This window comes from Parasteatoda tepidariorum, chromosome 1, assembly GCF_043381705.1.
Source record: "Parasteatoda tepidariorum isolate YZ-2023 chromosome 1, CAS_Ptep_4.0, whole genome shotgun sequence".
Taxonomy (NCBI): Eukaryota; Metazoa; Arthropoda; class Arachnida; order Araneae; family Theridiidae; genus Parasteatoda; species Parasteatoda tepidariorum.
The window spans coordinates 33,749,251-33,821,339 of record NC_092204.1 but is presented as its reverse complement, the minus strand read 5'-3'; the positions used below and the strand labels follow the sequence as shown (position 1 = coordinate 33,821,339).

The following is a 72,089-nucleotide window of genomic DNA, read 5'->3' as shown; positions in this document are numbered from 1 at the left end:
ATAATTACGGTAAATCCGTAATAGTTGGCATCTCTGTATTAAGAATGAACTACATTTAGTTAACTGTAACACTCAATTAGAATAGTGACCAACTAAAGTTGGCCAATAAAACAGTTTGGGCAGGCCTGTAAGTCCAAGTTAATAATATAATATTTGTTACATTATTTATTTTTCAACCTCCAGCGTTTTAAAGAAAACAGGTGCATTTTTTGCAACAAAAACTTTTTTTTTAAAAAAAGGCAAAACTTAAAAAAAAAAATTCTTGATATGATAGCAATTTTATTACTCAGCAAAATACCTTCTATTTCTCCCATAGAAAAGCAGATTAAATTACATAGAAAAGCAGATTAGATTATGAAATAGTCAAACGGGCTTTGCATGTCAAGTAGTGGTTTCTTACTGTTCCAAGTTTAGAGTTTTACAAATTATCAAAAACAGGTTTCTAAAAATAAATATCTAAAAAACAAGGGCTCTATTTGATTCAATATATTTGAATAAGTGTCTCTGACTAAAAAAAAAATCTGTAAAAAAAACAATTTTTTTTTAATTAGAAATAAACTGACAAGTGAGCATTTAGCATCACATCTTATTATTTAAACATAATTGTTGAACTGAAATTTAAGGAAAGTGAAAATTAAGGAACTGCAGTTATATTTATCACTTTTTGTTATAGTTTTTTCACAGAATATGAGTAGCTTTGTATATAGCCTACATTTAATGTTTTACATCCTTTATTAGAACATGTAAATATGTTCGTGAAATAAATTCAGAAAAAAATATATCCTAAATTCTTCATACAAAATAACAGCAAAAATGGAAAAATGCAAAACATAAAATGTCATTAATAAACTGCTAAGATTTAAACTCATACTAAAGGGAAAAAATCTGATTCTTAATAGCAATGCAAATGAAAAAGGTGGAAAGAATTTTAAGGAATGCTCAGTGGCATTACAACTAAAGTCTCAACAAAATATTTTCTGATAAAACCCAATACTGAACAGAGCAATATTATGGACATCAATCTTCTAAGATATACTGAAAATCTCTAAACTACTATATTCACACTTAAAAAAAAAATGATCAAGCGAAAACAGCAACAATAATTTGCAATGATATGACTATCTTATTTAAACTAAAGAAACTCGAAAGATGAATGACAAATTAAATTAATAAATAAAATGCACTAATCTTTATGAATTAGATAAATATATTTTATAGTTTTTAAATTTTATTTGGAGTATATTTATAAATTGAAATTCCTTAATATGTAAATGAATTGTCAATTAATCCAATAAACTATAATAAATTAAATAATTAATAATCCATAATCTGCAAAGCTCTTGGTCATGTACTAAGGAGAACAACAACAAAAAATTCTGAGAAAACTTTTCAAACATACTTAGAGTAGTTATGACTCAGCAAGTCTAGAAAACCATATCCATAAAAGCCCCACGTTTCACCACAGAAAAAGAGAACATCTTCTTTATGACAAATTTCGTTAACTTTAGTAAGGCTTTTTAGAGGAATACCAGTAGCAAAAACTACTGAAAATTCAGCAAAAAATTTAGCATCCTTGGATTCTAATGGGTCTTTGTCAATAACAATAGTCACATTAGGGTTGAGTTCTTGAATTGCTGATTTCGATGCCTCAGCTCTCTATAAAAATAAAGAAATACTGTATAAGGAACAAAATTATAAAATTAACAAATTTTTTCAAAACTCTTTCATATTTAAACGTTATGTCATAATCAAGCGTCACTCATCCATAGGGTTCATGCTATTATTAACATAGCAATTGTCACCAAATGTTCTGCAAATATCATTTTAAAATCATATGCATGTTGACAAATTTGTCTTGAAATATGCTCGTAATTTACAAAATGGTAAGGAAAAATAGTTTTTTGCATTGAAATTTCATGCATTTAAAAAAATTTTTATACTAATTTTACTGTTCTACACACATGAGGGTTTTATGTAGTAACAATGTACAATAAAAAAAATAAGCATAGAAGTTTTTCCCCCCATGCCTACAGAACAGGTTCAGAGCCACCGAAGTCAGTAAAGTTTCTTCTAAAACTCCCCCTCTTGTGATGTCAAAGATGATACTGTGCTTATCCTTCATGTACTAACTGTATAATTGTTAATCAATTAAATAACTTTTGCTCTTTTAAATTTGACTTTATTTAGAATTTTTTGATTAATTTTTAATATAATATTTTGTTGGTTCTTACATTCTATGTTTTCCTCATTTATTTACTTATTTGGTCTCAGAATTTTAATTTGTATGTTGCATCTATTTACTAATATGATTTTAGCTTCTCTTCACATAATTTTAATAAATACTAATTTTCAATCATTATGGGATAATGAGCCTAAGTAGTTTTAGGGTGTTATAGATGGCAATTAATAATTTTAATGTGTACCACAACATGTATTATGTAATAAAATATTATGTACACTGGGTAGGCTGATCAAGTCAAGTTTGATGAAGAAAAAACTACTAAGCATCCATAGGCAGGAAACTTGTATTTACCTAGGAGAAGGTAACTCGCCCAGAGGAGCTCAAACAGAATATAAGATTTAATCCAAGATAGATGCACTATGCATAATTTTTTTTTGTTATAGATAAGTTTATAACATAGGTACTTTATTTGACATAGGAACATCATCAATAACTTTTTCCTGGGTATATGTTTATTATCTACATTTACACCAAAATGTACTACATACTATATCTATTTGAAGAAATTTTTTTTAAATCTAACAAAAGAAAATGGAACACAATAAAATTACAATAGCTGACAGATAAAGTGTTAATGCAATCATTTTATTTATATACAAAGACAGAAATTTAATTTCATTACATTTTATATAAAAATGTTTTAATTAAAATTAACAACAAAAAGCAATTAAAATCACTTTGCATAGGCTATTAAAAAAATGAAATGCCCATCTACACCCGAAAAAATTAACCTCAATAACATAAAAACTGCTTATATATAAGTAATTATGGAATTAATAAAATAAAAAAAATCTTTAAAAAAACACAGGGAAATTTATATTGACTTAAACAGATATCTGTTTCATACTTACTGTATTGCCAGGTGCACTGCCAACAACAAAATATTGAGCTGAGTAATCTAATTCAGACACCTATACAAATAAAAATTCTTTAAATGAAAAATAAAAAACCAGCACAAATATTACTAGCAATTTTAGGTTTCAATTAATACTGAAAACTGCACAATAAACTTAAATTTAAAAAAAAAACTGTTATAACTGCTAAATTTATTACATCTTACATAAAAGAATTAAGGGGGGCAAATGCAATTAAACTCGAGTTGATAAAAATATCCAACATTAGAATAACTTCAACCACAGTCAGAATATTTTATGGTCAGAAGTAAAGTTTTGTAGAATCTAACATTAACTAGTTTAATTTTACTACTGTTCATTAGCATCCTTAAAATAATTTCTAGTAGAAAAATTGATGTTTTCTCAAAAAATAGCATTTAAGAACAACGTTTAAAAAAAAAAAACTTTCCAAAAATCTTAATTTTTTTTAATTTCTAAAAAATTCCTATATATGACGATAGTATTTTAAATTAGTGTCTAAAATAATCTGTTAAGAATTTTAACTATTTATTTTTATTTTAACACAGAACTAAAAAGAAATAATGGATAATTAACAATTTTAACTCAAAAACCAAAAAATCTGATATTGATAGAAAGTTACAGTATTTCAAATGCAATCAAAACAAAATATCAAAAAAATTATATGAAAAAACTTACAGGTGTTTCATCCATAATAGTAACTGATTTCACCCCACTTAAAGTTAAATTCTTCACTACTTCAACACCTAAGCCATTGAGACCAATAATAAGAATTCTAGCTTCTCGTAAACTAAAGAAACAAAAACAAATAATTCATAATCAAAATTACATTTATGAGACATAATATCATGCGACATTTCATAATATGATGTACTTTAATATCAAATTATATTGCCCCACAATAAAATTGACTTTAGTGGATCATCAGGAAAATGTACAAATATTTGGTAAGTGGTTTATGGACAAAGAGCAAAAACTATTTGTAGATATTCAGGAGAAAACAGATTACATATAAAATGCTTTTCTCAGTAAGCTGATCTAAAGACAGTTATTAAAAAACAAATGCGATAAAATCGTAAATACGCCAAAATAAATTAAAATTATGTTTTGATGAATTTATTGGCAAACGATTTTTCCTACTGAAAAGTAAAATATATATTTCCCTCAATTCTAAAAATTATACCAAAAAGACTTTTTCTGGACAAATTCTATATTTTTAATTTGATTACGCTCATTTTCGTTAGATATGTTACTAAACAATTAAAATTATATTAACTCCAAATAATGTAAGCAGCAAGATATTATTTAAGCATGATACAAACTATCATAAAATAAAGATTAACATGTTCATTGCAAAAAATCACACGTTATCCAGTGACGAAATTCTTTTCCCTCATTTGTTATTTTGACGAAATTGTTTTCCTTATTAATTATATTAACTCCAAATAATGTAAGCAACAAGAGATCATTTAAGCATGATACAAACTATCTTAAAATAAAGATTAACACGTTCATTGCTGGATCATACAATATCCCATGACGAAATTCTTTTCCCTCGTTTATGTCAATAAAACAGATATTGTAGCAAGATGCATAATAACATCCCATTATTTTGGTATAAAATTTGGTTTTTTGTTAATCTACCTATATAACTTTTATTAATCTTCAAAGATATATAGTATAACCCCCTGCACTCAGTTAACATGTTAAGCCCCCACCTAAATTTCATTAAAAATATCTCTATGAGAAGTAAGAAAGCCAATTAAACAGAATAAAGCAGAATTAAATTAATTATATAACTTATTTTTTACTGCAATCCTTTTTTTCTGAATGATAACAATCTGATCGCAATAGTAAAAAATAAGTAAGACAGTAAAAATTATTTCATTAAAAAATAAGAATTAAAGAATGCAACATATTGTTTAAAATGAAATATTTTTAATTAAAAAATAGTCGAAATCTAAAAAAAAATCTCAAATGTCATTTCAGGTTTATCCTTATATTACTACTCAGGGGTCTGTCGAGGCCAAATTTACTACTGTTTAGCGGTACCTTCACAAATTCAACTTTAGGAAAAACGGTAGTGTCAGGAAATACTTTTTCTTAAGATTTTATTTTTGTATCCCGTCAGAAACAATAAATCCATATCTTTACCACAATTTTGTGTTGATTTTTTAATATAATTTTTTAATTTTCACAAATTATGTCTTAATTTTTTTTCAAAAGATAGGTACCTCTCAGAAAAACCTAGACAGACCCCAGCTACTGCTATAGCCTAAGAAGGTATCAAAAATTTATCCCAATTTATTCCTATTTCTTTTACTCAAAAACGATTAAAAAATATATATACTTACATTTATCATCACCTTTTTTTTTAATTTATTGCTCATTTTCTTCTCCCCAACTATAAACTAAATTTGGTTTGGATCATTTTATAAAATGGTTCAATTCATAGTACCTAAATTTGTATTCTGATTTGAATTTTTTTAATTCAAAAAAAAATTTATCATATAAAATTGTAAAGATCTGCATTTGGCTAAGGCTTATTAAATTTAATCAGGGGTGATTGTGAGCCCAAGTCAAAATTCCGGAAAATTTCTTGAGTTAAAGAAAAACAACAACAAAAAAAACAGTTTAAATTGAAAAATTAGAAAAAAATTTAAACAAGTTTCTTTTTCCTTTTTCTCAATATTTCTTAGTTTACTTAAAATATATTTAAAATTTTACACATACCTATACCATTTACACATACCTATAACTGGAGAAGTAATTAAAATTTACAAATATGTCTTTCTTTCTTGAGTTTAACAACTATTTACTGATAACAACTATTTACTGATAAAAAAATTTATATTAATCATGAATATAAGCTTATAAAGTATCTCTCTGGCTCACACCTACAAACAAATAAAATAAACTGTGTTTTTAAGTTCCACCTTTGAAAATTTGATGTGACTGACTTCTGTGATCAATGATTTTTCGAAACGTTTGGACCTTCGATCTCCGGAAACTTCCGGATCACTGTTAACAACAAATCCGGATTTTTTCCGGAGCACAATCAGCCCTGATTTAATACTTTTGATATTTGGCTAATTTACTGGCTAATAATAAGTCTTTAGCCTGCGCCCTGTCAGCCCAAGTAAAAGAGAAAACTGGTGCAAAAGATTTAATACTCATCCACGCAGCAAAAGCATTGCTTACAGAAACTACAAGTAAAGCCCTATCCTTAACAGGTCGAGATGCAGTAATCTGTGATGCATCTGCAGACAACTACTCTTTTGACATTGTAGAAGAATCTATGATATCAGAAAGCCAAAGCCATAAGAACCCTCACTCACGGTTAAGGACACTCACCAGGCCCAAAATCAAATTAACATTGGAACACAGAATGTGTGCACAAAGTTCCAAATTGGAAAGACAAGATAGGTCAAAAATGAAATAAGCAACTATTGCACTGAAATATTGGGAGTTGCAGAGTTGAGATTGATTGGCTATAGTGAAATAAAAACAAACGCCAAATAATCATTTCAGGTAATGAAACAAATTACAAAAAATTACTAATTAAAAAACAAAATCAACTATTAAACAGATGTATGGACCAAGTAATGCTGCTGATTTAGAAGTAAAAACTCAAGACAAAGTCCCTGAGCACCATATTCTAACTTTGATGGGAGACATGAATGAAAAAGGGAAGTGAAAATTTGAAGATAAGCGTGCAATTGGATATAAAGCAAGTGCAACAAAATAGTAAACGTTTTGGCGATTGTAGTTGGTGTTACAGATTACGATACGGAAATATCTTCAACACTTTTACTTGAATTTAAAAACTAATAAAAGTAACCTCATACAGAAATCATGCTGATCTAGAAAAATGAGGGCCCTAGACGCAGAACTGTTAGGGGCCCCCTAGCTGTTACTTTAAACCAAATTTACATGTTGCTTAATTTCGAAGAGTTTTTAAATTATTTACAACATAAGTGAATTACGATGTAAAAGTAATTTCAAGGAAATACTTATTTCAATTTTTATTAACTCTTTTTCTTATAAAAAACCTCTTAAAAAAACACAAACAGAATATATTTATAACATTTAGGGAGGAGGCTCTAGGCTTGGGCTATGATAAATCAGGCCTTGAGCTCATTTGACGGTATTCTATCAAGAAATAAATTCTAATAAGTAAAGGAATTTCCAATTAGAAATAAAAGAAACTAAAATCGCTAATACAAAATAGCAACAACGAATAGTAAGAATCATAAAAATTAGTGACACTATTTATACAAAATTTACTTTGGTAAATATTAATTGAACATTTGACGAACTGTAAGCTAAGCTTTAAATATCTCACCGTTTTTGACAGTCCAAACCCCACAAACGAATTTGTCGATCATACAAAGCTGCTTCATCTTCAGTTATTCTTTCATTTAGATTTTCATTAGAATCTAAGCCACGCTTTACACCCATTATTTAAAAGATAACTAGGTAAAGGGGAATAATCTATTTTATTCAACAAACTTGTATTTTTACTATGAGAGACCGGCACAACAAAACAAATTCGATTCCACTAATGCTTAAATTCTTCAAGTAGATTCTTCCATCTTATTGCACGCTTTGACCTAACTCACTAGAAATTATCACCTTATTATGCGCTTTAATCTAACTCACTAGAAATTAAGAATAAGAATAAAGAATAAGCATCTGATGTGTTTAAGATGTTGTTGTAGTTCATTTACGTCGCACTAGAGCTGCACAATGCTATTGGTGACACACTTTTGATCCTCTGCAAAGGGGATGGCATCTCCGCTTCGGTAGCCCGAAGACCTGCACGCGAAGTCGAGCACTTTACGGTAGATTAGTTTAACGAGGATCAACACCGCACACCCTCGGTCCCTACTCAGACTGATCCAAGTGGTCACCCACCCGCACACTGACTGCAGCCAGTGATGCTTGACTTCAGTGATCTGCTGGGAACCATGTCTTGTCGATCAGTCCACTACGGAACCTGATGTCTTTAAGAATAGGCAAGTATTGGTTATCGAAATGGGCTAAACTTGGAGTGTAGCAAAACCCTCTGTCTATGGCAACACTTCGCATGATTTCACCATTAGCGTCTGGAGAGTCATAGAAGAAGGTACGTTAATTTCTGTCTCAATTTCAAAGGCGTTGCGATCGTCTATTGCCTTGAGATGCACATGGATGAAAATTTATATTGCTGATCTGCAACGCAGAAGATTTAAGGTATAATTTATTATTAACTACAATAAAAACACTATTTTAGACCTAAGGGGACTATAATCTCAATCGTTACACGTTTTAAATAAAGATAATTGAAAATTCAAATTGAAAGTCACATACAATTGTACGATGGTTTCAAAGAATTTTCGAATAAATAAAAAAGAGTAGGAGAGTCACACCATTAAAAATATTTATTGTTTACAACTTACGGTTTTCTACTTCTAAAAAAATAAAAGCTTAAAACACCTTCATTTAAACTGGAACAAGGGTCGAATGTTAATGTTTTGATCTATATAAAAATGTGGAAAAAATCGATATTAAAATTTTAAAAAAAACTGTGAAATCGAGAAATAATAATCTTGAGCATGGGTGCAGAAATATATATCGCTTTTCTCCGCGTAAAATTCTGTAGATGCTCTTATTAGCCCATTACGCGCAGCACAGACATATGCATAGATTATTTTTTTTTTCAATTAATACATACTATCAGTCTCTGGCAACCAGCTGATTCGGTTTTTATGCATAAAACCTCAAACATCTCCAGATTTAATAGTCTTTTGGAAGAAAAATATACCAATTTTTAAGATAAAATCATAATTTTGCACTATCACTCTTTTTCAACTCCTCTCTTGCATATGTGACTCTTTCCGCTTTTTAACACAGTGTCTTCCACTTTGTCTTTCAGTGAAAAAAGAAGTGAAAAAATTTATGCAAGTAAGTAAGTTGAGTATTTTTAAAGTTTCTTAATTTTCTCAATTATTACAAAAATAACAATTTAAAAATTCGAGATATTATGTTATTTTAATATTTTTGAAAATGAATGACATAGTTATATTTTAAAAGAAAAGAAAATAAGGTAAATTTTCAACTCGATTCAAATCTAAATTTAACTTTGCAATTATGTAGTGTGGTTTTTTTATTATATAATTTTAGAATAAAAATAATGAATGATAATAGTGAAATTAAAAATTTCTTTAAGATACAACTTTTATAAAATATGTTTTACAAACTAAAAAAAATTCAATTGAGATTTTGATAAAATAAGCTCATTTCTAAAAAAAATTAAGAATGCATTTCAAAATTAAGAACTTAATGATATAAAATTCGTCAGAAAACCAATTGTACGAAGAAAATAAATAAATATCAATAAAAGGTGTGATATAGTATTATTTCTTGAGTAAATTTGAATATTCAAAAAGATCAGCTGAACATAGGATATACTTTGAAGTAAGAGGGAGTAAAATTGATGGTAGCAGAATTCGCTAATATAATTTTTTTTAGTATTTCTGTGTTGTTAAAGTAAATAATGCATGGAAGGACATTCTAAAACTATTGTTCCATGTTTTACTGCTTCTGAGCAGTACAGAAAATTAAGTAAAATTATATCGCCGAATTATTCTACAACCATCCACATCTACCTCTTACTTACTACAAAAAATAAAAAGCAACTGAAGATAATATCAGAAAATACAAAATCTAATGTTATAAAACATCAATACTAAAGCAAAGTAATATTACGGCGAACGCTGCATAATATTAATTTGCATCGAATCTAATATTAAATAATGCAGAGCAAACAACGATCTTTCTAATATTAGAAGTTGTGCAAGATAACGCTAGATTTTACCGATTTTCTGATGTTTTCTAATATTAGGTGATACTTGGAATTATTTCATATAGATTTTACAAAAATGAATAAAGTGGGCAAAATATGTTGGTTTAAAAGAATTTTACCGCTCAATGCTACTATATATTTCATTTTATTTTATTTTATAACCATCGTTGAACACCTGACCCAAATTTTGGATTTCTGACTACTAATGTTTAACTCCGTAGCCTTGTAATTTTGAACCCCTTCTTGAAGACAATGGAAAATATAGAGAGAAAATTTTGCCTTCGTTTAGGACTTTTTGATGTAACTAACCCGCATTTTCGTTTCATGGTGTGGAAAGCCACGAAAATCTCCCACGGTTAACCTGACAAGGGGACTCTAACCCGTGATCCGTCTACCTCTGAGGATTCGTCTACCTCCGTTAGGTCAGCACTGTGGTTGGTGAGGGCTGGGTGTGGAATTCGTGTCGACCAGCCATTGCTGGGGTTCGAACCTGGTTCACCATATTGGAAGACGAAATCTCTATTCTTTGAACATCCACGACTCTACTATATATTTTAACATACTAAAAATAATGGGCCGGGATAGCCTGGTTGGTAGCACGCTGAGCCCATGTCCAAGAAGTCGTTAGCTCAATCCCAGCCGCATGAAGACTCATTGTGTAGTAAATGATGACTGGTTCACGTTAAATCTGTCGGTCACAAAGTCCTCCAAGCTCCCATGACAAATCAATGCCTCTGGGGGGTACTGAATTGGAGATTGATCGTTCTCTGGTTCAGATCAAAATTACGATCTGTGGATAAATGAATGGATGCATGAATGGGTCCATCCTATAAACGGGCTGTGACGTATGTATGGCTAAAGTCGTATTCTTGGCCATAGATGGCGCCACTGAAGAAAAGAAGCGCACCTTCTGCCTTAAATTTGCTCAGTTTTACCGAGCAGGTTTGCTGGTATTGGCAAATGAAGTGGCATTCGAAACAACAACAGTCTAAAAAAGGTGAAAATTATCCTTATAGTTTTTTTAAAACTATGCCAATAAATTCGCTCTTTTATGAAAGCTAACTTTAAACATCCTATTTACTAATTAACGTACTTGCCTATTTGTTCCATACCGAAACAAATTAGTATATTTAAGTTAAATAGTTAAATTCCTTCTTTTATTGGTAATTATTATCGACATTTGCTTGCCAATCACTTCTATTTTTCAAAAATACTTTTGCCTAAACCTTGACGAGATATGAGATTTTGTCATACTCGCAATATCTCTTTATTTTAATTACTCTGCATACTTGAAAATATGTTTCTCTTTATATCACGAAAAATGTGATTAATTCAGTAATTTCGTATAATTATGTAAAACTAAATACGGTTTGTATGATAAGTTATTGAAGAATTATTAAATTTATCGACTAGTTCATAAAATCCCCAATGTAGTAAATTCAGATAATTTTATAGAGTACCGAGGTTTTAGTTCCAAAACAAATAAATATTATTTAATATTTTTGTAATAATTATTCAAGAATCATTATCTTTGCCTCTACGATTAAAATGTTTGCTTGCATGTCTTGTAGGGTGTAGGTCAATAAACATAAGTCGTCTGCAAAGTCAAGATCAGAAAGATATTTAGCAAGGTTCCATCTTATACCCCTATTATTCTCTGATACTCTCTTCATAATCCTTAGAAGGGAGTGTTTTTTTTTCCTTATTCATTTATTTTTTCTTTTTACCTGAAGTGTTCTTTGAATTTCTTACATGGGATATATTAAGAAAAATATCAAAGTAGGATATATCAGTCAAATGTATACAAGACAGTTACTGTTATCATTAAAAAATATAAGTGTTGAGAAATATAGGCCAGGGCAATAAAATGGATTTTTTTAAATCTTATTTACCAAAACACGTGGTCATTGTATGAAAATTACTGGATTAACTGGAACAATAATCCAGTATTCCTGCTATTGTTCCTTGTACATTTGCTCAGTATTTTCGTACTACTGTTTTAATAAGTTAATGGACTATTTCCCAGTATTTCCTACACTGTTGCTTCTTAAGGTTACGTGCCATTGCCCGGTATTCAATAATTTAAGAAAAATATTTTAAATTTTAGTTACCATCAGGATTTTTTTCTATTTCTTAATACGAAAATTTTAGCTATTTTTAAATTATTTGTTTATTTATTACTTTTAATAATAATATCACATTTACCAATTGTAATGAAGTTTATAAATAACCTCTAATAATTATGCACAATCACCCGTTTATTACACTTTTAACGTAAAGTATGTACATTATGAAAAGCTAATTATAGTCTTACCGTTTCGTACACTTTGATAAGATCTTATGAAAGAATCATTAATGCGCATAGAAGATACATATAACTTGCACTGTCATCGGCATGCATAAGTAAAAAAAGTAACAACGCTATTTACCTGTAAATTATTTATTCATCTCTTTTTTAACAATATTTACTAGTAATGATTATTTATCATTCTTTCTTAATATTATTTACTATTATTATTACATTTCTAATTTTTACTAAAAATTAAAGATTTAAAATTAAACGTATTGTTTCTTTATCATATTGTAATAACGAAGCAAAATGTTAACACAAATTAGATATAAGATGTGAATAATTATAAGGGCTAAGGTAGTTACTTGACATTACCTTGATACAAAATTTTTATGACTAAGATACTTAGTTAATGTTTGCAATTATAAAATGGAAAACTTGTTCTATACACATTTTAAAGTTATATTTACTTTTATACAACTTTTATAAAAAATTGTGTTTAAATAATGAACACAAAATAACAATTTAAAATTCTAAACAATATCAAGTTGTAACTTTTGGTATTCTTACATTATTATCTCTTTGATAAAAATTACCAGTAATCAAAAATACTAGTTTCTAGTAATCAAATATAATTAAAATGCAAAATTGAAAGTAGTTAATTTCTTAGTATGAAAATGCGGGAAATACGTTACGAGTTCTTATGGTAACAATAAATCAAAAAAGATCTATATAAAAAAAGGGAAAAAGATTGAGGAATAAGTAGCTATGTTAGCACAAAAATTATGTTTAAATTGTATTTCAGTAGAATTGGAAACCTAATCTGTTAAACAAAATTCTGTATTAAAACAAAAAAAAATAAAAACAAAAACTTAGCAAAGTTATCCTAGGGGTAAGTGAAGCGAGTACTACAGAAGAGACTATTTATTATTACTTTTCTAAAATAATTACAAAAAGTGAAACAAAGAATAGTGTTATAAGTTAAAAGTAAAAACATCAATATTCACAAAACAATTTTTTTTTCTTCCGAAAACTATCAAGCAGTACTTTGATTTACTTCACGCTTTACACATTTATTTTATTGAATTTTGTTAACATGTCAATATTGTGGAATGAAATAACATCTACTGATGTGTGAACAAACTTCGTTTATTATTCACCCAAAAATATTCTTAAATCTTTAAGAAACTGAGTAGAATTTAGTTTCATTAGCTAATTAGTTTTTTTTTATATGTACAGAGCTTTTCAGATAAATTTAACTTCCATTGTGTTCTATTGATTTTATAGTGAACTCGAATTTAAGGTTTTTTAAAGAAAAAAGCTTATCATTTATTGTTGTATCCATGGTTTCAAACTATTTGGGTCTTTCTTATTGATGTAACTGAACAGTCAATATGACTTTTCAGTCAATTTACTCGCATTAAATCTATTCTAGCATTGAATGCTTTTTCGATACTAAACGTCGATTCTAATACTTTTCTAAACGTGACAATTGTTGAGTTTTTGTTCTCTTTTGTACACCAAAAAAAAATTTCTTGGTATTTAAAATTTTTTTAAAAATAGCACTTTGAAGAATATTATTCTCTCAAGCTTAAAATATACTCGTAGTTTTTTGACATAAGTTTCCAATTGGAATCAAGTGAATGAGAAGAAAATGGCAAATTTTGTGATCGGAAAACCTCTTATCATAGCTTTGAGAATCTGTGGAATCGATGTCTGTGTCAAAGAATCTAGGTCAAAAATTAGATTAACATGCCGATTCTTTAAATATTTATTTCCTATATGTTTATTAATAATCTACGTTGCGGAAATTCTAATTCCTGTTTTTAATAGGTTTTATAATGGAAAATTAAGAGTCAAACAGGATTTATCGTACTTTTTTAGTAACTCTCTCCTTATGTTAATGTGGATTGAATTATGCAATAAACAGAATAAAATAAAACTTCTAATTTCTACCTTGAGTTATGAATTAAAGAACATTAAGACGAACTTCAAAAATGGCTTCCCATTTGGGTTTATAGCATTATTTACAATTTTACTTGCATGTATAGAATATTCCATCTGGCTCGCATATTTGGATTCTGAGAATAACTTCACTTATTTAACTTCACTACTTTTTAATCCAAACATTACGTCAGATCGCTCGATTTTGTATACTCTTTACGTGTTCAAGCGCCTGGCGATGTGTACTTTGCAACAAATTGCACCAGGAATATTCACAGTTTTGTATTGCTCAATAAGTTACAATTTGTGCGAAATTCTCCGTAGTTATAAGACACACATATCCATTCCTGTTGAAACTACTGTAATGAATTCAAACTCAAGCCAACCAGCAAAGGAAACAATCAAAGCATACTTACATATTACAGATTCAGTTGAAGAAATACAAAATATTTTCTCCAAGGCTTCGTTTTTCTTTGTAATATCGTCTTCACTAACCCTCTTTACCGAGCTGGGAATCGCTTTTGCGATTAGTGGCAAATCAACTCCGGTGAAACCTGTAGATGTTTTTGATCAAAGTGTCATAATATTGTTTATAACTGTGTATCTGATCTCATTGCTTTTAATTTGTTCTCAGATACCCATCGAGATGCAGAGTATTATAAATGATTCAAGAAAATTTATAGAATACCTTCAACAAAAGGAAACTAAATCTATGTTGGCAAGTTATAAGTATGTTAAATTTATGGGAGAAAGATCAGTATTCATCCTATCAGCGGGGAAATGTATTTTCTTTACTAGAGAATCAGTTTTCTCAATTTTTGGGGCAATTCTAACATATGGTTTGTTAGTTTTGAATTTAAATGTTTCATCTAATGCAACATGTGTTTGTGCTTGACTGCAACCGTTGGCAATTAGAACATTTTTATTTAGAAAGCAATGTTAACATTAATAAAACACCGCTGAGTTTTAATTCAAGTGATCTGTCTGGTGCAACAAATGTTTGTGCTTATAAAAATTTTTACAATGGAAAAAGTTTTACAGATTATGGGGAAAACATTATTATGGATTATTAGTTCTAAATTAACAGGGTGAAAATAAATTAAAAATAATTTTGAGAATACTGAATTTAAAAGTTTTATGCAAACTTTGACTTCATATCAATAGCTGGCCATCACCGGATATGATGCAGCACAACAAAATAACGAAATTGTGCAGAGCAAGACACCAAGATCAGATCAGAAGAATAGATTGGTGAGATGTTATTGCTTGAACAGTTGACTTTGGTTATCGATATACTCTCAAAACAACATGAACAAAATATATGAACATTTTTACTAAAAAAAGAAACAACAACATCAATCTAATTGTAATCCAGATTCAAAACAATCAGATTCCTCTTTTTTCTCTTAAAAATAACTGGATTAACAAGAGGAATTAGGGGGCTATTGCAACGTATATAGTACACAATCTATTATTTCCAACACTGTTGTTTTTCACAGGTAAAGGGCTATTGCAGGAAATTCTTCATACAAATGTTTTATAATCGCCATTGCCCAGAATATTTTTGACTGATATTCCCTATTTAATTTTTTTTAAAGTTTTTCAGTAGGTCAGTTTTTGTTATATATTGGCCCAGTATTCTTCAGATTCAAAAATGGCCTTCTTGGTGCTATTCCAATTCTTAGCAACAATATATTCAACTGCAATCCCAACAATATATCCCAACTTTTAACTAAATTTTGCTAACGATTCAAATGTTGTCAAGATTTTTTCTTCTTTTTTATATAGCTCAATAACAGTCATAAGGTAACCACTTCTACAGAAGTTTATGTTCCTTGAGCTTTCTTTTTACTTTCTATTGAATATTCTTAACATGAAAAATATTTAATGAAATTTACTCAAATACATAAAAATTTTCATCCCTAGAAATAGCAATTTGATTGAGGCGTTAGATCCGATGCAAATGCAAAACAATTAAATTTCTGAAGAAATAAATTTTTTTTCGTACCTTGAAATGCAATAACACATAGCGAACAAATGGTTATCCTATTTTGATTTGTGTGGAACTTGTTTTCCGACTATCCGAAATTAATGCACCACCTAGAAAGAATTATTCAATTGGACGTTAAATCTGATATAATGTTAGATCTGCTATAAGAGCAAGAAATTAAATTTCTGAAGGAATCAATTTTTTTTTCTATCCTCAGAAATAAAGTGACACATAATGAACAAATGATTATTATGTTTCGATTTGTGTGCAATTTGTCATCCGACTAGCGAAATTATCGCACCAAAAAAGAGTTCTTCGATAAGGACGTGAAAACAAGCAATAAATTTTTGAAGGAATCACATTTTTCTCTATCCCCAGAAACAAAGCAACTTATAGGGAACAAATGGTTATCATGTTTCGATTTTTGTGCAATTTGTTATGCACCTAGAAAGAGTTATTTGATTGGGACTTTAAGGCATTAACTCTGATATAATGCTACATCTGATATAAAGGCAAGCAATTAAATTTTTGAATAAATAATTTTTTTTTATTTCCCTGAAACAAAGTAACTTATGGCGAACAAATGATTGTCATGTTTCGCTTTGTGTGCAATTTGTTATCTGATTAGAGAAATGACCGCACCGAGAAAGAGTTATTTGATTTGGGACTTCAAAGCGTTAAATCAGATATAATGTTAGATCTGATATAAAAGCAAACAATTACATTTTTGAAGGTATCAACTGTTTTTGTCCCCTGAAACAAAGCAACTTATAGTTTAGCAAATGGTCATCATGTTTCGATTTGTGTGCTATTTGTTATCTGATTAGAGAAATTACTGCACCGAGAAAGAGTTATTTGATTGGGACTTTAAAACGTTAAATCTGATATAAAGGTAAGCAACTGAATTTTTGAAGGAATAAAATATTTTCTTTGTCCCCTGAGACAAATCAACTTATAATGAAGTATTGGTTTTGATTTGTGTGCAGCTTGTTATCCGACTGTAGATACAAGGAATAATATCCGAGTAATTCTTGTTCAAATCTACTTCATTCCATATGTGTTTTCAGTTAGAAGTTTTATGAAATTTCTTTACAATTTAGAGTATTTAATTTTACACACTGGCATTTTCTTTAGGACATTGAAAGAATGCACGAATAAGTTAATCTTTGTCTTTTATAACCTAGTCTATAATGTCAATGAGCTGCCGATTGTGCAGCTCATTGGAAATAATAATGTCATGACTTGGAAAAATGGAACGATAATAACATTGTACATTTGTATACTGTCGAAATTTTAAACTTTTCTCTTAGATAACGTAAATGTATTGAGAAGTACTCTCAAAACTATAGGGAAATAAAACTATTTGATAATAATGCTGTATCAACTATTAGTGCAATTCAAACTTTTAATTTTAATAATAATTTAATATCTTACGTTTTTCTCTGTGTATTTTAAAATGCTTTATAAATTTAATATTTTATACTATCTTATTATGTATTACACTCTATTATTACCAATAAAAATGAATTTTAAAAACATTTTAGACATTGTTTTTTTTATAATTACTAACATTGATTTCCATTTTGCAAATTTGTAAATATTCTATCAAGATTTTAAAAAAATCCATGAAAGCAAATTTTTCCTATTCTCAGTACAGTTGTTTCCTTGCATTGGGATCAAAATTACAAAAGTGCCGAGTTATACATTTGTTGTCGTAAACTCAAAATTGGTCGACAGTTCAACGAAGGTTATAAAATGAAAATAAAAAAATATTTATTGAAAGCTGTGATTGACCCAGATTCTAACCCAAGTGATGGCTAGTCTATACAAATTCTGCACCCGACTCGCACCAACCACAGTGCTGCCCAAAAATATGCTCAATGGTAGACGTATCAAGGGTTAGAGTCCCCTTGTCCTCAGGCTTACAGGAGTATGTTTTCATGGTTTTCCTCTCTATTCGAGGTCGTAAATGAGGGTCAGTTCCAACAGAAAGTCCTCCCCTAAGGCAAATTTCTCCCAATACTAACGAATAGGTTTCAAAATTACAAGGCTACGGAGTTGAACTTTGGTTGTCGTAAACTCAAAATTGTGTCGGGTGTTTCACAATGGTTATAAAAAAATATTTTTATTGAATGCCCCGTGGTAGCTCAGGGGATAGAACATCCACCTCCCTATTGGATGCCCCAGGCAAAGAATATAAAGTGCTGCCCTCTATATTCTTTGCCCTAGGCTCGGATCCCAGATTTGGCCAGTTGACACGAATTTTCTCAAATCACGCCGACCACCGGGCCAGTGTTACCAGATTAGGGGTTTTCTCCCTAAATTTAGGGGGATATTTTTTTTTTTTTTTTTTAATCTTCAGTGGGTATTTTGGGGGTTCATTCGTTTTTAGGGGTTTGTTTTAGGGCTATTTGTGAATTTTACTAGATTAATTTTGTTTGAGTTCTAATATCAAATTTTATAACTGAATGAGTGAGATGGTAATATGAAAATCAATATGTTAGACCAAAACAAAAAGATCAAGATGTAATATTAGAACTTAACCCCTTTGTTGAATGTAGTAAGTTATTACTTAGCTCGATCAACCTGTATGTTTGGTGAATTTGAATTCAAATTATTTAAATTTTTTAATGTGCATGGTTTAAAAATAATGCCAAAGGATAAAGAAAAAAAGAAGTACGTATAAAAGTACAAGAGAGATTGGTATCACGAAAAGCAGTTTAAAGGTAAATTAATAGTACAATTGTTCATGCTTTTTTTTAATTATCAGCAGATTATTAATTTGTTGATATTAAGATATCAAAAAGTATTAAAGCAGCGTTTTCGATACATTATTAAACTTTTGTACTATTTTTTAATACCTATACATTAAATTAAAAATTTAGGGTTTTTTTAAAAAATTTTAGGGAATTTTACAACGCTATTTGGGGGTGAGCGGTTATCGTGACCTGGCAACACTGCACTGTGCTGACGTAAAATATCCTCAGTGTCAGACGGAATATGGGTTAGTATCCCATTGCCGTCGGAATATCCGTGGGAGGTTGTCGTGGTTTTTTCTCTCCATGTAACGAGAATGCAGGTTAGTTCCATCAAAAAGTTCTCCACAAAGGCTTGCTTGGATCAATGTTTGATCCTGGAGTTCCCTTGTCTTATGGATTGGATTCCAATATTACAAGTCTACAGAGTTGAACATTAATAGTCGTAAACTCAGAATTGGAATACGGTAAAATGTACCATATTCTGGTAGTTTTGACAATCCTTTTTTCCACATATATTAAAATATAACTATATAACGTTAGGAAATAGAATTTTAGTGATGATTTTTTTAATTTTTCTTGGGAAATTTTTTTTTTTAAAAAAAGGATTTTTTATAGTACAAAAGCGACCTAATCTCTTAAACTGCTCACCATCAATGGCAGTCAAAAATGAAATATACAAAAGAATGAAGACAAAAATAATACAGAAATATAGTTTTAGGATAATTTAATTTATTTCAAATATTTGTATATGACTAGATAAAAATTATAACAAAAGCATATAAAATAATGTATACACAATTACAAAACACTGTACAAATATAAAAAGTACAAAATATTATTACAGTACAAGCCCATTATGTTTTGCAAAATAAGAGAATCAAAATAAAATGTATTTACTTCTTTTCGTTGTTAAGAGGTTTTCAAGTGTGAAAAATTTACAGAATGTCCATTTTTCTCAGATATGATTTCAACATAAAATTCTTATGTCATTATTTACTGTTGAAAGATCTTTAAATAGAGAAAAATATTTAATCCCAAAATTATAAAAATAAGTTTCCTGAAAATGCTTGTCAAGGAAGACCATTTAAGTTGTAAAAACCATTTTTTCTTGTCCACAATTTTTAACTGATTACATGTGTGATAAACATGTAAACATCTAGTCTCATTTTTTAAAAAATTTAATCGTAATCTAAACATGAATTTTAATGAAAATCATTATTCGCTATTTTTACAATTTTAATTGTTTAATAAAAATTCATATTCAAGATTACCTGATTTACGCAATATTTGAGTTGAAATCTTTATTGAAGCAAAACATTTATTGGAAATAAATTTTAGATTGCGGATCGTAAAATAATAATTATTATTATTATTATTGAAGGATAAGAATACAAATCCAAAATATTCAGTTCTTGTTTTCTTTTACCCAGCACTTTGAATAAATATATAACATGAATATTTTTCATAATTTTTTATACTATTGGGTTTCAAATCATTTCATATTTAAAGGTATATTTCTCTCAAAAACAGGAAATGTACCAAAAAATGTATTTACTCACCGAATTAAAACCCTACCTCGATGTTCACATGCATGCTATATGTTATGCACGTGGCAGCAGTGCATAAGATAGCGCTGAAGTTGAAGAAGATTTTTATGTGTTGGATATGGCCCCCTAGGTCTCCAGACATCATACTATGCGATTTCTTCTTCTTAGAAATATGATATTGAATGTGTGAGCAAAATTGAATATCCAATGAGTGCCGGGAGACTACGAACGCACACTGGACATTTATAGTATGTATCAAAAAATCAGTACGTGTAAATAAATTTTTATGTATCACCTGTCTTTATGCATCGCCTACTTGTGAATAAACAATCTTTAAAAATCCGATTAATAATTTAGGATAACCCGGTAGTTTTTTTTTTCTATACCAATCCTGAAACATGCTCTATTATGAAAAATATTCACTGCAATTTTGAAGTCCAACTGCAGAGTAGGGTTTCATTAAAAAGATAATTATTTTTTCGACCTCTTATAATTTTACGATCACTTTAATGAGTAAAGCAATGGTCTGTTCTAGAGTCAATGAACGCTTTGCAAAAAGTATTGAAACTAAATGAGACTAAACTAAATGTTATCAAATGAGAAAGTTAAATTGAATTTGTGGATGAATAAAAAAAATTTCAAAAAAAAAGCAATTTGATTTAAGCTGTATAAGACATCCTCAATTTTTCTATTCATTTTTAAAAAAATGACTAGTCTCAAAGTAATATAATAAACGTTAAAATTGCATTGTGCGCTATTTATAAAGCTCATCAATACTCATATCTTACAGCTCTTTTACAAATGATTTAAAAAGATGATTACACAGACATGTTTAAAATTTTACTCAAATATCATCAGTCACAAATATACACAGTTTGTTACTGAAAACAATACAGTTAATGTACAATGGCGATTTGATTTGTTGTTGTATAAGCTCCAAGCAAGATAATTTTGTTTCCTTTCAACTGACTCACAGACAACTTACCACCAGACATTTCGCCCAAATAAATATGCAATAAATAGCCAAATTACTCTTAAACCTACACTATATTATATGTGCACTCATTACACTTTTATTTATTCATTACCATGTTAATTTTATTCTTGAATGGCCCGCTTTTAAATTTAAATGCACTTTTTATAACAATCAAAAGATATTCAGTGAGTTTAGGATCATAGATTTCTGTTCCTTTCTTTGTTGATTGCAGGTTGTTATAATGTTAATAAGTAACTTAATTTATAATTAGTTATAATTAATAGTAATTAATAATTACGAATTCTTAACTTTTAATGATTATTATCCTAAGCAACGTTCAATATATATTCAAACATACTACAGCGAAAAGCCTGGAGTCATATTGCTGGTGGCGATTTATTCGAATCGCATGTATTTTACACAATTATTCACAATTTTCCGGGAGAATTTTGTCATCGCATCTGCATTCTATGACAGAACTCGATCGGGATGCTGAAAAGTTTTATAAGATGTCTCAAAATGTTTTCCCCATCAAATGTCCAAGATAATTTGGCACATCTGCATTTATCCTGGAAAAAAAAAGACATTTTATTCAAAAATAATTAGGATTTAAAGTACAATAATCATCAAATGAAGTACAATGATTGTATTTCTAGAATAAATACAATGGGTTTACAATGATTATTTAAGAAATTTCATTAAGTTCACACTAAAATCAATTTCATGAAAATAAAGAAAAATTAAAAAATTATTGCACAAATATATTTATAAATAAAAATAAGCGCAGTGTTTAGAGAAGAATTATACAAATTAGAGAAATTCAATTTTTCAGGCGTTTAAAAATTTCAAATATACTTTGGAAATAATAGTTTTTATTATTTAATCAAAAAAAAATTACAACTATTTTAAATTGAGCAGCTGTAGCTCAGGGGATTGAGTGTTCACTTCCCAATGAGATGCACCAGGTTCAAATCCCAGCGGTGGCTGGTTGATAGAAACTCAGCTCCCGGAACGCACCAACCACAGTGTTAACGTATCATATTCTCAGTAGTAAATGGATCATGGGTAAAGATCCCTTCGCCGTCGAGCTAACCGTGGGAGGCTTTTATGATTCTCCTTTCCATTTAACATAAATGAGGGTCAGTTACATCATAAAAGTTCTCCATGAAGGCTAGTTTATTCCAATGCTTGATCCAGGAATCCAAAATTACAAGGCTATGGAGATGAACATTGATAGTTTTAAACTCTGAATTGGGTCAGGTGTTTAACACCGGTTATAAAATAAAATAAAATTATTTTAAACAACAACTTGTCTTGCTTACTTTTTTTGCTTTTTACTTGTATTGAAGTTTATTGATGTGTACAGTATCTAAATTTATTCATTCCATGAAATACATATTAACTTTAATTTTATGCATAATATTAATGGTTGAGGCTATGCCTTTTTAATTGCTTGCACACTTTATCCTCACAGTTTAAATATTACTATAAATTTTGATAAAACTGCTCTAAGTCAAAATTCAAACATATTTTCAAACAATGTTAGTTCATTATTTAATAATAAAAAAGAAAAATTTAAAAAGGATTATTAAGATTTTAGCATTAATGAAAGTTCATGGTATGAAACATGCATTAAAAAGTATTTCTTTACATAATTTTTATTAATAGTCTGTAGAAAAGTTGAGTTTTGCTTAAATTTTGGTCCTTCCATTATTTTCATTCATTTCATTTCATTTTCATGTTACATCCTTTTAAAACAGGAGTTTCAGATTTTCGTTATAAAAAAATTTATGTAATCAATTTAACTTTTTTTAGTTTATCAAATCACCAGAAAGTTCCCTTTCAATTTTTAAATTTATAACACATATAATTTGATTCTATGTGCAAAATAAAACATACTTTAGGAAAAAGGAAAAAGAATAGAAGCAAGCCGGAAAAAAATAGTTGACATTACATTATCTTAAATAGAGCAAATCTTTCAATTTTTAAGCCTCATTTACGCGAATATATTTCAATGAAGTTGAAATATAATATTCAATTTATTCTTCAGCAAAAAAGAACTACGCCATTCAGGCTATGGTAATTTGTCACTTAAAACGGAAACACAGTTTACGCGAATATGTAAATCAACTCACTTTAATTCCTTCACTAATTGAGTTATGCCAACTCCATACCGAAAATTTAAATTCAAATTTACGATTCCTCTCGCGAGGCTTTCACCGATTTCTCCTCGCTGAGAAAAACACCACTTTTATATCTTTCTTTCACCGCCATTAAACACACCCCATAAGTGCACACAGCCGCCATATAAAAACTTCTTTCTCCCTTGCCACCATATATTTTACAATCTTTCAAAACCCGCCTCATGGGAAATTCGGTTCTTATTTATTACCTCCCCTGTCCCTTATTGTTTAAGCGAGAAAAGATAAACCCATCTTTCCTATCAAATGACGACACGTGATGAGTTTAATACCGAGTTTTCTGAACAGGGGGGTTTCAAGGATCCCTCTCTATTTCGCAAACCGCACTCCCACAATACAAAGGGATATTAATAAAGTTTAGAAGTGGCGAGAGACAAAACCAGGCACCCCAGGTGGCGTAGACATTGACGTATATCGGCCATCTTATTTCTTGTCTACACTGAATAGTTTTCTCAATGCTGAACTCGGAAATAATGACTTGGAAAATCAGTACTCGATGATGATAAAACTGTGCAGTAAAATGTGCCAACCGAACTACAATATGTATTCAGCAAGGATATAGAATATTAAAGGTCTTTCCCCGGAGGAATTAAGGAATTAATCAACCACGTTATAAACATTATTCAAAATCCGTATTAAGTATGGAATAGAGATGGTATTAGAAAATTTTATTGCAAAGGATGTTTCAGAATTAAATATAGAGATCAATTTAAATTTATTCCCAATTATTTGTTCCAATTATAGAAAAACATAATTATTTGAAGATTTATAATTACATTTAATATTTATTACATATAATACTTACATATTACAATTTTAATTACATATAATATTCATATTATATGTATCATTTATCTATCTCTCATTATTTAAATGACATTTCAACATAGACCTGATATTTTCACTTTCAATGTTTTGAAAATACCAATTCTGGCTACAAATGTCGGTTGGTTTATGGGCCGGTTTTTCCAATTTCTAGGAAAGGAAAATATTTTCCACTGTCAATATTTCTGCGTTTTTTGTTATAAATCAAATGAACTTGATTCTATATGCGTATATAATATTAATAAGTTACGAAGTAGTAAGAGACAGAACTACACTGTAAGAAATTCCGAATCAAATTATGGTATAAAGTACCGGCAATTTGGGTGCATCATTCATAAAATCCCTTTTACCGTAAATTCCATGTCTACCGTAAAATACTATACAGTTATTATTGAAGTAATATTTATTTAATTAGAGTGATTCAGTGACTTTGCTGTGATCATTACAGTAAAAATCTTTTGTTCTGTAACATGTGCAAGTAAAAACGAATTTTATGAAAAAGTACCGGTATTTATAAAAAGTACCGGCACTCCGATACTTTTTACCGTAATTTTTTCCAAAATTTTTTACAGTATAGGCATTTTATAACGTATACATTGACGTGTATTAGCCGTCTTATTTCTTGTCTACTCTGAATAATCTTCTCAGTGTTGAACACGAAAATAATGACTTGGAATGATGATATAAATCCATGTAGTAAAATGTGCCACGGTTAGTCATAACTGAACTATAATACGCATTGAGTGAGGATTTAAGATATTTAAAGTCCTCTGTGTATGAATTTATGCCGCATGATAAAAACATTATTTAAAATACATGTATTACTTACAGAATGTTTACGCAGGAATTAGAACATTTTATTACAAAAGGAGTTTCAAAATAAATTTGGAGATTATTTAATTTTATAGACAAATTTAAAGGCTCTAATTTAGAGAAATTTTATTGGTTCTAGTTAGTGCCGATTGGCTCTAATTAGGACCAATAAAATAATTATATTGCTTTTAACTAAGAGAAACAATGCTATTACTCTTATCAAATGTATTTAGATGTATCAAATAGTTAACTTACACAAATATTTATACGTCTATTGCATGTGCATTGCAAGCATACATTTTCTTACATCTCAAGCATTTACACGCCGTTTTAATACAAACCAGATATTTTCATGTCCATCATAGAGATAAAACAATTTTGATATACGGTATGTGGCATAAAATGTCAATCACGTTATACGTCATTTTCCCCGTATTTAAGAAAAATCAGGAAATTTATTGCACAGATAATTTTAAAATTATATTTGGATTTCAATTGTAATTTATTTGCTATTGTTTAATCTTATTTGAATTGAGCGCTATTTATACGTTTCTCATGCACACGTCCCTTGCTTTTACAAGGAAACAATAGCCAGGTCATTACAGTTTTATTGGAAACTAAAAATAAGTGCCTGCTTTTCTTTTAGGACAAGAATGGCCACATTATTCTCCGGACTTAAATCTATTTTAATATAAAGTTTTGAGTTAAGACGCTCAAGAATTTGTCATACTTGAAAAGATGCTTGCGCAAGGAATGGGACATAACGCCAGATATTGAAATGCAGCCCATAGCCAAATATTTATGATACCTTTACAACTCTGGTTTATGACCAAATGTAACCTTTGAAGACCAATTTTACATTTTTTACTGGAAGAAATTTTTTCATATTTATTTGAAATTCCAATATTGATACTTGATTAAGCACAAAAACTATTGTGTATTAAGTATTGAAGTTATTTCTTATCCACCGTCCTAATTGTTTTCAAATCAATTGATTAAAAAAGTGTTTTGAAAATATAGCACGAAACATCGGGTTATCATTTCCCCAAATTCTACGATATTTCCACAATACTTAGTGCGTAACATTTTAGTCATTTATTACAGCCGAAAGTACTAGTTTTAAAACATGCTGGATGTGCACCACTTTTTAAATTAAGCAGAGATGGGCTACTTTATAAAGTAGGCTCAAAATGGGCTAGTTTTGGAAGTAGCTGGAGATATGTTAGTTTTAAAATAAGCTGGAGATATACTAAAGTAAGGTTGGAATGACTTGGGTGAACTTGGATGTAAGGTAAGTTCAATTTTTTTTTAAAACCAGATGAAGTTGGCCTCTTATTCAAACATTATTTTTTTCTCATTCATATTAAGAATTGGTAGGAATCACTTCTTTTAATGCCACGGATTATAGAGAACTGCTAGATCAATACCATGCTTGGATACTGTTAAATCGTAACAGTCTTCGGCTCAGTGGCCGAGAATTTCTTCATTTTGCACTTCCCTCCCACCCTGATATGCGGAAGATGAGCAGACAACTCTGACAGCGAGAATGCCTCTCTTTATATTCGGACAGCCATTTTCGTCATTTATTACGGCTGAAAGTAATTTATAGTTTTCTCATGCCTACGCCACCCTTCCACACACCCCTTCAGGAAACGATATAGATGGTTTTTAACGGCACTTGGTGAGCGCGAGTTGTGCAAAAATGGAAACGACCAGTAATAAAACCGTTAATGTCATTTTGTGAAGGGGATGCTCTTTTTATTTTCCCTTCCGAGTTATACGGGCCATTTGGTTTTGGTCTTAGAGTTATAATGCCCGTGTTGCATGTTGCTCGGGCCGTGCATTAAGACGTGTGTTATGGCCCTTCATTGCAGCGTATTCATATACATACGGAATGAAAAGCATTTGTTGAAGGCTTGTGGATTAGTGCTGTCTCCTGCATAAGACGTATTTGTAACCCTATAGAAACGTGATGATGACAAGTGATTTTTTTTATGATCAGTTGCCTACATGATGACAAATTTGTGTAGCTAGAAAAGAGGTCGTTTGTAGGCAAATCTGATTATCATCATGGATGGATTCAATAGAAAAGCGATAAAGTTTAGAATAGTATTTTTAACATTTTCACCCAGTATTTAATTTGTCACATGCATTCATATTCACTAATTGGATATTGTGAGATATTAAAAAATAATAGTTATCTAATTAGTTATAGCAATTTTAAATAACAATAAATTTTTTAAAACAAAATATAAGCATCGTCATAACATATTTTTAATATTTTATTGTTGGAATTCTCATAAAAATAAATTTTTTAAAGACACAGATAGTAATGTAAGATGTTGCAATTTATTCATTAAATATATTTACATTGATTTAAAAGTTTGAATTATCAATTAAAGATTAGAGATAATTTGTTGCCAAATATAATATTAAAAGCAAAGCCCGATTTCTTATATAAATTAAGATTGATCTGTATTTTTTGTAAACAATATCACTGAACAAGCATTAAAAATACTGATTTATGGAAACTTTGCTAGTTGGCATTAACTTTTTTACTTAAAAAAATAATTTATTGTATATAGTTTTGTATTAACTATATCTCCAAGTTCAAGATATATTTAATATATAATTTATTTATAAGATGAGGCACTTCCAAAATGACATAATTTTTAATTTCCGTCTTAACAGATTGATCTGTAGTTTTTTTCTAAATGTTATTTATGGACAAGTGTTAAAAATATTGATTATGAAACTTTTGCATTTAGGCATAACTTTTTTACATAAAAAAAATTATTTATTACACAGAGTTTTCTATTACCTATGTCTCCAAGTTCAAGTTATATTTAATATATTAAGATTTAGCACTTTTCAAAAAGATGTAACTTTTTCTTTCTGCCTGAACAATCTGTAGTTTTTTTTAAATTATATTTCTAAACACGCATTGAAAATATTGATTACAAGAACCTTGCCGGTAGGCATAACTTATTTACTGAAAAAAATCAGTATACAAGAACATTCTTTATTTTATAAAATTATCCGTTTTATAAACTTATTTTCTTCGTTTAAGATGCATGGAAATAAAATTTTAAAACATTTAACTTGCAGTGACTGAAAATGCATATTTTTTATATAAATCTGAAAAAAGGGGGTAGTAAATGAAAGAATGGTCAATATAGAATAATAGAAATAGAATATAATTAATGGTCAATATAGGTTTTATATTTTCTCTCTTTTGTTAAAATGTAGCGTTAATGGCGAATGCTTGGATGAAACGACTTCTAAGACTGCAAATACTTTCATATATTTATTTTCTTGTTGATAAAATTGTGTCTTTTTTTAACGCAACCCATTTATAAATATCATCAAGATACAAAAATTGTGACTCTATTTTTTATCACCCATTACGATATAATACACACCTAATGCTCAGTAGATATAGTGTGGTTTAATTTGAATGCCTTTGCCACCGGTTTCTAACAAAGCCAAATACAATTGCTAGGTTGCCATCACACATCACAAAACTGTTAGCTTTTCGTCAAAAAACCTGCACATTGTATTATCTTCCAATGTATTTGTAACTGAATCTGTTAATTTCGTGTAACGTGCTGTACAATATAAGGATGAAGAGAGCGCTAAGCTTTCCTGGCTCACACAAAGTTAACAAAAGAGCGCTTTTGTCCTTAGAGTTGGGAAGCGTGACTATTTTGCGCTTGGTTTGCTCTTGGGGGACCTGTAGCGTGACCGTCATGAAAAGTGGAGATAGAGTGGTTGAATATTGGTTTATTGGAGTGGGTGGAGGTAAAGATATTAATTTAGGTCCGGAGAACTGGGAAATTCTTTTAGCCTTCCTGGTGAAAGGTTTCGTAAATTTCACGACATTTTCTCATTGATCACCAAAGGAAGGGAAAGGATCTTAAAAAATATTTGTATAGCATAAAAATTGTCCGTGTTTTTGAAATGGCGTAGGCGTTTGATACCTTCCTACGTTTTGGGAGGCGTATTTGTCATTTTATCCATCCCATCAAAATCTGTTGTCTGTTGTAAACTGAATCACAGTAAAATAAATGATAATTGCGAAAGGTTTTACCCACATGGCACTTCTCACAGTCAAATAACAGGGTCTTGTTTGGTATTTGTTCTTTATTTGCTTGTTTTTCTATAAAACTAAGAGTTTTAATTTAGTAGGCGTTTATTCAACACTAATGCTGTTTGAAAAGAAGCGTAATCATGCTTTTTAAATAACGCTCTTTTTAAAAAATGGGCAAATTTTTTTTTCGAGTATTAAATACCATTTACTAATCGCAAAACATTTCTCATACATTTGATTCTATATATCTCTATATATCAGTAAAAAAGGATAAAAAAAATCACGTGATATGATCATTAATAGAAAAAAATGATCAAGATATCTTTGGTTTCCATCAGCATAAAACTAATTGTTGTAAGGGCATTTACCAGTAGTTTAATGGTATTAAAAGGTGATATTTATAGTTCAATAACCTTTCGTAATATTATTCCCTGTTTTTATTGCAATTTTGGCTTTGATTATTATTAAAAATTTAAGGTAAGGCTTAAAACTAAGTGTATTATTCCTATATTATATCATCTAATCACAAAACATTTCACGATTAAGATATTTAATTTATAATATTTTAAGATGCACTACCAGTCATTCCTTCGAACTATTAATTTATGTTTTTCTTCCAGCAAAATCATAATAATTAATGTATTAATTCACCTACCTAATGCCCGTAAAACTACTTTAATTCATATCTATATTAAGCTTTGGTCAAAAAAATATCTTTTTGTCACTTTGAAAAAAAAAATTTTTTTTTCAGTAAATCTACAATTTTCTACAACTTTTAATTAGAAAATAAAACATATTTAAAAATCAAATATATTATTAACTGATATTTTACAATTAAATTATCTAAAAACTTTGTACGGAGAATTTAAGACATTTGTTTAGCCTTTAATACAAAAAGTTGAGTGATCTAATCATAACACCAGTTGATGAAATTAGTATAATGATGCTCAGGAAGTTTTTACAGGTAAGAAAATATATTATTACATGATATTTTACACAGAAATGAGTTCGAATCTCTTAAAGGAAAATTTAAGATGTTGGTTTAATTTTTTAATTAAAAAAAAGAAGCAAATTTATTATTCGTGATATTTTACATACATATTATTCAGAAAATCTTAAGACGGTTATTTATAATTTTTTTAGTTTTCAGTTCAAAAGGTTTTGTAAAAGATTATATCGGATTATTGAATTAAGGGTAAAATCGAGTATTAAAAAAGTTGAGTTTTTTATTAGATGATTGCTGTATTTAAGGACTTTGTGTGATAAAAAAAAGCTTAATTACAGCTCTTATTGCATGAAAAAATGAGGAAATATATTTGTGAAAAATTTTTACTTCCATTCAAAAATAATAGTATAAGTTGTCATGGTAGATTTGTGGAAAGTTAAAAGTGTCCTTACTAGCACATTAAAATTTATAAAATTTTCTTCTAAATCACGATTTATCTAAACTGAAATCAAGACTAATATATGATTTAACGATACTGTCAAATTCAAGAAAATAATTTACTGTTAAAATTTTAACTTTCTATTCAAATTAGTACAATTATAAAATGTTGCTAGACTGTATCTAGATCAGTAGTAATTAATTACCAAGAAATTCGTCAATAATTTTAATAAAATTATTAGTCACTAAAGTAAAAAACCAAACCCTTACATATTTTAATATAATTAATTACTAAATATTCATTAATTAGCAGGGAACTTTGAAGAAGAAGATTCTAAATTACTATTTTTGTGAAATGAGGAATATTTAAGACCGTAATCAAACGTTTTGCAATCCAAATCATAACATCACCTAATGAAATGATTAGAATAATAATCAGAAAAATTTCAATCGAATCTTAAATTGGCGAATTTCGACTTCTTGTTATGAAGAATATCTAATGTCAAAAAAAAAAAAAAATTTCACAAAATTTCCTTTTTACAGGTAAGCAAATATATTATCACGTAATACATACAAATGAGTTAGAAACTCTGCGCTAAAAATTTAAGAAGTTTGTTTAGCATTTAGTTCAAAGCGGGTTGTGTAATCAAATCCCGACTCTTCCTGTTGATGAAATGAGTCGAAGAAGCAGAATCAGGAAACTTCCAATCGAGCTCCTTCCAACAAGCGAGATATTTGCATTTATTGTGGATGAAAAAGTTTTTATGGTGTCTATGCTACATTTTATGGGTTACGGAGTAATTCCTCCCTAAGCCCGAAAACGAGTTACATTTCTTTTGTCCCGCCTTTCCGGATCCTGCTCCGTCTCAATTTTTTCTATCGCTCCTTTTTCCGGCTTCTGTTATTGCTATTGAGAATTTTTCACCACCTCCTACTTCTGCAAATCTTATGAGAGCAATCATAAACAGACCCCTTGTTCTGTGCTACCGGATATAATCTTTTTGCTTGATCCAGTACAAGAGGACCGTATAAGAATTGAATAAGATAGAATGAAAACAGAATTACAATTTTGTATTTTTATTCGTAGTATCTTTACTTTTAACTTAAATGAACTAATTTATATGGAATTATATAGAATATTATATAGAATATTAAGCTTTATTAAATTTGCTAACATACTGTTATTGTCATCCTTCTGCATTCAAGTTTACAGTGCGCAAAAAATGGATCATCCTGAATAACTTTTGATCTAATAATCGGATCTTCTGTAACTTAATCTAATGGTTCGAGGGGGTTACCTCAAATATACTAATTAATTATGGCAGACAATTATTTAAGTTATGAAATCAGACACAAAGGACTTACTTTCTCTGAATAAACATAGCTATTTTTCAATGAATTCGGATTTCTGCAAAATATTTGAAATAGCCGCAATCTGGGAAATATAGTTCCAATTGTTTGGTTCAGGAGTGTGGTCGAAATAGGGACCCCTTAATGTCATTTTTACTTTTGCGTATTTCACCTTATCTCAAGAACTAAGTGAATTGAACATTTTTTGTACCCAATTATAAAATTTGTTTATCCAAAGATAATTCCATGCAAAAAATAACTTTTAGTAGATATTTATTATTTTTGTATAATTTTATTTAGCAATAATCTCAAAAATTTTGAATTGTAAGTTATACACCTGCACAATTTTAAAGAACGTAGTTTTACATGACAAAATGCTAAATTTGAGCGAAATTAGTCGAATAGTTTCTGAGAAAGTGAATTTTCTAAGAAGTTGTAACTATTGGAGCCCTCTTTCCCAGATTGCGGCTACCCTTTATATTTCGAGGGTCGAAAATTCAAACCCGGCGAAAAAAAGGCTTGCTTATTCCGGAAAACGGCTTTTTTGTACCTGATTTCGTAACTTAAGATATCGACTGTAAAAATTAATCAGCATGTTTGAAATTTCCCCCTTGAGCCATTAATATTGGGTTCTAGAACAGGAAAATTCGATCATAAGATCAAAAGTTATACAAAGTAAACTTTTCTTTTGCGTCCTGCACCTCATTTTATATAATACTTGATGCTTTAACTATAAACGAAAATAAGCCTTAGTTTTTAGTTTAGATAAATAATATTTCTGGCCACCAAAACTGCAACTAAACGTGTTTCAATCACTACTAAATCATCTCTTAAAAATATAAATAATTTATAAAAATTCATTCATTTTTTTATATTAATTTTGTATGTCAATTTTGTATTAAAAAATGCAAATATATTTAAATTCCTGCTGTTAATTCAACGGAAAGATAAATAATCAGCAAATAAAATAGGTACTAATATATTTCTCTAGATGATTAACATATAAGTATTTTAGAATTTGAATAGTTAAACCCTTTTATAGTTAAGTATAAATTACCAAAGCACATTTTGTGCTATAAAGTTCTACACTGCAATAATTTGTAACTTCTAAGAAAACTTAAAACTGATTTTAACGTAACTCTTAAGAAATGCTGTCGTAGAATTTTTTAAGTATTATGGAATAACTATATTAAGCTGAATTAACAGATTCATTAGTTCTTAAAGTTATTTTTTCGTTATGTTCGCTTTTTCTTCCAACTAAGTGTAAGAAAAGATAACCTTTTAAATAAACGATTCTATAACTGACTTAGTTTCAAAATCATTTTCTAACTTTAAATGTTTAAACTTATGTTGTTTACTGAAGTTTAAATTATCCAAATCATATTTTGTACTATGAAATTTCATACAATATTCTGCAATTTAAGAAAATTGAAAACTAATGTTTACACATTTCATAGATATAAAATTGTTACAGTACTACAAAATTATTCACCTCTACAACCACTTATGAGGTTTTCAAGTTAGGAATTCATCACATATAAATACAATTAAATAAATATATAAGTACTAGGAGGCTTCGCTCCCTGCTCGCAGGCGCTCGCCAACCCCCGGAACTGCTTTCGCAGTTCATTTCGGATTACTTCGCAATCCGATGCTCGCTTTGCTCGCTCATTGGATCCGTTCTTAACGTCTAGCTTTTGTATACTTTTTTTAACACTGAAGTTCCGAAAACTCTTCATTGTAGAAAATTCTAAACCTGTGCATTTCAATATTAATTTGAAATTGAAAACAGTTCGCATATTTTTCTTAATCACACTATTCTAAATTTCAGTTGTTGAGAAAAGTAACTTTTGTAAGTTTTGTTTTAAAGTCTTTCCCACCAAAGGGCTAAAACCATGTGTTGTAAAACAATATGAAATAGTACTGAACGCCGGATGTAAAGCATCGGCTTCGATGAAGATAATTTTGTGAGAATGTTTTTGATAATTCGGTGAGAATTCACCCGATTAGACATATGATACTCACTACGTGCTCTTCCGCGCCGAAGCCTATCAATTAAAACGTATTAATGTTTTATATAATATAGATTAGCTATATGATGCTCACTACGTGCTCTTGCGCGCCGAATCCTATCAATTAAAAATGAAAACTGTTGCCAACGCGAGAAAAGAAATATCATCGGTTTTATTGATACATACGTATTAGCGTTTTATATGATATAGATACCATTATTTAAAATATCATAAATTAATTTGCAATAAATTATATGTATGTTCTTGCTTTTTGCATTTTAAATAGAATGCTGGGTAATTGGGGATTTGCAATGTGCAAATATATTTGAAAGAAGACTCCATAGCTGTATGGTCGGTCCCTCGATAGAAATGCTCTGATAAGATCACTGATAAAAGCTCTAAGCGGCACTGATGAGCTAGAAAGGAGATTTGAACTCTAAGATCTAAGAGACTGATTTTATGAGGCACATAAAATTTCTTTCATACCTTCCGCCCTCGGCACGTATGCAAATGAAGGAGTAAATACTTTCAGCAAAAGGAATCTCATTCCTCGTTTGGACTCACTTAAATAACTTTTTTCTCACTCTTCTGTTTTCTACAAATCCAATCCCTTCTGAGTAAAGGCCAAAACTACGGGCTCTAATTCTTTGCCGAGTATTCAGGAAGAAATGTTAAGAGTGAAAAAGCATTTGTATGTAAATTTTATTGGGACGAAAGAATATATATTTTACTCATTTAGCGCTTTCATCCAAACATGCTGGGTGCTTATTGTCTGTTATAATCGTCGCAGTGAAGACCTTAATTCTGATTTATCATAGCAGGCTCACCATAATTCATAATTATAAAAACTTTTTAACGATTGAAAGGAGACCAAAAGTTATCAGAACAGATATTACATTTGCATTTTGTATTTTATACAAATAATTTTAACAGACCTGTCATGGCAAAGGAAGGAAGTATTATTTAAAAGGAAAATATCTTTTCTAATTAAGACTTTAGTACGAAGAAATAAGAAGCTGTTGGATTCTGAAATGCGAAAATTAAACATTTTTTCACTTTAAATTAAGTTACTTCTTAATAGATAATAAGCAGAGAAGAGCTAAACTCTGGTTTATCCTCTCAGACTCAACATAATTTAAAATTATAAAAGTTCTTTAACGACTGATAAAGGATCATAAACTATCAGAGCAGATATTTGCATTCTGTAATTTTATCTCAATAATCGGGATTTGTCAAATCATCGGGACTGATATATCATCACAAATAAAAGAAGCATTATTTTTTTTTTTAAAAATGTCTTTTTTGTATTTTAACTTTAATCTAAGGTTTTAAAAAACTGTTAAAAGCGTGAAATTCAAACATATTTTCAGTTTAAATTAAGTCACATCTTTAAATAAGCAAGAATATAATGATGTAAAGTTCGTTATCGTATTTTGCTAAACATTATAATATACTCATATTTAATTTTAGAGAAACCTTCTAACATTCAGTTTGTTTATAGTTTCTTGCGTCGAGAAAATATATTTTTTCAGAACTTGAAAGTTGTCACTAGTTCATTGGGTAATACGACTATTATTTAAATTTTAAAACTTTCTTGAGATCCAACAGTACTAATTAATGACTATTTTTTAATTGAAAACTTAATTGCATAAAAAATTAGATTTAAGATCAAAGTTTGGTCAGAAGTGTTAGATAACAAATCAGTTATAATTTAATTAAAATTAGTTAGATTTCAATTTAAAAATTCAATTTATTTGAGTTGCTGATTTAATTATTACCCTTGATATCAAAGAAGATCTAAAGTTAAGACAACGATCAGTTTTTATATATTTGAAAAAAATTAAACTTATAAATATATATGATCAAGTATAAATACAGAGGATTCCTTTTTCATCACCTTAAATGTGTATTTCTAGAATTTGTTTCGTAAATTAAGACGAAAATTTATAATTATTTGATATCAAAACTAAAAATTTATACACGAGGAAAGACAAAAAATATTATCAAAACCTGATGAATCGATATTGACGAAACCATTAATAAAAATATTAAAAACAATTTGATTTCCTGATGAAATTTGAAGGTATTTTTGAGAGTCATCTTTCATCTCTTCATCATTTCTTTAATTTAATAAAGTTCATATTCAATACTTACTTAAATACCCAATTTACGAGCACACAAAATTCTAAGGATCTATATTAAGTACGGTAATGATGGAAGTACTACACATTTGAATGGCCATTTACGAATGTTCTGCTTGCAAACTTTAAAAGCATAGAACTCAGTTAAAAGAAAAATCCGAGCAGTTTCGATAATTTTTGTGAAAATAAATATTTGGATCAATTACACTTGTTCCACAACGTACACAATGTACTGAATGTACAGACAATGTACAGACAAAACACAACATGTTACCTCCGAAACATTCAATTTTTAATATTTTTAAAAAAAATTACATTTCAAAAAGTTTTTAAAAATTAGTGTAAGTGGGAAGGACTACAATACTTATTTACACAAAAATGATTAGAATTGCTTGAATTACTTTGAATTGAATGTAAATTGAAAATTTTTATTTTTAAAATCCGTGTTTGTTTTCAAGAAAGTGCAGCAAAAACTTCTTAATTAATATATTAATCATTTTATCCCTATTGACTATCCTGATTGCTGTCTTCTCAAGCTGTCGACAAATAATCACGTAGATGATTTAATTTGAAAAGGTATACACGAGGCACTTGAGCGCTTCGTATCGAACCTTTTCTCATTCAATTAGGACGAAAATAAAACTAATTGTCGATTTTGGCAAAGAAATAGGGGGATGGTTCACAATCACAATGTAAGTAGAGAAATAAAGTAGACCAGGTAGGGGACAAAGATAAAAAAAGATTTCTCACTCAATTTCAGTAATGCAGAGAACAAAGACCTTCAGGGACTGCTTAGGGATTGGAATTGGGAATTGCAGGAGCTAGGCATCAGGCTTATTAATCTGTTTACGGTTCATAATCGTTTCTGAGTTGCCTAAATTGCTCTTGATGAAATTATGCGCTCCCAGAAACAGATGAAGAGGGCAGAGCTGGCGTTGAAAGCTGCACTCACTGGGGGAAAAGCAGCTTTCAGTAAACGTCATTTGCATATCCATGTTTTAGAAGGCGTGAGTGAAATTATTTGTCGAGTGACTATGTCAACAGGCAGCTAGCCTGAGGTGAGAAGGATTAGGAAGAATAAGTGTATAGATTTCATATTCTTGGGGCTTCTTAAACTTAATGGCTGCTTAGTAGATTTTCGAATGAATTTTCATTATTCAAAGTGCTTAAAAGCGAAATGTAACAATGGAGAATTTTTCAATTTGAATATGACTCCAATTTATAAAGATAAGTTCTTTTGTATACGTTTTTATCATTTATATATTCGCTTTAATTCGTTCGGAAGTGAGAAATATTAATGAAGGGAAACTATTTGGGTGCAAACTTTTGATACTTTCCACTGAATCATTAGCAATTGAATACACTGCTTTTTAACACATGATACAGAAAATCATTAAATTACAATATGAAAAAAAAAGTTTATTTGTGAAAAATTGTGATAGAATATAAAGTAAATATGACTAAAAAAATTTATTAAATCTTCCCATAAAAAACTTCTTATCAGACGCTAGTTCTCACAATATCAATGAATGAAAGTTTTTCAGATATTATCAAGTTTTATGCTTTATTTAGAATTGTTCTAAAAGGTTGACTAACTTTTCAAAAATAATTAAGATTTATATATTTCGTTTAGAACTTATCCTGAAATGAATGTCTCATAAAAATATTTTATCTTTAATTTGTTCTAAAAAGTTCATTAAAGAGAATTTTATGATGTAATTAAGTTTTAATTATTTAACATAATTTATATTGATAAAAAATCTGATCATCTCACCGAGTCTGATGAAAAGTTAAATTAAAAGTTTCACAAAAGTTTCCTATCTGACTTAAGTTTTATCAACTTCATTTAATTTCTTGACAATATTTCTTATTTAGCATTTATGCTGAAGCAAATCAGATAAAAAATTAATTAAATTTTTCATAAAGACTTCCGTTTTGCTCTAGTTTTGTCAAATTCCTTGAATGAGAATTTTCAGATATTATTGTGCTTTAGATTTTATTCAGAACTAAACTGAAATGAATCTGATGGAGAAAAAAAATCAACAAATATTTTTTATTATTATTTATTAGATAGTCCTCTGAAAGAGGTTTGATTACTCAACAAAGTTTATCAGTACTAAATCTTATTTTTCTAAATTTATTTTTCTCATTTTAAATCTTATATTCTTATTTCTTGAATTAACATTTAATAAAAATGTAGTATTTATAGTTTTAAATTAGTTACATTTTGATTTTTTTTATGCTGCTACGGCAGACAACTTTTTATGCTACTCAATCATACGTTTCTCGCAACACTCAATTTTGTGATTACTCAAAATTACTTCAATTAGAAATATTTATATTTCTTTACGCAAAACTTTTAATTATGATGCTCAATCATTTTTACTTATATCAATGAACACATGTTTTAATTGTGGTTGACATATTATTAAAGATAAAATTTATGTTAAAAGCACTTATTTTATTTATGCATATTTAATTCCTTTGTCAATATTGTGTTTTTGAAAACAGTCTACTTAAAAATTTTCAAAAATTCTAAAAATTACAAAAATTAATTTTTCAGATAAATTTTTTTCTGATAGTTCTTTACTTTAATCACATTCATTACATTAATCACATTTTAAGTGGGTGAATTGTTTCAAAGATTTTAAAAATTTCTCCATATTTTTAGTTTGAAATAGGATACATTAAATTCATGCATATTTTACTAAGAAACAGAAAATTTCTGAAATAAAAAAAAGTTTAAATCATTATTTCTGTCTTGTGAAATATTCTAAAATTCTTAAAAAATGTTACTAAGTGTTTTAAAAAAAGCATAATAGAAAGCATAAATAGGAAAAATATACATTTTCGTAACGTATTTAAAATGAATTTTATATTAAAATTTTCAAAGCACAAACTTAAATTTTCCTTTAGAAAACTAAACCAAAATGTACTCTTTCCTATTTTTAACACATATCTGTTGAGTGCTATAACTTTCTGACATTTATATGAGTACAAAAATAACTTTTACATAGTTTCTCTACCAATTTTTTACCCCCAATACCCAAATCTATACTATGTAATACCCCATTGTATGCCCCCCGCTATCACTCTTTCTCTCTAATCTACTTCATAGATAGAATCACGCACCTCTAATGAAATAAATGCGAGGGGAGATCGCCACAACTATCCCCCCTCATCACGACAGGAGCACGCCTCTTGTCGAATGACTGAGATGACTATGTCCCCCTCTGCCCCAACGTTCTAGAATGTCATCCCCCGCATCTTCTGCGTTTACGTTAGGGGGGCCTTTGCTTTTGGATTGATGTTGATGCTGGGAAAACCTTGTCCCAGGGGAGTTACTGTTGGAGTTGTGTTGTCTTATGCTTGTTCAACCACTGTAGGAGGGGATGAACCGATTGATGCGGTGAACTACGATTTGGAATAAGGGGAAAGTGTTGAATTAACGGTTAAATAGAGTATAAAAAAAAGTTGGGTATTTTTATTGGATGATTGCTGTATTTAAGAGCTTTGTGTGATAAAAATGGCTCAATTACAGTTTTTATTGTATAAAAAAATGAGGAGGTAAAATTTTGGGAAACATTTCACTTCTAATCAAAAATAAAAGTATAAGCTGTCATGGTAGGTTAGTGGAAAGTTAAAAGTCTTATTACCTGTACATTAAAATTTATGAAATGTATTTCCTACTAAATCACTTTTTATCTCAACTAAAATATTGACATATGATTTAACGATACTGTCAAATCCAAGAAAGTTAGGTTACTTTTAAAATTTTAACTTTCCATTCTGCTTACAATTACAAAATGTTTGCTAGGCTGTATCTATGTCAGTAGTAATTAATTACCTAAAAATTCGTCAATAATTTTAATAAAATTATTAGTCACTAAACTAAAAAAAAAAAAAACTTTGTATATTTTAAGATAATTAATAACTAAATATATTCATTAATTAATAAAGAACTTAGAGAAATGAGATTCTAGATTGCTTTTTTGTGAAATTAGGAATATTATCCTTAGAAAATACAGCAAATTTTTTGCTTACAATACACATTTATCGCTTAAAAACTGCCTTATTCATTACCTGCCTGAAAAATATATATTTTTTAACATATGGCAGATCAAAATAAGAGATTAAGTTCAAAATATCACTTGATAGCATAACACAAACATACACATAACATACTTTAAATTCATAAAATGTGAACATAACGCAAATTTTAAATTGCTAAAGCTACAACTTGAGTAATATCTGAATATTTTCTGACATTAATTTTTTACGTTCGGCTTTTAAGATCTTAAAAGTGCAATCTTGAAAAACATTTATCAATTTATTATATGATTAAAAAATTTATGAAATGAGGCGATCATTTAAAATTCACATTCTTATAGTTGAAATTTAATTTTCTAAGAAACTTGTTGCAATTGCATCCCACTCACGTGTTGTTACAGCATTAATCTATAGTTGTTTTCATGCCTCCTTTTAACCTTCATCAAATGATAAGCATCGCCGAATCAAACCTAATTCATTTAATCTGTTCTCCCTTTTGTACTATTCTTTCTGGTTATCGCAGAATGACGTAATTTGTATCCACTATAGGGAGGATTAGAAGGTAGTCATTATTTTTACGTGTGGGAGGTTGTTTCGCGAGTGTACTTTGAGGTAATGGCTTATGGCAGTTGTGTCCTGCAAGCACTTAATCTAATATTCGTTCCTTGGATGTCACATGCCTTTCAAGAACAATCTCTGCATAACTCAATAAAGTTCCCACAAGGGGCACTACTTGTCCTTTTTTTACATTATTTATTGGCATTGACAAGATAGGAAAGAAATACAGTGCTTCAAATATCGTGCTTTGTTAAATGCTAAATACATATTATGATGCGTAATAACCAAGAAATTGTCCGAGGTCTATCAATTACTGAAATCAAAAGAGTAGGTTATTTAGTTCACAGCATAGTTCATCACAATTAACTTTCTAGTAATATTTCTTTATAACATTATTTTAGTTTGAAAGATGAAAACTGAGTAGATAACTATAAATTAGCTTAAATTTAGTTTGACGAAGGAATTATGAGAAGTTCAAACCTGAATTATATAAACTTTAAACTAAATAATATTATTGTATTTAGTTTATATTTTTTATAATTTGGGTTAATATTTAAAAATTTTATGCTTTAAATAAATAGATTATTTCATATTTTTTATGAATTAGGCATAATATTTACAATTAAACACTTTTAAAAAGTTACTGATAAAGTTAAAATCTAAATTTTAAAACATCAATTTTTTTTATGTGTGAGATATACGTAAAGCCGCAATCTATTGTTGAAATAAATGTGTTTGAGCTAAACAATATAAATAAGTTGAAATTAAAGCGAATTAATTTTGTATATAATAATTTTTTTGTAATTTTGCTTACATTTTATTTCGGCAAAAAAAAGAAGCATAAATATTGAACAGTTTCAATTCTAAGAATTTTTTCTATTTTTTATAAAACGTTAAATGAAGTTAATCAAATAATTGTAATTTTAATAATAAAATTTATTATTATAATTTTGATGATCAAATTAATTAGTATATTAAGGTTAATACTTAAAATTTTTATAAGGTGCAGGATAAATTTTTATTAATTTAATTTATTTCTCTGCATTGATAAAGTTATTCACTTATGCACTTATAAATAACTGTTAATTAAATTAGTTGTAAAAGTTTTGCTTAAACGTTTTCGAAAAATATTACATTTTATATTTTAATAAATTTATAATCATTTACAGTTTTTCGAAATAAATATTTATTAAAAAAAAAATTATTTAAAATATTTTTAAAATATTAGATAAATTATTTTATAATTTTATCCTAAATAAGGATATTTTTCTATACTTTTCTTGCAAATTGAAAACCTTTGCATTTTAACCATTCCCAAGTTTGAGTGAATTGATATGAAAAGTTTGCCCCTACGTGTGGTTTTCCTAGCATGGAGAAAGGAGAAATATGAATGCAATAACAGCAAAGCAGCTTCAGCGTCATCCACAACCTGCGAGAATCAGGTTTTATGTTCAATAGGTTTCTTAGAGAAAAAGATAACTGCAAGAGAAGGTTAAAATGTTCTCCTTGCTACATTTACTTTTCATTTTTATTATAATAATCAGTAATTATTCTCTTCTGTTATGACACTTCATATATTGCTTCCTCATTTAGCCATCTCATTTTAGGTCATTCTCTGGATCTTGTGTTTATAAGTTTTTAATTCAATATTTTTCTCAAAATTCAACTATCTTACTACACTAAAAAAGTCTTTATGCAAATTAATATTGGTGAGAAATTTTTTTTAAAAAAAACTTTGTTGCAATAGACCTATGAAATTCATTTAAATGCTTACGACGCAATTTTCATTTAAGAATTTTTGGAAAAACAATTTCATATAAATAAACATTTGCATTTATTTCATTTAGTTATATATTAAACTTTTAAAATTCGTTTCGTACCATTTAAAAGAATAATTTTATTTGTTTTGATCAAAAAGCTTCATGACAATCCTTTCTTAGTGAGACCATATAATAAAGTCCGAAGACTCAGCAACTTTCATTAATCATTCCCTTATTCTTCAACAAAATTACCTCATCAAGAGAAAAACAGATCAATGACTTTAATTATAAGAGTTCTAAGGACATCTAATTTGGTTTTCTTTCACAAAAAACGCAACAAAAAAAAAACTTTTAGCATCATCAATAACTGCACCTGGATTGACCAAAAACTTCAGCGCTAACTTCATTTGATTCAAAAATAAAGACAGTGAGAAGAAGTGCGATACCCTCAACCCTTTAACTTAAAACATCATTAATAACTGAAATATCACTGTTCACAAGTCTCACCAAACAATCCCTGATAATATTTCTTGATATCAGGAATTATTCAGGAACTATTAACAAATGACCGAATCATAAAAATATGTATGCAATATAGGGATTTAAAACTCAAAGAAAAACAGCTTAAAGGTTGTATTCATTAAAAAGCATGTTGCGTTAAAAATGCAAAAATGCCCATAAAATATTTTTCTTCTATATTTTATATAAAAATTTCGGTCATATTTATTTCGTACAAAACCGTACATTATGTTTTCATTTTATTTATTTAAAAACTATTGTTTATAATTTAATTCCCTTTGCTCAAAAATATTTGTTTTAATGAAAGGTTTCACTGTCTTTCCTCCAAATCTGAAAACTTAATAAGTTTTCTTCCATGATTCACCAGCATGTCAACACAACATAAACAAAACTCTACTCAAAGAGAAAAAGAGACAAAGCATAGAAATTTAATCATAACATTTCTAAAGTCACCAAACTTGTTCTTCTTTCACCCGAAGAAAACTTTCAGCGTCATCAATAACTGTTCCCGGATAGGCCAAAAACTTTAGCTCAAAGAGTTAACTTTATTGGATTCATGGATAAAGCCAGTGGGAGAGAAAGTGGGATCCCTTTAACTTAGACCATCATTAATCACTGAAAGATCACTGTCAACAAGTTCCTCCAAACAATTCCTGATACCCCGGAGGTTAGTGCGGCTATTCCAAGATTTGGGCAAATGCAAGAACCCGAAACATCCGCAGGGGCAATTTTCGGCACCACAGGAATTAGTCGGCACCGTTTCGATATAGTAATTTGGTCTGCCTTTGATCTTTGAGTCGTGGGGGAAGATAGGACTTAATAAACACTTATTGTATGAGCGTGCGAAGTTTAATGAGAAATTTGTAAGGGGTGGAAAGATTCAATGCATGGATTTGGGTGAGAATTATGAAATCGGTGGTGGATTGACACTATGTAAGACTTTTCATTATATTGGAAGTGAAACAAGACAGTTTTTAAATAGATGACATTGTATCCAATTACTGAGTCTTGGTTCGCTTATAGTGAAATCTTCCATTGTGTTAAAATGACTTTAATAATGATTAAATATTCTAGTCTTAAAGAGAAAAGATAAGGAATTGGATAAAGAGGAAAAATCATTTTATCACTTAAACTTCTTAGATAGGGAAGATAGGACTTAATATATGTTTATTGTATAAGCGTGCAAAGTTTAATGAGAAATTTGTATTGGTTTGAAGGTTTCAATGCATAGATTTGGGTGAGAATTATGAAATCGGTTCTGGTTTGACACAGATGACACTGCATCCATTTGCTGCGTCATGGTGAACTTTATAGTGATATCTTCTATTATAAATCTCGGATAGGATTTGGTCTAGCGATATATAAAATCAGTGCCTTATAAGATTTAATCCCTATATTGGAAGTAAAGTAAGAAAGTTTTTGAATAGATGACACTGTATCCAATCGCTACGTCATTGTTCGAAAAGTAAATTTATCGCAATATTTTCCATTGTGAAGAAATGTCTTTAATAATGATTAAAATTTGTAGTCTTATAGAGCAATAATACAGAATTGGATAAAGAGAAAAAACATTTAATCACTTGAAACTTCTTGGATAGGAAAGATATTAACTTAAAAAAGGAAAATCATTTTATCACTTTATCTTCTTAGCTAGAGAAAGTAGGACTTAATAAATGTTTATTGCATAAGCTTGCAAAGTTTAATGAGAAATTTGTACTGGTTTGAAAGTTTCAATGCATAGATTAGGGTGAAAATTGTGAAATTAGAGCTGGTTTGACACAATACAAGACTCTTCATTATATTGGAAGTAAAGCAAGACAGCTTTTGAATAGAAGACACTGTATCCAGTTGCTGCGTCATGGTGCGAGAAAGTAACTTTATAGTGAAATCGCTCATTATGCTAAAATATCTTAAATATTCTAGTTTCAAAGTGAAAAAATAAAGAATAAGAAAAGGGAGAAAACCGTTTCATTACCTAAACTTCTTAGACAGGGAAAATTGGAATTAATAAATGATTATTGTATGAGATTGCGAAGGTTAATGAGAAATTTGAATTGGGTGAGAAGTTTCAATGCACTGATTAGGTCAAGAGATATATAGATTCAGAGCAACATAAGACTTTTCACTATATTGGAAGTGAAGTAAGACAGTTTTTGAATAGATGTCACTGTATCCAATTCCTACGTCATGGCTCGAGAAAGTAACTTTACTGCAACATCTTCCATTAGGATTAAATGTCTTTAACAATGCTAAAAATTCGTAGTCTTAGTGTGAAATAATACAGAACTTGATAAGGAGAAAAAGCATTCATTCACTTTAAACTTCTTGGATAGGAAAGATCAAAACTAATAAATGCTTATTGTATGAGCGAGTGAAGGTTAATGAAGGTTAAATTTGCATTATTTGAGAAGTTTCAATGCATGAATTTGGTCTAGAGATACATATAATCGTGCTACATAAGACTTCTTATTACATTTGAAGTAAAGAAAGACTGAATCGATGAAATTACATCGAATTACTGTGTGATGTTCTGAGACAGTGACAATATTGTGACTCTTCCAATGAAATAAAATGTCTTTGAATTATGATTAAATATTCTAAACTTATATGGAAAAAATAAAAAATTGAATAACGAGGAAAAATAATATCATTTAAATAACAGTGTATAAAATTATTACTTGATTGCTTGAGTGAGTAACTACATTGTGACATTTTACTATGTAATAAAATGATGTTAATAATGATTCAATCTTACAATAAAAAGGTAAGAAATCGGATAAAAAGAAAATATCATCTTAGAGCTTAAATTTCCTAGAAAGGGATTTGTATAAAGCTTCATTAAGAACTATTATTTAACTACACACAGATTTCTAAAATAGTATTTGCTTTCACAATTATACGGTTTTCCTTTTGAAAAAAAAGGAATAGTTTTGAAGAATAAGTAATTTTGATTTTGAAAAGTAAAATAGTTTTGAAGAATTTATACTTTTGATTTTGAAAAAAAGAAAAGAAGGCAGATGAATATAGAAAATGCTCAAATGGGATGAAATAACAATAAAGTGAGAAGAAAAGAAAAAAAATTGATAGGATGTGCTTATTCGAGAAGGAATTATCTGACGAAACTATGCTATCGCAGGCTGTTTTAAAGATTTGTAATCTTAATCAGCTGAAATTCTTCATCTAGTTTTGTGGAAACCTTTATTTTCATTAATAGTTCATCAGGATTTCTGGAATCTATCAATTATCTTGATTATCTTCATTCCTATTAATTGTCTTGATTCCATAAATTGTAATAAAAAAAATGGCAAGAAACGGAAAGCGTAGCAATACAGCTTATCATTTACTCCCGATCATAATACCAGACTTCGTATTTTAATTTTATTACTCTTTTAATCCCCTCAATTGTTTTAAAAGTATTTCTGATATCAATAATAAAAATAAGGCATAAATTTATTTTAAATTCCTTCTGAAAATGTAAAATCAATTTGTTAATTTGCAGCATAATTTGTTTTTGAAAGTTAGAAGATCTCATTACTTAACTCAAGAATTTAAGCAAATTTAAACCTAAATAGCGAGCACAGTCTTTAGCTTGCTTAATCAATTGTCTAACATCATTAGTCGAGAGATGCTCTCGAATAATTACATTTTATTTACTTTTCTTGCGTCTTTAAGGATAGAACAGAAAAGTAAACAGAAATCCCAGGAGTTGATACAAGCGACACTTCCAAATAGCACTGAGCATATAATTAGTGCACTTTCCCTTTTGGGCGCTTTTCCAACTCCATGTGCTTTACGATGAAGATTAATTGGAGAGACTGTTCGGGGGCCACACGAGGGAGGATATTTCCTATCTCAACCCCTTTTCCACCTCAAAACTAGCCCTTCGCCCCCACCAGTTGATTCCCTTCCTTGACTTGGCATTAAGCGTAGTGTAAAATGAGATTTAGTGCCCCGGATTGGATATGCTAAGTGGAATTCCATTATTCTTAAAGACCAGTAGCTCCTGGTTCCAGGCAGATCTGATTTTGGTTTTCCAGCACCCTGGGAGGGCTGTTACTAATGACCAGAAGAGTGTCGCTTGACAGAGATGGACATTGCTGGGGACACTGAGCAAATCTGGTTTGAAAATTCAAAAGGACTCTCGGACAACTGGACGTGACCACCCGTAGAGAATGGTCAGTCATTCCCTTCCTGTCATTAATATGGTTTCTGAAATTTAAGCTGGACTCAAGCCTTGCCGGACTTAAAGAATCAAATTAAGGGGCAAGAGCAATGATAACTAATGTTGCTGCATGGTCCTGGTGTATGCTTTAGCGTATATTACTAAAGGAACTTATTATGTACCCATTCGGGCATTGCACTGGTGGTCATCGTAATGGCATGGAATATGAAATTACGCAAATGCGCACTTAGCTGGAAAGCTGAAGTTAAATATGCTTACGTATGAATGATTTTCAGTTTCTGAGAAACTGTTGGTTCTTTGCTTTAGGTGTTGTTGAATTACTCTGGTGATTTTCTAGAGGTAAAAGAGGATGTCCACGCATTTTAAGATAAGATTATCAGAAATATAAGTATATGCTTTTCTTTAATCAGGTGCGATAGGGAACAATGTTTAAGCTACTAAGCTGTCACTAAAAACGATTAGGATTCTATCTTGTGTAGTGGATTAAAACCAACCTAACTTCATATCGATTGGTATCATCGTGTTCTTGTTCTTGTGTTAAAAGCATAATATGCTAAATAAAGAATGAACACTTGTGCAAAGTGTTAACCACATAGCCATCATGTTTTGCTCTCGAAATTGTCTACACGTATAGGAAGTTTTTCAGATTTTTTTAATTAAGCTTTCTGTAAAGTACTTTAAAACTTTGTTCATTAAGACTATAGAGATTATTTTAAACTCCTGAAGCTGTGGGAACCTTTCTCTTTCTATATAGCTATAAATTGTTTAGATCGGCAATAGGCAATCGTGTCCTAGATTTAATTAATTTGGATTGGTTGGTTTGGATTGATAGTTAAAATTAGATTAAAAGCTAAAATTCAGATTTGGATTGATATATAAAAAGCTGTTGATAAGAAGTAGACTGGGCGTTGTTTTAACGCTAACTATATAACATCGAATAGGCAGGAAAGAGCAATGTAGCTATATGTAAAACTCAGGAGAAAATTTTTAATTTTTCCTTGCAACTCTTTGCAATTATAAAAAGTGTTTACACCATCATATTTCTTATATTTTGAAATATTTTTCAAAGATTATATAAAAATAAAAAATAAAAATTAATCATTAACAGATCAAATATTAAAAAAAAACGCTGTCCCCTTATCAGAATTCTGTTTTTATATAAAGCAACAGTCCCGCAGTGGACTGATCGTAAAGACACGGTTCCCAGTAGAACACCGAAGTCAAGCATGATTAGATGCGGTCAGTATGCGGGTAGGTGACCATTTTGATCTGCCTGGGTAGGGACCAAGGTACGTGGTATCGGTCCTCGTTAAACTGTTCTNTTTTCAGATTTTTTTAATTAAGCTTTCTGTAAAGTATTTTAAAACTTTGTTCATTAAGACTATAGAGATTATTTTAAACTCCTGAAGCTGTGGGAACCTTTCTCTTTCTATATAGCTATAAATTGTTTAGATCGGCAATAGGCAATCGTGTCCTAGATTTAATTAATTTGGATTGGTTGGTTTGGATTGATAGTTAAAATTAGATTAAAAGCTAAAATTCAGATTTGGATTGATATATAAAAAGCTGTTGATAAGAAGTAGACTGGGCGTTGTTTTAACGCTAACTATATAACATCGAATAGGCAGGAAAGAGCAATGTAGCTATATGTAAAACTCAGGAGAAAATTTTTAATTTTTCATTGCAACTCTTTGCAATTATAAAAAGTGTTTACACCGTCATATTTCTTATATTTTGAAATATTTTTCATCAAAGATTATATAAAAATTAAAAATAAAAATTAATCATTAACAGATCAAATATTTAAAAAAAACGCTGTCCCCTTATCAGAATTCTGTTTTTATATCAAGCAACAGTCCCGCAGTGGACTGATCGTAAGGACACGGTTCCCAGTAGAACACCGAAGTCAAGCATCACTAGATGCTGTCAGAATGCGGGTAGGTGACCATTTTGATCTGCCTGGGTAGGGACCAAGGTACGTGGTATCGGTCCTCGTTAAACTGTTCTACCCTAAAGGGTACCTAAAGTTCTACCCTAACATCGCGTAAAGGTCGTTGAGCTACCATAACAGGGGAGCCATCAGCCATCCTCTCTGCAAAGGATCAAAATTACGATGGCGTGTCTAAGGATCATCCGCAAGGATGCCTCCCAGACCATCGCCAATATACCATAGTGCAGCTTTAGTGCAATGTTAATAAAATACCTGCCTACCTATCAAACAATAATGAAATTTTTAATAACGAATGCTACTAACCATAAATTTCTTAATTTATTTGTAGATAAACAACACGTATTAAAACCAGGAATTATTTTTCTTTAATTTTTTTTAATTCCTCTGAACAAATGGCGGTAATGGCAGAGATTTCTTTAAATTGTGAATTCAAGCAAGTTAACAATAATTTATTTTATATTTAATTGTTTACCATTGCATCACTATAACCTGGAAGAATACATCAGGTTTTAAAAATTTTATTCAACTTTTCTACAAGTACAAGAACCAACAAAATGTTTTTCTAAAATTTCAAAATTGTACAAGAGGAAGATAAAAACAGTGTTAATTTATCTAGTTCCAATAATCTTTACGCAAAAAAAATTAATATCGCTTTCTACTGATTAAGTTTTAAAGTTAAGACATTTTTTAGATCTAAATGGTTTACTGATTAATAGTAAAATAAATCAAATAATTTATTATCTGAGACATTTCACCTCCTAATTATTTTTTTTTCATATGTCTCTAGTAAAATTATTGAATGAAATAAAATTATTGAATAATTTTGAAAAACTATTTCCCACTCATTAAAATATAAAATGGTAGAAATGTTTGTTCTATGCTTTTGGAAGCTCCTTCACAAGTTGTTGTATTAATAAAACGTTATTAAATAGGAAAAGAGATTACTCAGGGATTGCAAGAACAATTCTCTTAGAAAAACTTAGGGAATGCAAATAAATAACTTGGGTAAAACACACTTGTGGGAAACTACAATCACGGGTGGTATTTTCTTGAGTGCGATTCAGGACCCATATAATCTAACGATTTCCCTTGAGCGGAAAACGCCAGAATGTCTCCTCAATAATCTAACCAACTGCAAGAGACGAAACCATGCCGAGCTGCATACCCTCCACCATTTAAAATGCAAGTCGCGTTCTTTCTCTATGCGCTTAGACCTACAACAGGCATCCTGCAAATTGCTGGCATTAATCAAAGAACTTCGGCAAGGACTCGTTTTCTCCCTTCAATCCTTTACCACCACAAGTGGAAGGGAGCCTGCATTCACTTCCGGTTTCGAACTTCCGGCTTCTGAAGAAAAGGATTGGGATGAAGGATGCTGTTGAAGTGGTGGTAGAAAGAACCGTTCTCCGAAGTTGTAAATGAAAGGATCATGAAAAGGAGAGAGAGTAGAAAACGGAGTATTATCTTTATGAGCCAATCAGACGTCGTCTTCTACCGGAATTTTCCTCTGGATGTAGACATTATTTTTACGGTTGGTTACAAAAAAACTTTTCCCTCTGAAGGGATGATAAATGATGATGGCACAAGTTTGTTCTTTTTTTTTTACATTCTATTTCAATAGTACAATCAAATGGATTTTTCGTATTTTTTTTATAAAATTTTTTATTTTCTTACATAACAGTACCTAGTGTAAGAGAAAACGACTTGAATTTCATTATTTTGTTTTAATGCAGTTTCAAGTAAAGAATAATGATTAACCAACCAAAAATTTTTCAATGAGCCACAAATTCCCGATCAAATCACTTTAAAAAGTACTAGCACTCAGAGTGTCGGTACTTTTTTACCGTAAAATCCATTTTTATCGGAACACGTTACGGAAAAATCCGATATACCTTAATTTTACACTAATTACAGCAAAATCACTAAATCACTCTAATTTAAAAAATATAATTGTAAAAATTAATATATATTTTATGGTAAATGAGGATTTTACGGATGGTGCATTTAAACCGCAATTTGATCCTGAAATTTTTTCAGTGCATACTATTGTTATATCACGTAATCATGTGAAGTTTATTAGCATATGATTTCAATGCAATACTTTACACTCAAGGAAACCATTTCTTTTTACACCATAGTCAATATTTGGAGGTTTCTTTCCGCAGAGTTTCACTACTTGTTTTTAAATTTTGAAAAAATATTATGAAATTGAAAAGAGTATAAAAAATTTTATCAATCTTAAAGAATAAACTTGTAAATTAAATTGAAGAAATTAAACCAAGAGAAATTGAGGCGATAAAGTTTAATTGCATCTCCTTATAAATAACTTACAGGTAATTTCGATCAATTTATCAGGATTCCAGAAAGCATTAAATTATAGAAATAAAATAAACAAAACTTAAAGTTGAATTTCAAAAAAAATAAATTCGTGCGATACAAAAAAAAAAACTGAATGCAGCATTAGTTTATGCATGAGAAAAAACTTTCCTAATTTTAAATGCATAGTATAAATGTTTTTGGCAATGTTTTATTTGAATAGATATTATTTGTATTTGAGTAAATAAATGTTTTTCAGAATTTATTTACTATATTTTGCTTTTAAAAATACTCAAGCTTAAGCTTTATTTCCCTAAAAATATGAATAAAAGTTTCATACGTGTGGTTTAAGATCATTAATCGAATTTGGACTCATTTAATTATAGAAATTTCAATCGATTTTGACCTTTTATATTAAGCTAAAACAAAATATTTTATGTAATTAATTTAACATCCCTTTTATACTTGTGAAAGATATATTATTAAATAATTATATTATTGAAAATATGTTATTATATAATATATTATTATGTAATATATTATTATATAATATATAATTATATAATAATTNATAATATAATATAATTTTATCGGTTACTTAGATAAAGAAAATTTAAAAATAACAAAATTATGTTCGAATCACACTAGGGAAAATAGGAAATAGAATAAGAACACTAGGGGTGCTAGAAAATATTTGAGTACCAATCCATTAAAAAACATAATTTCATATTATAAAAATCGATAATTTTTTTACCAAAAAATCATACAAATGAGATCACTCAAACTTATCAAAACAGTACCTTATTTTCCTATAGCATGTACTTATAACTTTTTTATGCCTAAATACGACGGACAAACTATTTAATTTAATTTAAAACAAAACTCACCCAGCTGTTTTCAATTTATACGTCTTTAAGACCCTCCTTTCCCGCTTTGAGTTTAGCTTTTCTTCTAAAACTTCATTAATTATGCTGCCTTGATTGCATTGTAGATTGGATTTAAAGGGTTAGAGCTCTCTGAAAATTCATTCTAAAATTTTCCGTACCAAAGTGGTTTTGTGCATTAAATCTGAAGGTTAAGTAGATATTCGTTTACGGCGGTTTTAAGCTGATTTCTTTTATTATACGGGTAATGAAACTAAATTTTCAGGGTTAATAAAACTAAATAATTTATAGATATTTTAATTGTAATATCCCTTCCGAAAAATGACACAAAAAATATTTGCTTTGATTTTTAAAACTATTCCACAGAGTTTTAAAGAATAATGTGTATGGTGTTTAGTCACAAAATAAGTATACTGTTAATAAAATAGGTACAGAAATAAAATAAGTGCAAAACTTGTCATTGTCAAATTATCAATTGATTTTATTTTGTTATTTAAATTCAGTAATAACTTGTACGCTTATCCGAGATATTAAGAACGCAGTGAAAAGTTTTCAAGCAATTTTTATTCTTTTCATTTAAGTTATTGGAGATTTATTTTAAAACACTTTTGTTAATTTTTAAAAAAAAACAGCTATGCTTTTTGCTGCTTCATACGCTGCCCTAATTAGAGCATATATGTATTCAAAATACTCCAGACATATGATTTTTGAGCAAATATTATCCAAAAAAAGCTTCACTCGAGGACTGAAAGTAGGTCAAAAGAAGGCTTAAGAATAGACAAGGATTGGTCCTCTAAACACTATTTGGATTAAAAATACAAAATGAAATTTATCTACACTGTAGAAATGGGCACTCAAATAACACAAAACATCCTTCGTTTCTAACAAAACCGTTTCTTGGTATATTTTTCGAGCAAAAACTTCATCTAAGTGAGGAAATAAACTATCAAATGAAGGAGGAAAGGAAATTCGTCGATATTAAAGAAAGATTTTGTCATTCATTTTTTTCCCCAAAAAAAATCTCGTATATCCTGATGTACTAACTTTCCTAAAAATCACTTCATCATGGACACCATAGAAGTGGATCAATTTCATTCCAACGCAAGAAACACAGATAGAACAGAGAGATTCGTACCCGGGATCTCCCACTCCGGAAAACACCCTTGACCACCATATAAGCCGGTCGGCTTAGTTTGTCACTTTATCCTCTAGTCTCCATTCCAGTTCATTCTATTTTTCCCTCGATTCAAGTTGAGGAAACATTTTTGTCCCATATTTGAGAGTTCGCGTTTCAGCACAAATCACGTGATTTCGAGCTGAAATGATTCTAGAAATTAACGAAAACAGCTCAAGGATTGCTAAATCGTCAAAAAAGAGCTTTATTTCTGAGATTGCATAGTACGTCTCCTATACGAGCTCCAACAGGAAGATTATGAGAAAATCTATGGAACTTTGTAGGTGAGGCTAGAGCTTTTTAAAACAAAATACAGACCAACTTCTTCCTAAGACAGTACTTCATATTCTCATTTTAATCACTTTGATTAAAATGATTGAATGATTGATTGAATCACTGATTTATTCCATAACTTTAAACCCATGTTGAAAGAAAAATATTCCATTGTTTTTAAGTAACAATGAAACTAATTTAGAACAGCAAAAGCCAAGTTTTTTGTTCCCTTTTTCAAACCTTACACCATTATACTTCGAAGATTTTGTCTTTGCAAATCAAAGGGATTTAATTACCGTGCCCACATTTAAAATGGTTTCCCCCGCATTAGGAATCAAATGGACTCGAGCGACAAAATGTTTTAAAAAGCCCTCCCCGTCTCAAATTTCCGGCCTAGAGAGAAAGTAGTACTTGAGTTACCGCGCTTGCAGACGATTGGTTTTGACCTCCTCTTCTTGTTCCCAAGTAGTTTTTATTTCTATGTTGGGGATTAAAAGAGAGGGAAGAGCAGGCCAATCTTTTGTTTTTTGAAATACGGCGGAGCGCTTTGATGTTCGATTACACCCCTTTGTCAAAAGAGATTGCATTATATACTTGAAAAAGAAGGGTTGTATGTTAAGATGTTGGTAAACGCTTATGGAACATGGCAAACAACTGCTAAATATCGGATGCCAGGATTTTTCTTTTTATGGAAATTTTTCCTCTTTATAATTGAATTTAGGGGAAAATAAATTTTCCTTTTATTTGTGATGATAAAATTAATTCTTTAATTTTATTCGATTATCCAAAGCTGTTTTAAAAATCAAAAAAAACATTTTTTAAACATTTTTTATTGAAATTGAAGATAAAAAAAAGCTGGGCCTTATTTCTGTCGAATATTAATTTTATCTCAAAAATGGAAGGCTAAAAAATTTTCTTGTTTCTTCCAAAAATTATTTGAGCAATGAAATTTTACTCTCTCTTCTCTCAGAAAAAAAAGTATGGTCGAAACTAACAGAATATGGTTAAGCTTATCGTATTTCTGACTCTATGGGAACTCCAAAACGCAAGATAATTTTTACCAAAGCACTTTGGCAATAATTTTGCTAAAATCATCAATAAAAAAATTATATTTTATAATGTGTGTCAGAATTTGGTAACTGTTATAAAATTTAGTAATTTTAGCGTAATGCCTCAGAGCATGGCATATTCGGTAAAATTTACTTTTCATTTATGTGTTTTTACTAAATGTGTGATAATACGAACTATAATTTTGAAAAACAGAATTTCCAGTAAACCGACATCATATGAGTAGTTTAAATACCATATAGTTATTTCTAGAGTTATGCTTCTTTTTACCAGAAATATAATTCGGTAATTTTACTAGAATTTTTTATCCCTGTTAGTGTTTAAGAGACTAATATTTTGAGAAAATTTTTATCCTTCTTATGTAAATAACAAGAACTAATGTCAAACAAGTAGTATAGTTTTTGAAGAAAAAAATTTAGAACAATGTTATATTATTTTTATCTTAATTTTTAATTTGACATAAACAGTTATTAACTTCAGCATATTTCCAATGAAACAATTTTCCTTTAATTCAGCATTAGAACTCATCAGTCTTAAAATATACGGACAGTTTCTAAAAATAAAACTATTTTATTAACTTTTTAAAATTTGCACTTTTAATTCCTTAACTTTCTTAAATGTGACCTAACAAATTAGATTTCTCATTTCCCTTTTAAAACAACAATCCTTCACTGAAACAATGTGGATTNTGCACTCAATGATGAATTGACTTTATTTTATTTCAGAAGTTTTTACTCGGCCCACCAAACTTTTTTTTCTAAATTTTTGGCCCACGACCCGAAAAGTTTGCCCATCCCTGCTTTAGAGCATGGCATATTCGGTTAAATTTACTTTTAACTTATGGATTTTTACTAAATGTGTGATAATACGAACTATAATTTTGAAAACCAGAATTTCCAGTAAATCGATACCATATGAATAGTTTAAATATCATATATTTTGATTTTATTTCTAGAGTTATGCCTCTTTTTACCAGAAATATAATTCGGTAATTTTACTAGAATTTTTATTCCCTGTTAGTGTTTAAGAGACTAATATTTTGAGAAAATTTTTATCCTTTTTATATAAATAACAAGAACTAAAGTCAAACAAATTAGTATAGTTTTTGAAGAAAAAAATTTTAAAACAATGTTATATTATTTCTATCTTAATTTTTAATTTGAATTAAGAAGTTATTAACTTCAGCATATTTCCAATAAAACAATTTTCCTTTAATTCAGCATTAGAACTCATCAGTCTTAAAATATACGGACAGTTTCTAAAAATAAAACTATTTTATTAACTTTTTAAAATTTGCACTTTTAATTCCTTAACTTTCTTAAATGTGACCTAACAAATTAGATTTCTCATTTCCCTTTTAAAACAACAATCCTTCACTGAAACAATGTGGATTTAGCTGATTCCTACCTCCCTTGACTAATGATTTTAAGCTTTAGAATCTAAAGTATAAATCAATCAATTGTAAATAAATGAGACCATTTTCCCTCTTGTTCCAAACTTTAAGATTTATGGTATGTCCTGCTTTTAAAAGCAGGTAAGATGACTCAAACCTGCTGACCATTCAGCTGGACGGTCCTCCCACTCTTTAACTCCTGCAGCCACTTTGATGATTTTAAAACAATTCATCTTCAACCCTTTCGTGTCACCAATCATTCATCAGTCATTAGGACCCGCTCTCTAGCATCCTCATTACTATTCAAATAAAGGGTGGCGCCAGGAGGCCTTTTACTCCTTATCCATCTACAATGTTTCCTTCGGCTTTCTAGTGACCGGATGTTGGAGATCTCCCCTTCATCCCATCTAGAAAAGATGCGGCGAAAGTCCAGATTAGCGAGTGATTTGTGATGCGTCAGCAGCGGTCACTGTCCACTCCTGATATTTTCCACTTTAAACAGGAAGGGATGGATGTGGGGATTTCCTCTCTGCCAATTACGGGATTTAAAATGCAAGAGTCTCGCAAACAAAGGAGAAACAAATATCAGCTTTCTGGAATATCTTTATTTGGCAACCGCATTACTTAACTGATAAATTCTTGAAAGCTGAATAAGCTGTAAATTCTTGAAGGGCTTTTATGTTCGAGCATGGAATATGCTTCCACGCTTTTGTCTCTGATAAATGGCTGTATCTAAGAATATTTAAGAGACATTTTATTAAACTACCGAAATTATTTTATTTGAAAGTTAAATTAATTTTAAATTTAGCACCTACAATGATTAAAGTAGAAGAAATATGTGAATGTAACTATTAATGAATTTTCAAAATTAATTATCGTTTTCTAAAAGCAATTATGATGGTTATAGAAATTTTAAAAAAAATAAGTGATTTTAGCTTTAAAAGTTGATTTTTATTATTATGGTGATTGAAAAACATAACTATAAGTTAGGAATAATAATTAATTTACTTGAAAAGGGCCTCTTTATTTCGTTTCAAATAAATATCCAAAATCTCTTTGTTTGGCAGCCGCATTATTTAACTGATAAATTTTTAAAAGCTGAATAAGCTGTAAAATCTTGAAAGGCTTTTATGTTCAAGCATGGAATATGCTTGCACGCTTTTGTCTCTGATCTGGCTGTAACTAAGAATATTTTGAAGACATTTTATTAAACTACCGAAATTATTTAATTTGAAAGTTAAATTAATTTTAAATTCGGCACCTAACAATGATTGAAGTAGGAAGAATATGTAAATGTGACTATAAATTAATTTTCAAAATTAATTATCGTTTTCTAAAAACAATTACAATTTTTGAAAATATTTCATAGAAAAATGGGTGATTAAAAAATGGGTGATTTTAGCTTTTGAAGTTGATTTTTATTAATATAGTAATGGAAAAACATAATTATAATTTAGGAATAAAATTAAGTAAACTTAATAGCCTTTTTATTTTGTTTCGGAAAATTTATTAATGTTTTTTTAATTTGGTAACCATATTTCTTAACTGATAAGAAAAATTGCATCAACTGCAAACTCCTAAAGAGTTTCTGGATTCAATCCTGCAAAAATGTTTTCATCTTTTCGTCTCTTTTAAATGGTTAGATTTGAAAATATTTTAGAGATATTATACCTTATTTATGATTTTTTTTTTTCATTTGAAATTGTATTTCGGCTATAATAGACAACTTAAAATAATAAGCTTCAATAATAATGAATAGTTAAATTTAAATAGTAATTAATTTTCAAAATTATCATTTTTTTAGTTCATTTGTTTAAAAACAATTTAAAGATGTCAAAAGTATGTGGTTTTTTGCTTATTTATTATTTTTAATTCATCATTTTTAATGAAGCAAGCCAGAAAAAATTATAAATTGATTAGTTGTGAATAATGATTAAATAACCTAACAATTAATCTCCTAATTTTTGCCGTTTTTATGCTAGATTAAATTGTAAAATGCACTTATTATTTTAAAAGAGAATTTTTTATTAGTCTTAGGATGCAAAAGAATTAATATTAACTATTTTTTAACCTTTAGGACTACTTTCTTGATTTTAATTTTTCTAAATGACTTAGAGAAAAAAATTTGAAACATTAGATAAAATAAACTTATTCTTATTCCTGAAAGTTAAAATATATTGCGCTTCTGTAAATATTTTAATGGGTAGAAAAGTTTATTTCTAAAACAAACACCCATTAAAGTTTTCATGTAAATCTTCACATCATTAAATACCGAAGAAGATTTAAAACTTTTAACATTAAAAAAATTCAAAGCTACTTATCTATAAACTAGAATTAATGAAAAATTGTGACAGAAAATATAAAGGAAATAGTTTTTTGAAAATGACTAAGTATTTCAAAGAGTAAAGCAGTATTTATTATTTTAAAATTTTCAGTGGGGGGAGGGAGAACTTTACTCTAAAGAAGAATACTCGTTTGTGACATTTTCAGTATATTCTTTAAATCATTAAATAACAAAAGGAATTTATAAAAATATTTCAACACTTACTTTTTTATATTGAGTTAAAGCAAAAATACGGAAATCTATCTTTTCTCATGAATTTGACATAGAAGAAAAAATAAGAAAATTTTTAAAAAACTTTAAGGAAAAAACTAAATACTCATATGTTTAGGTAATATTTTAATGGATTCGAATGCCTTGGGAATATTTATAAATAAAGTCGTTTAGTCTGTATTCTAAATCAGATTTAATCAAACTAATCAAAATCACGGAAATCACTTAAAATTCGCTACAATCATAAAGTCATATGCAAAACTATTTTTACAGGAATTCGAAAACAAAGAAAATTATAATAGAAATAAAAAAAACTGAACAAGAAATAAGTATTCTTAAGTATTAAACACGATTTAATAAGTTTTAAAAGTTTAAATGACGTGGCAAATTTACTGCAAAACCCTACACAACGAAAGGCATCTACAAAATTATTTTTACACTTTTATATATTGAGTAGTTAGAATCAAAAAATGCTAAACCTTTTTCTCGCGAAACAACTCAAAAACTCGATATGAAAGGAAAAGGTCACATAAAATTTAAAAAGAAATCTTCAAAAATGACTAAATACTCATATGCTTAGGTAATATTTAAATGAGTTGATAACCTCCATTAATAGTTCTCTAGTCAGCATTAAATGGAGATTTAACCTCATGAATCAAAATCACGATAATAATTGAATACTCCTCTACATGATGTGAAAAAAAAAAAATCATATACAAAGCTATTTTCCCATGAATTTGAAAAAGAAAAAAAATGACTCTTGGGGAAAAAACGAATTTTCAAAAACAAATAAATATGCTTTAGTATAAAACAATGTTTAATATATTTTAAAAACTTCCAATTTACTTCAATACTTTTAGAACGCTCTTCACTCACTAAACAACAAAGAGTTTCGAAATTATTTTAACATTTTTTATTATTGAAGATTTAAAGCAAAAGTTCGCTAAACTATTTTTTTCCCATACTCAAAAACTCAACTTAAAAAAGCAGCGAAACTTTTTTTAAAAAAGAAAACGCTTTTCAGAATGACTAAATGCTCATATGTTTAGGTAATATTTAAATGAGTAAAGAACCTACACCTATGGTCCTCTAGTCAGCATTAAATAGGGATTTAACCTTTCGAATCACGATAATAAGCGAAAACTTACGACAGGAAATGAAAAAAAATCATATACAAAACTATTTTCCCGTGAATTCACAAAATAAAAAAGTGGCTCTTGGGGGGAAAAATGCTTCAAAAACAAAGAGAATTTTCAAAATTATTTTAACACTTTTTAATATTGAAGATCTAAAGCAAAAGGACGCTAAACTATTTTTCCCACGATACTCGACAACTCAACTTAAAGAAAAAGGTGACGAAATTTTTTTTTAAAAAAAACCTCTTCAAAAAATGACTAAATACTCATATGTTTAGGTAATATTTAAATGGGTTCGAATGGGTTGGGAACACACATCAATAGAGTCGTCTAGTCAGCGTTAAATAGAGATTTAACCGCACAAATCAAAATCATGATAATGATTGAATACTGTACAACATGATATAAAAAAAAGAATAATAAAAAAAATAACTAGAAAGGGGAAATTGACACATTTGAATTTTTCAACCGAACATAATGGGTCGTAGACCACTACGTGAGATTTTTCTCACCAAAAAACGAAACCCCCCACTAGGGCTCATTTCTAATCCAACACAGAGTTATGTTGCACCCCCTGCTAACTACACGTAATGTTAACACGCGTTGCATCATGGGATTGCGGAAGGAACATGGACTTTTATTTACGCTTCGGGAACATTTAACAGGTAACACGTGACCCTTTGTCATCTTTTTTTATGTTACATCGATTCCTAACATAATGGAACAATTTGTAAAAATTGTAATTGAACAAAAGTAATGATTTTGAGGGAAAGGCGTGAGAATACACGAAAAATAAAAGACAATTTTTTTTCCCTCTTTTTAATCTTTAGTTTTGCATCATGTCTGACACTAACCGCAAGTATAAAAAAAATATACGTATCCTTAACAAAAGTAATCATTTTAAGCAAAAGGCGTGAAAATACGGAAGAATTTTAAGAAAAAATATTTTTTTCACATTTTTTTTATTTTTTCAACGAAATCATAAATTTAAAAAAAAAATCCATCCCGTACTAAGGCAATCATTTTTAGCGAAAGGCGTGAAAATACAAAGAATTTAAAGAAAATGTATTTTCCTCACATTTGTTTTAATCCCCATTTTTGCAAAGTAATAATTTCAAAGAAATATGTATCTTGAACTTAAGTTATCTTTTCGAGCAAAAGACGTAAAATGCATAAAAATTAAAAGAAAATTTAATTTTCTATCATTTTTTTAAATCCTTATTTTCGCATCGTGGCTGAAACTAATCGTTAAAAATGAAAAAAAATATCGATCTTTTTTTTTAATCCCAGCTTGTTCATGAAAATTTTTTTTCATTTTTGTGTACATTATATCCCCAAACTTATTAATTGTTTTCAAAGTAATTAAATTCTAGCAAAAATAAACAATCTTCTTACACTTTTGAAACAACAATGAAGAATCAAGACTTTGATAATTTAAAATAAAATTAAGGTAAATGCACAGTGCGCAAAATAGATAACAGACTACCTGAGTAACTTTTGATCTAATGATCACGTTTTAAGACCCAATCTTTAATAATTCAAGAGGGTCATTTCAAATATGTTAATTAATTGGTGTAGACGATATTTTAAGTTGCAAAATTAGACACAAAACGGTTTTTCTCTAAATAAACATATATTTTTTTCCAAGAATTCAGATTTCTGACCTCTAAAATATAGGGGGTAACAGCAATCTGAGAAATGAACCTCTTAATATTTCTTTTTGCTTATTTCTCAATATCTAGAGAACTCTTTATGTGAATTAAAAAAACTTCCACGCATTTATAAAATTCGTTTATCTAAAGGCAATTCATTGCAAAAAAAAATAATAACTTTAAGTAAATGAGTATTTTTTTTTTATTTAATAATAGTCGAAGCATTTTAAATTGTAAGCCATAAAAGTTTTTTACATTATTTTTAAAAATGCAATTTTAAGTGGCAAAATACAAAATGTAAGCGAAATTGGTCAAATTATTTTTCAGAAATCGTACTTTAAAAATACGACTTTTTTAATAAAACTTTTATGCTACCTTTTTTAATCTAGAATAAGCGTAGTATTAAGCTATTATAAATTATTAATACCAAATTCGTTAGGTTTATTGTTTACCTGCAAGTGACGCAAAATGTTTGAGCAAAAAAACGTCATAAACCTCTTTTTAATAAACTCTGAAGTAAGAATTTTATTTTCTTACCCTTGCAGGAATCCTAATTAGCTCATAATTGTTTGCAACTTCTTTTAGAAGTCTTCCAATTCGCTCTGGCATCAATTTTGTTGAAGACTCGATCATTGAAAGGCTATTTTGCTCTGGTATCAGCTTTGAAGATGTAAATGTTGAAGTGCAGCTTAGCACAACATCTGGTAAGTTAGCGTTCTTCGGAATCACAAATGGAGCTTCAATTTCTGTAGAAGTATTCGAAGTGTGCAAATTGTTTGAATGAATAGTTTCACCTGTTGAAAACCCTATAATTTTTAAAAAAAGAAACTATTAAAAGCATAATTTTAAACAACGAATATTTTACAGTTTCAAAAAAAATTGAAAAAATATCGTGATGTTAAAGATAATCATTGGACAATCATTATAGAAAAAAAGACTAGATATGTTTATGATTTTACTGAAATATTCTGCAGGATTGATAAATTCATTGTAAAAATATATTTTCATTGAATATTTGTGATTAAAACTAAACATGATTACCACTAGCATTTCTTATCTTCTTCCATGCATTAATGAATTATTATAAAGCTATACATTAAAAGTGGAAAAGAAATTCGCGAAATCTTCTTCCCTTATGACAAAATCATTTTCTAAGAAATATTCCATGAATATATTTTGTCAATTCACAAAAAGTACGATCTTCACATGTTTAGGGATGCATATTTTGTCAAAAGCATTAGAATTAATGCAATTCAGTTGATTAAGAAATGCACACAAAAATTAAAAGAAATAGGATTGCATGTAAACTTAGAAGTACCAGAAACTTACAAAAAAAACTTACCGAAAAGCTTGTGGAATAAGCGATTGCAGTGTTAATCCTGTACAATACCGTCATTCAGTAGGAACTATTTTAAAGTCAGATAAAAAATAATTTTGGTAAACTCCCAGGATGCACTGGGTTGATGCATGAGTGAGGAAACTGTTTTGTCGAATTTCTGACCCCGTGTTTTTATAAAAATCACATGATTTCAGGATGAAATAATTGTCAAAAAATAACGAAATATTACTTAAGGGTTGTTGAATTTTTTTTATAACCGTCGTTGAACAGCCAAAATGATTTTGAGTTTACGACTATTAATATTCAATTCCGTAGCCTTGTAATTTTAAATCCAATCCAAGAGAAGGGAACTCCTGATTCAAGTATTGGGAGAAATTCGCCTTCGTGGAGGACTTTTTTTGATGTAACTAAGCTGCATTACACACAGAAGAAAACTACAAAAACACCCCCATGATTAGCCTGACGACAAGGGAACTCTAACCTATGATCTGTCTGCCACTGAGGATATTTTACGTCAGCAGAATCGGATGTGGAATTCGTATCGACCAGCCATAGCTGGAATTTGAACCCGGTTCACGTCATTGGAAGGCGAACACTCTATCCTCTAAGCCACGGCTCAGGCTTACTGAATTCTTAAAAAATGAAAGTTAATTAGTGATGAATGTGTGTAGAAAAGGAATGAATTATATACTATTCAAATACTTTTAATGGCAGAGTAAAAATAACTGCAGTAATAAAAATCATTCAATATTTTTTTTAAAAAAATAGCTTTTTCTTAAGGAGAGGTTAAGGCTGTTCACCGTCTTAGTCGTTATATGAAATAACGATTTTTAAAAAATAATAAGTCATTTTTAGAAATTTAGAGAGTTGTAACTGTAAATCATGACTGTTAGATAAAGTTTTATTCTTCTTTAACTAGCACTCGCTAAGCCAATAATGAAAATGATGCAAAATGTCAATACTAAAAAAGATATCGAGTTTTGAAAAAGAAAACTGCTTATAATAGAATTTTTTTTAAAATAATTTTATAACACTTCATTATTTTGCCACACCCTTGCATTATTTTGGCTCAAAATAAGAGTGCGAAAATTGAGAAATATTTGCCAATTTTTTAAATTTTTCATTTAAACTTAAGAAATATCGACGAACTTGCGATTTTTTTCTCGTAAATTTTAGTAACATCTTAAGTAGTAAAACTACTTTTCCATTTCAACTGCAAGTTAATTTTGCTCAGTAAGATTATTTAAAATAAAAATTTAAAACTTTGATACTTAAAGTTAGGTTTTTTTTTCTTTGACGAAAAAGCTTCAAAAACGCTCTAAACAATTCAGTGAATGCATATTGTTTGGTGCATGAAATTTTAAATTGTTCGTAGTGTTAAGGAAGAGAAAATACAGGCAGAATAATATATTTTTTATACGTTATTCTTTTTTAAAAGAAGAAATTTTTTTTTAAAAAAAGGTAAAAAATACCAAAATATGGCAAAATTTACCATTTTGCTGGCTCTATGGGAGCATTAAAAAGATCAATAATTTTTACTGAAGTGCTTTGGTAATGGTAAAATTAAAAATAAAATATGGTTTTATGACATGTGATAAACTTTGACAAATGTGGTAAAATTTGGTAGTTTTATCATGATACATTAGAACATGGCATAAAAACCACTTATTTGATAACATGTACTTTTCAGCTCTGAATTTTTTATTCAATGTGTGGTAATAAGAACTATAATTTTAAAAACCAGAATTTTCGATAAGCCGTTGCGGTATTAATGTTATTAACTTTGATTTCTAGAATTCATTTTTAAGTTACAAATTTTTACCTTTGACAATTTATCTGATACAATACGTGTTATTTTTTTTATCCACTTAACTATTGTTTCATGTATCAATATTATTAAGTAATTTTTATCTATTTTTTTTATTTGTTTATTTCTTTCAACTGTTTTATTAATAATTTTTGAAGTACAAATTATTTTCGCCTAAGTACATCAAGAATAATACAGAAATAATAGATAATCATTTCTTAGTTTTTTTTATCCCAAATTTTAAAGATAAACTGAGAGCTTAATAATATTATGTGTCATTGTAGGTATTTTTTGATGTGTAAATGATTTCATGCAAACAATCTTAAAATTTACCGTATCATTTAATTATAATTTCTATGCTCTAATTTAACAACAATGGCTTAAACGATTCTCATACCAAGAATTTTTAAATTTACTTGGAATATTTATGTATCAAAACTAAGATATTAATTATAGTGATAGACATAAATTTAAATCATTAAATCGTCGCATTTCCACTAAATTTCATATTTAACCCCTTCAACATAAGCTCTAGCTGTTATTCAAATCTAATAAGTGTTCCATGAAATGTAGTTGAAGTGTTTTAATAAAAATAAATCGTAGAATATTTCAATTATTTGATTATTACACAAACATCAAGTTAATTGCAATACTATAATTTTTGAAAAATCTGAAAGCCTTTAAACTTATTATTAAAGATTATCTAAATTAAAAAAACTGATATTAAACCGATATTAAATGTGAGAAAAGGCTTGCAGAAAGCATGATATTACGTAAATTACGGGAAGAAAAGCCTTTGGTTACATTGCTTATATCAAGTCTTCGAAAATAACAGCTTTTCATTTTTATCTTTTTTTTAATTGTTATTAATTTATATGAAGGAAATCATCTTTTATTTAGTGTTTCGCAAATGAAACTAAAAATTATTAATTTTATATTTTCAGATTATATTTTTGTTGACATAGTAGGTTTTTTTATAAGTTAATAACTTATTTAATATAAAGAAAGTTATCATCACTTGGTGCCATTTATACAATAATGAATTACCGTAAAAACGGTTATGAAATTTAATTTAAATTTACAGTTTGGCGGAGTTTATCTTCATGCTGGGAAAAATACACAGAACAATATAAATTTCCTTTCTAACAATAAAAAATTACTAAGAATGCTTTCCAAACTTTTTTTTTGTAATAAATCTTCTTTGACCATAAATGAAAATGTTCATGCTTATACCACTAAAATTGTCATAAAACTAATATCTCATTGTTGTTTTTCAGAATTTTGCATCCAGATTTGTACAATGTCATTTATTTATAAATATTGGGCGGGCGTAATTAATGAATGACAATGACGTAACTTACAAATGTTATTACGAGTAAAACAAAGTTTTGTAATCGAACATTTTTAAAGGTTATTCACAGAATGAAATGCATCTAAAAGGTTCTTTATTATGTATTTAAAAATTAAGCTAGAAACGATTTTAATAATAAAAATTAATAGTATATTTTTAGAATATTGTTTCTAATTTACAAAACAGTTTTTTAAGTGTATTTATCCATATTATATTTTATATTTTACAATCATTGCCCTTAATGTTCATTTTTAAGATCCTTGTAAAAAGTGAAGTAAAAATTGTGCACACTTTAGGAGTGGCAGGTTAATATTTTTTATCGAAGATAAAACAAAAATTCCCATAAAGAATCCCTAATGAAGAAGAGTGGTATCAAAACCAATTTGTTAGCCTATCGTAACTTGGAATTACTTTAAATTATCACCCTCTACACTTCTCGGTTCATTTCGACAGTCAAGCAGAGTTTAGTTCTGCCTTCCTCAATAGTGGCTTAGTATATTAGATATCGATAGCAATTTTAAATTTTCTTCATTTAAATAATTTATTACTTTTACTATATTTTTAAAAAGGTTTATAAGAATGTAACTTCCTGCATACATAAAAATAAGGAAATTGCATAAAACCTCACTTTCTGTAAAAATATTTTACATTTCCATTCGAATGCTTTTCACTTAAATAAATTTAAATCTGAAAATTCTTACTATATTTCGATTAATTTTGACACATTTCTTAAATCAATAAATCTATTTGATTATAAATCTATCTATATTATTAAGCAACATTCCATAAAATAAAAAAGTAAATTTCTATGGATTAAAACCATCTAATCTAAAAATAGTAAATTTTCTGCCTTTTGATTTCAGACACTCTTAACATTCATGAATGTAAATAATAAAATTGTGCTGTTTGTATAAACATGAATAATATATACCATTTAAACAAAGAACACTATCTTACCTGAAAGTCTTTCGCAAATTTCACAATTTCTTAAAACTGGTTGGCTAATTTCATGTTCAACAGTTGGTAAAACATTGTTTTTCACTGAACACCAATGCACCGACATTTTTAGTTCCAGCTGAAATAATTCAAATTTTTAAGCATGTATTTTAAGTGAAGATTGAGCGCAGCTGATTGAATGCTTACTGTTGCATATCGCGATTGAATATTTGAAGAATGAAGACGAAACAAGAACTTCCAAGAGCGGGAGAAAACGCGGATTCTCATTGCGCATGCGTCAATTTTCTCCCATGCCCAATCAGGGATGTGGTAGGGATACATTGAAGTAGTATATTCATTGTGAAAAAAGATAGGAAAAAAAAGTTGATCTCAAAGAGTTTTTCAATAAAAATAAATATTTCTTTTTTCTTTTATTATTATTATTATTTTTTTTTTTAAAAATTGAAGTCGATTTTTGAAGTTGATTTTCATTCCTTCTTAATTTTTTGTAAGAGGCGAAAATAAATGAAGTACAAACGAAAGAAAATGAAATAAAATAAAATTAATTTTAAAAACAATTAAGAAATTTGTAAAACCGAAAAAAAATTAAAAAACTGAATACCCAACTTTTGATTAAGCATTTTGATTTTTATTATCTTGATGATTCACTCTAAATAATTTGCGCAGGCATGTTAAGTTACGAAATCAAAAGCACAAACTTGTTGTTTTGACTTTTTTATTTATGGATTCAGATTTTTAATCCTCCAATTATAATAGTGGGATTAGAAATAAGCTAGAAAATATGATCCTAAATATTTATTCCTAAGTACAGTTGTTAAAAGTTTGTGGTCCTTTTGATAATCTTATTATTATTATAATTTTGCACATTTTGCCATATCTGTAAAACTGTTTAAGTGAGTAAAAAATTGTTTGCAAGGATTAAACATTTTTACCCTATTAATTTTAGGGAAAGAAAACTAATTTGAAAATTTATTTATTATTATCTAATATTAATTGAAAATATTTTGAATATAAAAGTTATTATATTATTTTAAACTAATGCAATTTAAAACGAAAAAATGCACACAAAAAAATTGAAATGGGTTAATTAGTTTCTCAGCTGTAAAATTTCACCAGAGCAGCATTTTTTAATTTTCCCTCCTCAAAAACTATTTGTCTAATTTTTTTCAAATTATAACATCATTTATAACATTTCATAGTTTAAAATTATTAAAAAATTTGGATACAAAATAATTCAAAATGTTTTGGTTCTTACCAATTAAACAATTTATAAAAACTATTAGACTAATTATTATAAACAAAAAAACCATTTTAATAAAACTGAAAATATTTCCAATACATAAAAATACAATATTTACCAATTAAGGAAAAGCAGTGGTTTTCTGTTTTGAAAACTACCAAAATTTAACAATAATAATAAAATAAAAATTAACGAAACTTTTTTTATGTGTATTCATTTACTGATAAATACCCGTTCATTGTTACAGGGTTTTTAAAGAAAAGTAAACAAGCCAGAAATCGGTATTAATCAACATTTTCTTTCAACTTATCTGATACGTTTTTAAGAATAAGTTTTCACTTGCTTGTTTAACTGAAGAATTTACTTTCTAAAAGCTAACTTTTTTTTGTTACACTGGAAAAGACAAAAAAGGAAGAACTTATATTTCACCTCAGAAAACCTTACTAAGAGTTTTCCTGTGGCTAAAAATATTAATATTTCTTCCATTCTCTCAGAAAGTAACGTATATTTTTCTCATGTAAACTTTTTCTCGTGAATATACCTACAAGCACACATTTTTCTCCGTGAAATAAATCTTCATAACGATTCGATTTCGATTTCGTACATTGTCAAAATTTCCATTCTAAAATTATGGTATAATAACCGGCAGCAGTCTGTGCATATAATTAACCGTAAAGTTTACAATAAGGAACATTTTTTGCTTTTTTTAAAAAAACGTTTACAACTAGTATGGTTAAAAAACCATGAACTGTGCGCTTTTTTTAACCATTTACAATTAGCATGGTTTCAAAAAAAATTAACTAGACGTTGGAGCTAGGTTTTTCGTTAGGTAATGGGTATTGGAGTTAGGTTGTGGTTGAGTTATACTTTATCAAGAGAAAATATTGTAGCTTCGGTCTTTCCCGTGCTGTCGGTCATGAGATTGACAGATTAACTCTCTAGGCTATATTATGTACCCAGCTGCAAGAGACTAAGTGACTTCATTAAGTGGGACGTTAAAATAGTGGTTGTTTAATCGTATTAAATTAAAGCTGTTAATTAACGATTTCCTTCACTGTTAACAGTTTTAATAGTATCTTATTTGTGATTATTTGACTGTTTTTGTGACTATGGTAAAATAGCAATGAAATGAACTGTTATTTAACCATTTTTTCCGAGAAATTTCTAGCAGTATATTCATAGGAGGAACAGGGGAAAAAATTTAATAATTTTAACAAGAGCTGGACTTTTTTTAGGAAAGTAATAAAGCACAAAACATTGCTTTGGTTTAAAAGTTTCAGTACATCAGTTAAGCAATATACACATTAGAAAAACGTTAAATGCCACTTTCTGGAAACAGTACCTTTCTTACTCACAGATAGGATAATTACATTAATTTTTATACGACCTATTTAAAACTTTAACTCCGTTTATATAAATAATGAAGTTCCACTGAAGGTAATATATCATTTTGCGTTTCTAATTTTTGGTTAATTTTTGGTTCAATTTTTAGTAACTAAATAAATAGTATTAAACACGTAATCCAGTAAGCCAGTTTTCAAATGTTACCGATTTTGTTTTAAAAAAATTTAAATCAAAAGTCCTATTAGCAATCAAAAATATAATAGTTAAATAAATTTAGGGCATACAAAAATGTGGTTATCTTGGTAAAGGAAATCTTTACGAAATATGAAAATACATGTATTCGGAATGATACTTATAAAACCTCTAATCGCTCTCGAAATCTATAAGCATATTTGAAAAAAAGTTATAAATTCCAAAATTTATATAATAGATGTGGAAAAAAGTGACTTTGACTATTGGCGATTTTCCGATAAATATCTAATATAGTTTTGAACAAAATTACGGAGCTATAGTTAGATAAATTGTTTTTTACTCAGTTAAGCTTATGTTTCTTTTTCTATGCATCTGCACATGTTTTATTCATGTTAAACACTGAAACCAATATTTTTATTGCCTATTTAAATGGCCTTACACATGAAACAAATAAGCTCAAATTGATTCTTTTCCCGTAATTGTTTATCGACTGCCGTTATTTTCCACAACTGGGAGATTTTTTTCTATACTTACTAGCAAAAGAATGATAAATACTCATAAAATAACACGCAATGCAAATCACTTGATTCGCGCTAAACACAGACAATAACACCTATTCTTACGGATATTCTTTATCACTTAATACCCAACGTCCCTTATGTTTTTTCGATCGAAAATTATGACAGACAGTCACGACATAGTAGGGGGAAAAAATTTTTAAATCTGCGACTTTACTTTGAGGGACAATTAGTTTTATTATCCCCATAAAAACAACGAATTTTAGTCTTACACGCCAAGATCCAATGAGAATTATGTCTGACCATAAAACACGGACGACAAAAGCGACGGCATAAAAGACAAACAATACATTCTGGAACATTCTTTACAGTATATGAATATTATTATTATAGTTTAGTCGTATATCTCATATGCTGCAAGTATTCATGCATACACAAAATGTTCTGCAAAGATAATGTTTTTAGTGTCCGTTTTATGGCTTAACGGCTGAGCTTTTCAATGAAATTGGCTAATGAACTTATGCGAATCGGAAGCTAATGCTTACTAAGCATTAAACTGGATCTGGATATTTTTAATAGGTTTTACAGAACTAAAGCTGCCACGTAAATATTTAATTCCGCCTTTGTGACCGCTTATTTATTCAAATTAATTTGTTAAGATTAGGTTTGATAGAAGATTTTATATGACTTTGGAGCCATTTCATTTGCTTGCAAAGTTCTTAAAATATATATTTAATAATTTTGTAAGAATATACTTTTATGATAAAAATGTGTGCAAAAGTGATGATTTTGCAAAAAATGTTAAGTCAAAATGAAACATAATTGTTCAAATTTTAGAAAATAATTATTTTTTTACCGTCAAATTCTACCAAATAACCAAATTTTATGGTTTTTCAATAAGGCAATCCGTGAAATTTTAGTTCTAAAGGTACTAGCCAGAATAAAACATTTTCTCACTACTAGTTTCCCAAAAAATATGAGCAATTTTTAAAATATTTTTAGTTATGGCATATAGAAATTTTTGAGGTCGAAATCATAAAAGAATGCACATACACTATATAAAATATACTCCGGATCAAATTATGGTAAAATCCATTTTTTTCCAGAATATGTTACGGAACAAAAAATCTGATATACCGTATTTTTGCAGTAATAATTACAACAAAAATAACAGTAAAATCACTGAATAATTCTAATTAAATAAATATTACTGTAAAAAATTATGGTTTATTTTACGGGAAAATAGATTTTACTGTAAAATGAACTCTACGGATGACGCGCAAAAAGTGCCGGAACTTAATACCGTAATTTGACTCGGATTTTCTTACAGTATAGGAAATGAAGTGGAAATACAATTATTACTGTAAATTTAAAATAAGGTTTTTGTATGGTCTCAACGCTTTCAAGATCATCCCTATCTGCAATTAAAAATCATTAAAATAAGAAAAAAATAAGAAAATTAAAATGTCAGAAAAACCATCTGCCAATTGCAGTCCTATTCATAACTCTGTTTCTCTCCATATCTTCTAATAAACCACAAAGATATTATGGGAAGGTATAAAAATAATTAGATTTTACAGATTCTGG

The 72,089-nt window shown here is 28.8% G+C and overlaps 2 protein-coding genes across 2 annotated transcripts in view; both read right to left on the bottom strand.

Annotated features, from left to right (window-relative positions):
* LOC107457277 (activator of SUMO 1) overlaps window positions 1–7,719 on the bottom strand; it is an 18,676-nt gene extending 10,957 nt beyond the window's left edge. Inside the window, exons 1-4 of the mRNA XM_016075412.3 lie at window positions 7,460–7,719; window positions 3,793–3,904; window positions 3,094–3,153; window positions 1,400–1,656 (exon numbers count right to left, since the gene is read on the bottom strand). Of these exons, the coding sequence (XP_015930898.1) occupies window positions 1,400–1,656; window positions 3,094–3,153; window positions 3,793–3,904; window positions 7,460–7,575 (545 nt within the window). The 5' untranslated portion in view covers window positions 7,576–7,719. The remainder of the gene's footprint in view (window positions 1–1,399; window positions 1,657–3,093; window positions 3,154–3,792; window positions 3,905–7,459) is intronic.
* An 11,937-nt stretch (window positions 7,720–19,656) lies between these two features.
* Window positions 19,657–67,395, bottom strand: LOC139426940 (uncharacterized). The gene is made up of 3 exons (XM_071187123.1): window positions 67,209–67,395; window positions 62,292–62,560; window positions 19,657–22,036 (listed from the first exon to the last, which is right to left on the bottom strand). Exons 1-3 carry the CDS (start codon window positions 67,312–67,314, stop codon window positions 21,920–21,922), a joined length of 492 nt encoding a protein of 163 aa, XP_071043224.1. The 5' UTR covers window positions 67,315–67,395; the 3' UTR covers window positions 19,657–21,919.
* Between the last annotated feature and the right edge of the window lie 4,694 nt (window positions 67,396–72,089).

Bases quoted from the DNA above. Each gene is read 5' to 3' on its own strand.
- LOC139426940 (XM_071187123.1), bottom strand. From the start codon at position 67,314: ATGTCGGTGCATTGGTGTTCAGTGAAAAACAATGTTTTACCAACTGTT. The intron at 62,561-67,208 runs GTAAGATAGTGT...TAAAAATTATAG, and splicing joins AATTTGCGAAAGACTTTCAG to GGTTTTCAACAGGTGAAACT. The intron at 22,037-62,291 runs GTAAGAAAATAA...TTTTTTTTCCAG, and splicing joins TAATTAGGATTCCTGCAAGG to GATAAATGCAGATGTGCCAA.